The sequence below is a fragment of the Phoca vitulina genome, unplaced genomic scaffold (assembly GCF_004348235.1).
Source record: "Phoca vitulina isolate PV1807 unplaced genomic scaffold, GSC_HSeal_1.0 scaffold34, whole genome shotgun sequence".
In the NCBI taxonomy this organism is placed as follows: domain Eukaryota; kingdom Metazoa; phylum Chordata; class Mammalia; order Carnivora; family Phocidae; genus Phoca; species Phoca vitulina.
In genome coordinates this window covers 17184854-17256422 of record NW_022589737.1, presented here as the reverse complement: position 1 = coordinate 17256422, position 71569 = coordinate 17184854, and the positions used below count along the sequence as shown (strand labels likewise).

Below are 71569 nucleotides of genomic sequence, written 5' to 3'. Positions count from 1 at the left end.
TCATTGGGATCTTGTATTTCTGTTGCTAAAAGGGATTGAAGCCTTTTTGCTATCCCACATTATAGTAGTCCCCCAAGCCACAGTGCTGCTTTCCTCTGCTTCAATGACTTATGGTCAACCAAGTTCCAGAAGCAGAGGGTCCTCCTTCTAACGTTTGCTCAGAAAGTCAATAGTAGCCCAATGCTACCTCCCAGTGCCTCATCACTCACCTCACTTCACTCGTCATGTAGGCATTTTATCAGCTTACATCCGTAAGAAAGATGAGTACAAACAATAAGATCCTTTGGAAGAGAGGAAGAGATAACATTCACATAACTTTTATTTCCGTGTACTGTTATAATTGTTCCATTTTATGATTGTTGTTGTTAATCTCTCACTGTGCCTAATTTATACATTAAACTTTAGCATAGATACATATGTGTAGGAAAAAAATGGTACATATAGGGTTCGATACTATCCTTGATGTCAGGCATCCCGTGGAGGTCTTGGAATGTATCCCCCGAGGACAAGGGGAGACTACTGTCTAATTGATTGTTAACTGGTGTGCAGAATGCTCTAGATTTCTGGATGCTAATCTGTGTCTAGAAAGTTTGTTGAACCCTATTATTTCTTTTTTTTTTTTTTTAAAGATTTTATTTATTTATTTGAGAGAGAGAATGAGATAGAGACAGAGAGAGCATGAGAGGGGGGAGCATCAGAGGGAGAAGCAGACTTCCTGCTGAGCAGGGAGCCCAATGTGGGACTCGATCCCGGGACTCCAGGATCATGACCTGAGCTGAAGGCAGTCGCTTAACCAACTGAGCCACCCAGGCGCCCCTGAACCCTATTATTTCTAATAATTTATCTTTTGATGTGACATGATTAGGTTTTAATTAGATTGCCTCAAGTGTTTACCCATTAAGGATAATGAGTGTATACATTAAGTGCACAGTTAATGTGTACATTTATGTTCTGTATTTTTTGCCTGCTTGTAGTTTACATAGCACTTTTTTCTATTATGGGATTTCTTTCCTCTTTTTTTGAAAACATGTATTCAAATAATGAAATAGACGTTGAGTTATTTCAGATATTTTTCTGCATGACATAAGATGATGACTTTTCCATTTCATTTGTTATGGTATTCAGTAACACTGCTAGAATTTTTTTTTTAACTTTTTAAAAGATCTTATGTATTTATTTGAGAGAGAGAGAGAGAGAGAGAGAGAGAGAGAGAGAGAGAGAGCACAAGTGGGGGAGGGGAGAGGGATAAGCAGACTCTGCAGCTGAGCGTGGAGCCTGATGCAGGGCTCGATCCCAGGACCCTGAGATCATGACCTGAGCCAAAATCAAGAGTCCATTGCTTAACCGACTGAGCCACCCAGATGCCCCAACACTGCTAGTTTTTAAAGCCTCCTTGCAGTAATTTATCATGATGTGTTATTCTTTTAATGCCCTGTTGTGGTAAAAATTTGATAAAATTTTATTTAAGGTTTTTGCAACTTTTCCCCTAGATATCATTGACCCTATAGAGTGCGTATCCAGTGTTGGCCCTTCTGGGTTTAGCTTCAAGGTTATGCTTGAAAACAAACTGAGGGGTCCCTGGGTGGCTCAGTCAGTTAAGTGTCTGGCTTTGGTTTGGGTCATGATCCTGGGGTCCTGGTATCAAGCTTCACGTCGGGCTCCCTGCTCAGTCTCCCCCTCTCTCTCCCTCTGCCTGCCACTTCCCCTGCTTGGGCTTTCTCTCTCTGTGTCAAATAAATAAGTGAAAAAAATCTTAAAAAAAAAAAAAGAAAAGAAACTGAATATCAAACCCTAGAAAAGTTTGTATGAAGTAAGAGTTAGAATCCACTTATAAAATGACGTTTTAGGTTTTTATGGGTCATACTTACAGTTGTTATATTTCTATTAGGTTTATTAGTATATATAAGCACTCTACTTTTTTCTTGGACCACTCTGGGATAGTTGTACTTTGAGAAAGTTTTCTTTTTTAGTTTTCAAAATTAGTAGCACTAAGTTACTTACAATATTCAATTATAATTTTTAAAAAAATTCTCTGATAGATTTTCAGCTATATCGCCTATTTTATCATAATGTGGTCTATTTGCGCTTTTCATGCTTATGTCTTTTCATTTTTTTTTTTTAAGATTTTCTTTATTTTTTGAGAGAGAGAGTGAGAGTGTGGGGTGGGGAGGGGCAGAAGGGGAGAGAGAGAGAGAATCTCAGTCAGACTCCCTGCTGAATGGGAAGCCAGATGCTGAGTGGGGAGCTGGAGGCAGGGCTCGATCTCATGACCCTGAGGTCATGACCTGAGCTGAAACAAGAATCTGACGCTTAATCGACTGCACCCCCAGGCGCCCCTGTCTTTTCACTTCTAATGGTCTTTTATAAGAATCAGGTTTTGGTGGTCATTTCTGTTAGGTGTTATGCTCCCTTTGCAATTGTTTTAGTTTATTTTTGTTTTCCTTTCCTTAATTTACCTTTGAGGTTAATTCATTCAGTTTCTTGAGTTGAGTGCTTCTCTCATTTATTTACAAACTAGCTTAATTTTTCTTTTAGTTCAGTTCAATGTTTCTCTTTTTCTGTCTTATGATTTGCCCTAAAATTCTTTTTTTTAATTTTAACTTTACTGATGTATCACTGACATTAAAGAATTGTAAACTATTGGAGGTGAACATTGTGGCGATTTGTTGGATGTATGCATTGTAAAATGATTCCCCCCATCTAGATAATTAATACAACAATCACCTCACGTATTTACTTTTTTATTTTTTATATTTTGGTGAGAACATTTAAGTTCTACTCTCATAAAATTTAGTTATACAGCACAGTTTTATCAAGGATAGTCACTATGTTTTACATTAGATCCTCAGAACTTATTCATCTTATAGCTGAAATTTTGTAGCCTTTTACCAACCTCTGCCTATTGCCCCCAGCCCCCAGCCCCTCCCAACCACTTTTCCCCCTGTTTCTGTAAGTTTCAACTTTTAAAAAAAATTTTTTTAAGATTCCATATGTAAGTGATACTATACAGTATTTGTCTTTCTCTATCTAGCTTATCTCACTTAACATAATGCTCTCAAGGTCTGTGTTGTCCCAAATGGTAGGATCTCCATCTTTCTCATGAATGAATGGTATTCCCTTGTATATATATACACCACGTATTTCTTTTTAATAGAGAAGTTGAAAATTATTTTTTTTATTGAAGTTTAGTTAACATTCAGTGTTATATTGGTTTCAGGTATACAATACAGTGATTCAACAATTCTATACATTACTCAGTGCTCATCAAGATGAGTGTACTCTCAATCCCCTTCACCTGTTCCACCCATCCCCACCCACCTCCCCTCTGGTAACCCTCAGTTTGTTCTCTGTATTTAAGAGTCTGTTTTTGTCTTTGCTTCCTTTTTGTTTGTTTGGTCTTTTGTTTTGTTTCTTAAATTCCACATATGAGTGAAATTATATGGTCTTTGTCTTTGTCTGACTTATTTTGCTTACCATTATACTCCTTAGGTCCATTAATGTTGTTGCAAATGGCAAGATCTCATTCCCTTTTATGGCTGAATAATATTCCATTATATATATACCACTTCTTTATGCATTCATCTATGGATGAACACTAGGGTTGCTTCCATATCTTGGCTATTGTGAATAATGTTGCAATAAACATGGGAGTACAGATCTCTCTTTGATACTCTGTTTTCATTTCCTTTGGGTATATACTGGGAAGTGGAATTGCTAGATCCATATGTTAGCTCTATTTAATTTTTTGAGGAACCTCCATACTGTTTTCCATAGGGGCTACACCAATATACATTCCTACCAACAGTGCAATTTTTGCATTGCTTTTCCAATTTTGAAATTAACATTGTTATACCAATTTTCTTTAACTTGCTGTATTAGTGTTTCTTTTGTCATCTATTTATTTTCAAAGATTCTGTATTCTTTTCTTTAGATTTAGCCTTTAAACTTTCTTGAAGAGACTTTCTGCTCTACGGTGGAGTGAGGAGCCCCCGGTGAATCAGGAGAGGCCTCAGAGACACAACTCCAACTGAGGAATCTCACAGAGCTGCAGGCTGGGTTAGAACTTGACGCAGAGTGCCTGCCCCACTGGGGAATACTCTATTTTCTTTGGGCACAAAATGCCGACCAGAGTGGCGTCCCCCTGGTGAACCGGCGAGCCTGGAAGAAAGATCTTTTCGTTTGTTTAAAAGTTCATGCCTGAATTCCTGCCTCACAGATGTACCACAGCATTTTTCTTAAAGAAAAAATAGAGAAGATAATAATCCCCTACCGACTCAGGTATCTAAAACCTACCTAAAAACCCAGAGTTGGCTGCTTGTTATATTGCAGCCATGAAATCTAAGCACTATGGTCCCCAGAACCCAAGTTATACAGTCATGACCTTCCACCCAACCACGGAAGAATTTAAGGATTTCAACACATACATTGCTTACGTGGAATCCCAAGGCGCACACCGAGCAGGCCTCGCCAAGGTGATTCCACCCAAGGAATGGAAAGCCAGACAGACCTACGATGATATCAGTGACATCTTAATAGCCACTCCCCTCCAGCAGGTGGTCTCCGGGCAGGCAGGTGTGTTTACTCAGTACCATAAAAAGAAGAAAGCCATGACAGTGGGGGAGTATTGCCATTTGGCGAACAGCAGAAAGTATCGGACTCCACCACACTCGGATTTTGAGGACTTGGAGCGAAAATACTGGAAAACCCGTCTGTACGATTCTCCGATCTATGGCGCTGACATCAGCGGCTCCTTGTTTGACGAAAACACGAAGGAGTGGAACCTTGGACACCTGGGAACCATTCAGGACCTGCTGGAGCAGGAGTGCGGCGTGGTCATCGAGGGCGTCAACACCCCCTACCTGTACTTTGGCATGTGGAAGACCACCTTCGCCTGGCACACGGAGGACATGGACCTTTACAGCATCAACTACCTGCACTTCGGGGAGCCCAAAACTTGGTACGCGGTGCCCCCAGAGCACGGCCAGCGCCTGGAACGCCTGGCCACGGAGCTCTTCCCGGGCAGCGCCCGCGCCTGCGAGGCCTTCCTGCGGCACAAGGTGGCTCTCATCTCGCCCACCGTCCTCAAGGACAACGGGATCCCCTTCAGTCGGATCACGCAGGAGGCTGGCGAGTTCATGGTGACGTTTCCCTATGGCTACCACTCTGGCTTCAACCATGGCTTCAACTGCGCAGAAGCCATCAACTTCGCCACCCCGCGCTGGATCGATTATGGCAAGGTGGCCTCCCAGTGCAGCTGCGGGGAGGCCCGGGTCACCTTTTCCATGGACGCCTTCGTGCGCATCCTGCAGCCCGAGCGCTATGAGCTGTGGAAGCGCGGGCAGGACCGGGCTGCCGTGGACCACACGGAGCCCGCGGCGCTGGGCAGCCGGGAGCTGCGCGCCTGGAGGGAGGTGCGCGCCCCCGGGAGAGCCGCGCTGGGCCTGAGGCACCTCCCCCCGCGCCGCGCCCCGCACGCCCCGCGGCCGGTGGCCGCTGGCCCGGGCACCCGCCGCCGCACCCCTCTGCGCCCGGCCTCCGCGCGCCCCTTGCCCGCGCAGAGCTCTTCCTCTGATGCGCAGTCCGGGGCTGTCCCCGCCCGCACCTCCCGGGAGTCTGGCCCCAGCCGGCCACCGCCCCCCAACCCCTCTGCCCCAGATCTCCAGCCCCCCACTGGCAGGTGTGGTCCTGGTCGTCGTCCTCGGGAACAGGGTGCTCAGGGGCCTAGCATCCAGGCCCGGGCCAAGAGGCGCCTGTCGGTGGGAACAGGGCACGCAGCTCAGCACTGCAAGGCTCAGCCCCTTCCTGTGGATGGAGGCTGGATGGACAAGCCCGCACCACCGAGCCCTGGGCTCCAGGTTTATTTTGAGGCTTCTGGGTGCTGTTGTACCCCTGATCTTCAACCCTTAGGGCCACCATTGGATCCTGATAATCCGATGCACCCTGGCCCGTGCCTGCTATCCCTGGACGGTATTACAGTCAGCTTCTCTGACAGTGTTCCTCTGGCTCCTGCAAATGGAACTCAGAGAAGGTTCCCCAGGCACGCTGATGGGGACTGCGGGGCCCCTCTGACCCTCTCTGAGGTTGTAATGATGGACCACACTTATGCCTCTGTGAAGCCGACCCCAGCTCCAGCTGCCAGCATCTCTTGCATCCCTGACTTTGATCCTCTGGGGTTGAAGCCAGAGACTGCTGCCCTTTTTGAGTCCTGGGTTGTGTTCAGCCCTGATGGAAGATCTTCAGCCTTCGAGCTGTTGACTTTTAAAGATTTTGCCCAATATGGCTGTATCTGACCCTCAACCCCAGGAAGCACAGAAGCTTCCAGATAAGCAACAATTCCAGGCTGGGCCTGTGAGAGTAGAGGTGCTTTGTCTCCTAGAAAAGACACGTTACCAAAGATGCCGGAGACTTTCTCCTGCTAGGACAACCAGGACTCCCAGTGAGTGGCTCCCAACAGCTGCCCATAGAATGTTGTAGTAGCTTTCAGGGAATCTCAGCCCACCCCTGAACACTCAAAGTTCTGTGGTCTCTGCCTTGGCCTAGATGCCACGGTTGCTGGTTGTTTCTGAGGTCACCCCCAGGGTATCTGCGCCTACAGTAATTTGGGGCAACATTGGATGTTGCTGAGAATCTGACCGAGCCCCTTGGTCCTCATATTGCATCTGGGCTTCCGAGTCACCGATCATGGCTTCCCCTGGGCATTGCTATGGCCACGACTGAGCCCCGGGAGCTTCTCACGCTTCTGCAGCTCCGGCACACCCCACCTGCCAGGCCACTGCTCATGTTGCAACAAGACCTCATGGAGTCTGTCAGCCAACTCGGCCTCGGGGATGCTTTTAACTTTGTTGATGTTTCTTAAAGTTGTTATCTATAGTGTGTATCTGCAAAGCAAAGAAATGTTAAAATCCTTAAAATATATATTTTAAAATATATTTAAAACAAGACAACAGGTCCAAAATGGAGGGTCTTGTGCTAAGCCCCATATCACGAAACAGAGACTTAATTGGAGTTTAAGCTGTCTCAGAAATGGAGGTTTAAACCAGCTAATCAGGAATCGCCTGACCAGTACTAGTTAGGTTATCTGCCTGCTAGACTCCCCCCATCCTTTAAGTATCCTTGCAATACCCAACCCAATTTTTTGCCTAGTATAACTTCCTTGTTCCTGTTCCCTTCTGCCTATGAAAGTCTTTCATTTTGGAGCTCCTTTCTATCTGCTAGATTGGATGATGCCTGATTTGAATTGATTTCTGCTCAAATAAACCCTTAAAATTTTTACCACGCCTGTTTTTCTTTTAACAGTCTGAAACTGAGTGATTCAGAATAGTTAAAAGAACAAACAAAACTATGTCAAACAAAATACAAGCAGAGAGCAGGAGTCATGGGTCTTAATATCAGACAAAGTAGAATCGAAACTAAAGGGTACATAGAAAGGCTTTTTATCATGCCAATGGCTAAATTTCACCATGAACATACAGCCGTCATGAATATCCATGCAACTTTGACAAACTGTAAATTACTTTTCAGATGAAAAGCAGATTTTAAAACAGAACAAGTTGAAAAAATCACATCAAAATAGGAGAATTTTGTGATACTATGATTTATAATAAGAAATAGACATTTGGTCTTCATCCCTGTTTCTGGCATAGAGCTCCTAAAACCCTTGGAATCTCATAAGAAATAAGAATGATAAAGGCGTCTTTTGTTACGTTAGTGATGTGATTTTTGGAATGCCCCTAGGTCACCTCAATGTGCCTAACCAGAGAAACCAACCTTGTCATGAGAGGGTTGGACCTTTCAATCCCACCAGCTTGACCCCCAGGGAGGAGATGAGAGGCTAGAGCTTGAATCAATCTCCAATGGCCAATGATTTAACCAATCAGGCCTAGGTAATGAAGCCTCCCTAAAAGCCTGAAAGGACTTGGTTTGGAGAGCTTCTGAGTTGGTGAATACACTGGGGTGCTAGGAGAGGGCAAGGAAGCTCTGCACTCCTTTCCTATACCTTGCCCTATGCGTCTTTTCTATCCGGCTGTTCCTGAGTCATATCGTTTTATAAAAAACTGGTGACCTAGTAATTAAAATGTTTTCTGCATTCTGTGAGCCATTCTAGCAAATTAATCAAGCTGAAGGAAGGGGTCGAGGGAACCTCTGGTTTATAGCTAGTTGGTCAGAAGTACAGGCAAGTGCGCGGGGGGTTGGATGGGGGGGTAATGGAGGGAGTGCAGCAGTCTTGACCCTTTAACTTGTAGGACCTGACGTTATCTCCAGGTAGATAGTTTTTTTTGTTACAGGATTTTTGTTCCCTTAGTGCCTGGGTTCTCCGTCGCGTCACTTCAAAGAATGAAGAGGTAGACCAGACAAAGAGTGGTGGACAGCAAAGCAAAGCTTATTGAGCAAGAGTACAAAGCTCCCAGAGAGGGAGGGGAGCCCGAGTGGGTTGCCCCTGGAGTTTCTAAGTTTAGGGAGTTTTATGAGCTCTTGCAGAACTTTCTTAAGCAATCAGGGTGTTCTGAGTCATGCCAATCAGGGCTTTATTCACGTATCTATCTACTTATTGTGTTAATGTCCATGTGCTGATGGCCCCTTTTTGCTGACATCTGGGGGCTTATGTCTTAACTGCCCCTTGCCCATGACATTGACAAATGCTTTTGTGGTTAATTGTCTTATTTTAGGAGGTTTTACAAAAGTCATTTCTGCAAAGGCTGCAAAGCGGAATGTCCATGTGGTCCTGTCTAAGCTGCAAGAGAGGATGTCAGTGCTGTTTTATTTTAGCTGTCCCGACTCCGTATTTTCTTGTTGGGGACCCAGGCTCTGACTCCCTAACTTTTCATCTGACTCCTAACAGTTTCAGAATTGAGTTGAGTTCTCCGACATCCTGTTGGTGTTCTGAGCATTGGTGATGGCGCTGGTGTGGGGAAACTGGAATACACATTGGAATTGGGTGTTCAGAACCCCCTTTACCTTACCTAGTGCAAGACAGAAAAAATGGACAAATGTAAGGATGTCAAAAACTTAAACAGCATTAACAATAGGCAGAACTTATGTACCTGGTAATAGAGAATACTTGTTTTTGTCAAGTGCCAATGGATGAATCACAAAAATTGACAATATATTAAGGTGAAAAAAAAGCATCAACACATTCCAAAAACAAAGTAAGAAAAAACCCTTAGTGATTATCACACAATAACACTAGAAATTAGGGGTGCCTGGGTGGCTCAGTCGGTTGGGCATCTGACTCTAGGTTTTGGCTCAGGTGGTGATCTTTGGGTCCTGGGATGTGGCTGCACTGGGCTCCGTGCTGGGTGTGGGGAGTCTGCTTGAGAATTCTTTCCCTCTCCCTCTGCACCGCCCTCCCCCACTCACATGCTCTCTCTCTAAAATAAAACACAAAAACAAAAAACCTAGAAATTAATTTTTTAAATCAGAAAATATAGAGGTCTTTTTTCCTGGAAAGCTAAAAATTCTTAGTTGAATGACTTGATCTAAGCCATATTTCCAGGAAACAAGGAAACAGAATAAATATTGGTTAATTATATGACCTCTGGAGTTACTGACTGATTTTGAAACCTAGCTTCACTCTTACCACAATGTGTGACCTTGGCAAATTACTTAATGGTGATGACTCAGTTTCCTTAACTGTAAAACAGGGACACTAACAGCACCCACCTCGTATGATTGGTATGTTGGTTCTATGACTTAATACTTGTAAAGTGCTAAGATGGATGCCTGGGACCCAAGAATCATTATTGGAGTGTTGTTAGTTAAAAATGAATGAAATACACATAAGAATATGTGAGATTCAGTTAAGATAGTATTAAGGAAAATTTACAGCCTTAGATATTTTTATCAACACAATTTTTTTAGAGTTTTTTTTTTTAAGATTTTATTTATTTATTTGAGAGAGAGAGAGAGCACACAAGCACGAGCAGGGGGCAGAGACAGAGGGAGAGGGAGAAGCAGACTCCCCACCGAGCAGGGAGCCCGAGGCGGGACCCAATCCCAGGACCCCGGGATCATGACCCGAGCCGAAGGCAGACGCTCAACCGACTGAGCCACCCAGGTGCCTTTTTATCAGTAAAATTGAAAGAAAAAAATACCTGGATTAAACATCAGTCTCATAAAGTTAGAGAAAAAACGAAGGAAGTAGCAAGAAGGAATTTATAATATTAATTGATGAGTAAGAAAAATATAAAATAACTAATAAATCAACAGAAAGATCAGATAATATGGATAATTTTCTAGGAAAAATTAATTGAGACTGATTTCAAAAAAGAAAGAAAACCTAAAACATATATTTCTATGTAGGAAATATAGAAACATATCAAAAAATCTGCCTCTTCAAAAATCATTAGTGCCAGATAATTTTTCACAGCATAATGGTGAGACCTTTACAAAGCAGATATTTCCATATCTCCTAAGGCATTCAAAAAGAAGAAAAAATTCAAAGGTTTTTTTTAAAGATTATTTATTTGAGAGAGAGAGAGAGAGAGGGAGCGCACGCGTGGGCACCGGAGCATGCACGAGCTGGGGGGAGGGGCAGAGGCAGAGGGACAGGCAGGCTCCCGGCTGAGCAGGAAGCCTGAACCTGGGCTTGACCCCAGGACCCTTAGATCATGACCTGAGCTGAAGGTGGATGCTTAACCGACTAAGCCACCCAGATGCCCCGAAAAAATTCAAAGTTTTAAAACAAGCACAACATTGATAGAAAAACCTAATAAATTGCATAATGAGAGCAAATAATAGGCAGATGTTCTTTATGAACATCCATGCAAAAGTTTTAAATTAAAATTAGCTAAGACAATGTAACTACATTATAAAAATAACATAATGACTAAATAGGGTTTATTGTAGGAAGGCAATGATGGTTTAAAATAAGAAAATCTGGTAATATAACTTACCTTGTTAATAGCTCCAAGAAAAAAAAGTCATATGACCATTTTCATGGATGCTGTTACCCATTTGACAAAATTTAACACTCCATCTTGTTTTAAACACACCCCCACGTATGAATCAATGAATAAACACTTCCTTAAAATGAAAGCATTTTCTCTATCTAGTTAGCTATTTTAGCCCCAAAGCTAGTATTTTACTGAAGATAGAAATATTTGAGACATTTCTACCAGCAATTAAAATAGAATTAGAGGTATAAACCAATGCAAAATATTAGAACTTTAAGTGATGGAAGGAAAATGACAAAATTAGTCATTTTTTTTTTAATTAGGTATGATTAAATACCTGGAAAACCCAAGGAGGAGGCTAATTAAATCTTTTTTTTTTTTTTCCCCTCTTACTTTACCTTAGCAAGGTTCTGTGCTCCCAGATTTTACTTCTTGGGAGAAGAATTCAATCAAAACTTTGTTGTTCATCTAAAATGAGTAGCAAAAAGGAGAGAAACTTGACTTCTGATATCATGACCTGAACTGAAACCAAGAGTCAGGCGTTTAACCAACTGAGCCACCCAGGCGCCCCACTTCCTTTTGATTCTCTTAAGAACATTTTCTTTAGTTTACTTTATTGTAAGAAGTCAATATATAATACAAATAACACAAAATATTTGTTAATTGACTATGTAGTCAGTAAGGCTTCTGGTCAATAGTAGGTTAAGTAAGGTTAAGTTAAGTAAGTTAAGTTAAGTAAGTTAAGTTTTGGGGGAGTCAAAAGTTATATTCAGATTTTCAACAGTTTGTTACCCCTAAACTCCACATTGTTCAAAGGTGTACTGTATTTTAAACTTTCTACCTTTTCCAGAACTTCCATTTTATCACTCCTCTCATTTTTAGGCAGATGACCTTAATCCCTACTTACTAATGAAGGTTCCCTAATTATCTCGGAACTTCTGCAACACTCTGTAATAGCTTACTGAGCACAGACAATATGCCAGGAACCATCCCAAGCATCAAGATCAGCAGTTCATCTAATACACAAAATCACCCTATGTGGTAGAGGGTATTGTTATTCTCATTATATAGATGAAGAAATAAAATTATAGAAAACTTGGATAAAACGCTTAAGGTCACCATTTAGTAAATATTGGGGTCAATATTCAAATCCAACTTGTCAATTAGTGTTAATTCTGCACTTGTCTTATCTTCCCCATGGAAATAAACATCTTTTGATTCATTTTTGCATTCCCCATTGAACTTATCTTGATACCTTAAGCATTGTAGTCCCTCAATTCATATTTATTTGAGTCACTGATTTAGTGAAGTCATTTAGCTAGAGTTTTTCATCTCTCTCCTGATCAAAAATTTCTCTGGATCCTTACCTTTCTACTTTTTTGTGGCTTTTAATTTTTTTTTTTAAAGATTTTATTTATTTATTTAACAGAGACACAGTGAGAGAGGGAACACAAGCAGGGGGAGTGGGAGAGGGAGAAGCAGGCTTCCCACTGAGCAGGGAGCCCGAGGTGGGGCTCGATCCCAGGACCCTGGGACCACGACCTGAGCCGAAGTCAGACGCTTAACCATCTGAGCCACCCAGGCACCCCAGTGGCTTTTAATTTTAATTCTATCTTGATTTACAATGAGGAGTCATGGGATTAGATTAGGATACAGTGTTATGGCAGGGCTCCTGGATGGCTCAGTCAGTTGAGCCTGTGACTCTTGATCTCAGGGTCCTGAGCTCAAGCCCCTCTTTGGCATAGAGCTTACTTAAAAAATAAAAATAAAATAAATAAAATGTTATTGGCTTATCACCCCATTCCTTTTCATTTTGAAAATGGCTCCAGTGAGAAAGCACTTTATGGGTCTGGGAATATCTTATTTGAAATCAGGATTTCAGATCCGTGGAAGATAAGCTATGTATTATTTTTTTTTTCTTGTTAAATGTGTGAAATTGATGGAAAGGGAGAACTTTCTCTGTTAAAAGTTCAAAGCTTTTGCTTTTCAGTTGTGGAACCATTTTCTAATTTTTGCATTGGAAATCATTATAGATGGGGTTTCTATTTCTCCTGGATTAAAAATGAATATATATATAATTAAATAAAATTGAATATATATATATATATATACATTAAGTAGTTGTCTTATGGGTGGTAACTAGTTTTGTTATGTTGTCATGTTAAAAGTTTTAAAGACAGGCGCACCTGGGTGGCTCAGTCGGTTAAATGCCTAACTCTTGGTTTCGGCTCAGATTGTGATCTCAGGATCTTGAGATCAAGCCCCACCTCTGGCTTTGTGCTGGGCGTGGAGCCCGCTTAAGATTCTCTCTCTCCTGCTCCCTGTGCCCCCCCTCCCCGCTCTCTCTCTCTCTCTCAAATAAAATAAATAAATAAATAAATCTTTTTAAAAAAGTTTTAAAGACAGATTTATCAGGCAGTCTTTATTTTATGGGAAACTAGAAGGAGTAGACCAGAGTTTGACATGAATGATTTTGAAGGATATTGAGGGATTGGATGAGAATAGTGCTGAGTGAATTCAATTTTTGATAGAACACACAGAGCCATCAATTCATGCTGCTTCATATTTTGAGGTTGCATTCAAAGAGGAAAGCATATTTCTGGATCTTGGAAAATGCTCATGTGAAATCAGGATTGCATATTATTGGACAATTGCCTGTTTATTCCTCCACCTTTGTTCTTTAAAAAACAAACAAACAAACAAACATGTAAGAGATTAAGGCAAGAACTATTTACATTTGAAATGTTTAAAATTTTTAAATCTTTACTTTTTATTTTGGTGATTAAGAACATTTTAAATTTTTTTTATCAAATCTTCACACTATTAAGGTATATGGGTTTTTGTACCTTTTCATCTTCAGGTTTGAAAGAAATATTTTTACCCCAAATAGTTTTGTTTTTTTAGTGAGATGATAACAAACTGAGATTTACTAGCAGTGAAAAAGAACATTTTGGAGTCTGATGGGTCTGCTGACAACAGAATTATATTGGAGCTGATTAAATAAAATTATTCTTTCAATTATGTCTATCTTCAATAATATTTTTTGATTGAAATGCCAGTCAAAAAATATCCCATTTCCTTTGTGCAAGAAACTGCTGAAAATAGGATTTAGTTCCTGAAGGAATTGGCGGGCTGGGAGGTATTCTTGTTGCTTAAAGAGTTCAAGTTAGAATTTGTGGTGGTTGGTGACATATATGAGAGGTTTTATCATTGTAGTAAATAATTCTTATGTTTATACAGGGGGAGTGGGAGAGGGAGAAGCATGCTTCCCGCTGAGCAGGGAGCCTGATGCAATGCGGGGCTCGATCCCAGGACCCTGGGACCATGACCTGAGCCGAAGGCAGACTTAACGACTGAGCACCCAGGCGCCCCATATACGATTGTGGTTTCATGTGGATGTCCAGCAACTTCGGCTATATCCAGAACAGAGCTTGGGATTTAGGACTCTGATATTTATTCATTTGAAACCATAGCATCTCAGGAACATGGCATCTAGAATCTAAGCTTTACAGTAATGAAATTTCATCCAGTGGTGAAAAATATTTCAATATTTCAGAAATACGTTGCTTACATGGAACACGCAGCCCAGACACAGGCCCAGAAGAGGCCTGACTGAGAAACGGAAAACCAGAAACGTCCGATACCGCTGCAATAGGCACTCCTGTCCAGCAGGGGGCGCGGGGAGGGGAGTCCGTTCACTAAACACCCCAAAAGAAAAGGCGGGGCTGTGGGAAACCCCTGCCAGCTGGAGGGGAAAAGCTCCAGTATCAGATCCAGGTATAAGTGGATTATGAGGATTTGGAGTGAAAATATTTGAAGAAACTCTTATACAAACGACCAAAATTATGGCATTAAAAGTCAATGGCTCTTTTTTTTTACTTTTTTATTGTTATGTTAATCACCATACATTACATCATAAGTTTTTGATGTAGTGTTCCATGATTCATTGTTTGTGCATAACACCCAGTGCTCCATGCAGAACGTGCCCTCTTTAATACCCACCACCAGGCTAACCCATCCTTGCACCCCCCCTCCCCTCTAGAACCCTCAGTTTGTTTCTCAGAGTCCAAAGTCTCTCATGGTTCGTCTCCCCCTCCAATTTCCCCTTCATTCTTCCCCTCCTGCTATCTTCTTCTTTTTTTTTTTCTTAACATATATTGCATTATTTGTTTCAGAGGTACAGATCTGTGATTCAACAGTCTTGCACAATTCACAGCGCTCACCATAGCACATACCCTTCCCAGTGTCAGCTAACAAACTGAGATTTACTAGCAGTGAAAAAGAACATAGCACATACCCTTCTCAGTCCCAGTCTCAGTTTTATACGATCAAAACTCTGAAAGCTGGGAACCAGCGGGAGTGCGGCAGCCGGGAGCTGAGCGCCTGGAGGGAGGTCTGCCCCGAATCTCCATCCAGCTGCCCAACTGGCAGACAGGGTCGTCGTCAGTCATCGTCCTCGGGAACAGGGGCTCAGGAGTCGGCTGCCCCGGCCCGGCCCGGGGCCAGGATGTGCCTCGGTGGGCACAGTGCGCACAGCTCCGGAACCCGGAGGCTGGTCCCACCCCAGGACAGCGCTGGGGACCTGAGCCCTGCAACCTGTCCTCGTGGTAAGGCTTCCGCAGCTCAGAGTCCTTGAACGACCCCTGTTAACGCTGTTAACATTTTCATTCCAGCTCTGGGCCAAAGTGGAGTTTGCAAAAAGCTATTATGTTTCTGACAGAGTTCTCCAAAAACGCTCCTGAACGCTGCTGAAGTCTGGATCCCTGGCAATTAGTAGCATAATTTCCTGATTTCCTTTGCACCTCTGAGCTTGTTGTGGTCAAAAAGATTAGGCTTGGCATCAACCAGGTTCAGATCCTAGCTCTGTCACTCCCTAGAAGTTATGGAACTTGAGCAAGTTAATTCATCCTCTCAGAGCGTCAGACTTCACAGATTGCCCTGAGAATCTCATTAGCTAATGCTTTAAACCATCTTTTAACAGCGCCTACCATACACTACCATAGATGCAACTAACAGTAATTAACATTTTCTCTCGATTGCCTCAGTAGGGACCACCTGGGAATACGGGTTCTGCATCACCTTTGGAAAAGTCTGGGTCAGAATAAGAAAGATTTTAGGTGAGCACTCGTAGATAAAAATAGAAGAAAAATAGAAGAGAAAGTCCAAAGGAGACCTATAATTACCATCTGGGAAAGTCAGATGAATGACATTAAGACAAGAGCTTTGTAAGGCACTGAATGCGTGTGAGCGTGTGTGTGAGTGTGTGTGTGTGTGAGTGTGTGAGTGTGTGTGTTGCCTCCTTCTGCTCTCCTGCAGCCTTAAGGACTGAAGACTTTGTTTTCCTGGAGCAGCTAGGAAATAGGGAGGTAGGAGATTTTCTCTTTCTCCAGCCAGGCTTGGAGACAGAAGGATGAGATGGTGTGGCCATGAAGAGGCGGGCAGATGGGCCTTAGTCCCTGGGATGCACGGAAGACAAGAAAGGAGACTTGGGGAAGCCTGCCTGGGTCTAGAGGGATCTGGGAAACTTAGTTTTCCTTAACTTAACTTAACAATATATGTTAAGGTGAGTAACTAAGCTACTAAACTAAAAGGCTCTGTGCTTTTCCTCATCAAATGCTGACGAGGACATTCAGAGCAGGACTTGTTTCTCTAAACATACAACCAGAACTGTGGAGTGAGGCTCTGGTGTCTGGAAATGCCCGGTGTGGGGGGCTGTGTGGGCTTTGCCTGCCTCCTTTTTGGGCTTCTGGTGTAAGATGGGCCCCAGGACAGTGGGTGACACAACATCTTGGGGCCCTGAGACTTGCCGTTGGCCAAGGAAGATGGTCGGTCCTGTGGGTAGAGAAAATTCCGTAGTAATTGGAGTTACACAGGACATCGTGCAGCATGTGACATACAACTTTAAAAGATAAAAGCACTACAGTGAGGACACCAAGAAGGGAGCTGGAGTTGCTGGACTGGACCTCAGACAGGCGGCTGGCAAGTGAAAGGCACTGCAGTGAGACCCTAGTCCTGGACAGCATAACGCTTTCTACTCCGGCTTCTCCCACTGCTTGCCTCCCCTGCCCCTCTGCATTTGTGCACCCGCTGGCCCCCTCAGCCCTCCCACCAGTAAACCCGGAACATGAGGCCGGTTCAAGCTGGTTGTGACAATTGAGCCAGGTTGCCTGGGCCACTCCGCACGGCGTCGCTGTGGCCTGACTCCAGACCTGCAGAGGCTCGTCTTCCTCACCACCACAGACAGTGACTCCCCAGGGCGACTCCGGGGAGCGTTGGGACTCTGCTGTTCCATTACAAATGGCCTTCTGTCCTTGGTCTGGGAAATTCTGGGAAGGCTGTCACTCTGGAGAGTAATCATCAATCTCTATTCATTCCTCTTCCCTACCTCCTCCCCTGTAGCTTCTGACTTTTCTTTTGATGGTAAAGGAGAGAAACCATCGTGCCGTTGAGGTGGCTTTATGTTTTCCCTCCATCCACAAACTCAGCTCATCGATATACCTGCTCCAGCTGCATCTGTGTGAAGCTGATTCTGAAGCATGGTGTATTTGGTAAAGCAAACCTCTCCCTAGTCATTGTTTTTCCCTTGCCGGCAGTGACTGAGAGGGGAGAACCGGTCTTAGAGTCAGAGAATGTCATTTGGACCTGTGCTTTGCCACCTTCTAGTTGGCGACCTGCAGCAAGCACTCACTGATGTTCTCTGCGCCAACATTACAGAGCAAGGTTTCTGTGCAATGCTGCGGGATGTCCTTGCGCTGCTCAGTGCACCTGGATGTGCATCACACGCCCTTGCTGCCTCTAGGGCAAGCGCGAGGCCAAGGACACGCTCTCGGATGCTCTTTCTAAGCTGCTTGGTTCCACCGCTTCCCTCATCAGCACCCTCACAGGCTTACCCATGACTTTTCTTTTTCTTAATTAATGGACTTTATTATTATTTTTTTTTTGGAGTAGTTCACAGCAAAATGAAGCAGAAAGTACAGAGACTCCCATATACCCCTTCCCAGCCTCCTCCACCAGCATCCACACCAATGTGGTAGAGTTGGTAGAATTGATGAAACTGTGGGCGCCTGGGTGGCTCAGTCGGTTAAGTGTCTGCCTTTGGCTCAGGTCATGATCTCGGGGTCCTGGGATCGAGCTCTGTGTCAGCCTCCCTGCTCAGCGGGGAGTCTGCTTCTCCCTTCCCTCTGCCCCTCCTCCCATTCATGAGCATGCTCTCTCTCTCTCTCTCAAATAAATAAATAAATAAATAAATAAATAAATAAATAAAATCTTAAAAAAAAAAAAGAATTGATGACTCTGCACTGACATATCATTATCACCCAAAGTTCATAGTTACATAGTTATATTAGGGTTCACTCTTGGAGGTGTTCATTCTGACAAATGTATAATGACGTGTATCTACCCTTAGCGCTGCACAGAATAGTCTTACTGCCTAAAACTTCTCTGCTCTGCCTCTTCTTCTCTTCCTCCTCCCAAACCCCCGGCAACCACTGATCTTTGTACTGACCTCATCATTTTGCCCTTTCCAGAATGTCATCTAGTTGAAATCATACAGTATGTAGCCTTTTCAGATTTGGCTTCTTTCACTTACTCATATACATTTAAGTTTCCTCCGTGTCTTGTGGCTTTATAGCTCCTTTCTTTTTAGTGCCGAATCATATCCCATTGTATGACTATGCCATTGTTTATTTACCCACTCACCTACTGAAGGACATCTTCTAAGTTTTGGCAATTATGAATAAAACTACTCTCAAGATTCTTGTGCAAGTTTTTGTGTAGATGGACTTTTTTGGCTCATTGGGGTAAACACCAAGGAATGCAGTTGCTGGATCACATGGTAAAAATATATTTAGTTTTGTAAGAAAATGCCCAACTCTCCTCCTCCCATTATTTTTCCTGGTAGAAACTTATTTTTTTTTCTCATGATCTGCCACATATTTGTACAAAAGGTCACATATGCTTGTTTGCGAATTCCACTCCTTGTCATGTTTGGCCTTGTTGTAATGTTACCAAAGCAAGGTCAAGATTTCATCCAGGCTCATGAACCAGAAGACCCAATGTCTATTCAGACTCCTACACTGATGTGTTGAGTAATCTGTCAATGAATCGGCTCTTTCCTCTGGTTCTCCGCTTCCCTCCTTAGGCAAAGGGGGCTGTTAGCACATTGCACCGCGCTGGAGGCTGCCCACAACCAGCTCAGACCAGTGCAAACATAACTCGTGCTAGAGAAATATTAGCTGGTATCGTTGTTACTTACAAGCCCAAACTTATGAGACGGACAGAAGAAACCGGACTTGACCACTACTTGTAGAAGTTGGTGTTTGGGTCTTGGGACTCCCGTAAGATTTACTAAAATGTTTCAGTTACGGATTTGTCTATCTGGACACTCTGCCTTATTCAGAAGGATTAACCACGACATCGTTTCAGTCTCCGCGTGTGAATGGAGACCTTTCCAGATATTCAGAACGACCTGCAGCATGATATTTATTTCACTGGATTGTGGCTATATATGGATTTGAAGTTGCTTCCCCCCTCCCCCCCCAGTGTTTGGGTTACCTGTCATCACTAGAAGTAGGAAACCACAAACTGTTGTGAGGAATTGGCCACAGAGATAAGCCGAAAGGAAACCTATCAGAGTTGAGCAGAACCAGGGTGAGGAAAAGCCCCTCTTTCCGGGGGCCTGGCCGTCCCGTGCTGCACACCAGCCTGTCGCCCTGAAATTCCTCACGTGCTCTTGTCCCTCCTGCCCCTCACCGCGGGGTGATAGTGGTACCCTTCTCATTATAACCCTCAGTAAGTGGTGGGGATTACAGGGGGATTTCAGGGACGACTAGGGAGGAGGAGCAGAGCTGAGCTCTGCAGGGGAAGGATGTGTGGTTGGAGGGGCCACCCTACGCAGACCTAACATTTGTGTTGTTGGGTTTCTGCATTTTCTTTCCTCACCTCTGATTTGTTGGCCTCCAGGATCCTTGTGCCCTAATGTTCAGGGTCCCCCGCCCGGACCAGCTCTACATCCAGGCCTGTAGACCTCAGAGAGCGTCTTTTCTCTGTCCCATCTCTCAGAGCCTCTTCTCCAAAGATCCACATCCTGTGTGAATGGCCCTTTCAGGCCCATTCATTCATTCATTCATTCAGTCAGTCAGCATGCCAGGCACCGTTCTTGGGATCGGGAACATAACGGTGAACAAGGCAAACTTTCAACTCTCCTGGAACTTAGATTCTCATTATAAAAAGTGATATACGGGGGCACCTGGGTGGCTCAGTTGGCTAAGCGTCTGCTTTAGGCTCAGGTCATGATCTCAGGATCCTGGGGTCAAGACCCCCATCAGGGTCCCTGCTCAGAGGGGAGCCTGCTTCACCCCCTGCCCCTCACCCTGCTCATGCTCTCTCTCTGACAAATAAATAAATAAAATCTTTAAAATAAATAAAAAGTGACATACAGTAACATGTCAAGTAGTCCTAAGGGCTATAGGGGGAAAAAAAAGCAGAGTTAGGGGGTTAGAGGGTGACAGGGCTGCTATAGTTGATGGGGTGGCATTTTTAGGGATGTAGGAAGAGACTTTGAGAAGGTCTCTTGGGGCTGTGGTCTTCAAGTGTGCCATGGGCACGTGGGGGCCTCTTTACAGGCTGAGGGACAACACGTGTAAATGCCCTGAGGTGGGAGCATCCTCAATGTGCTTACGGATCAGGAGAGTGGAAGTGGGGGAGTGGGAGCCTCGGAGGAGATTGGGGTGGGGCATAGGCACAGAGTATCTTAACTGAGTTAATGCACACCGCTCTAGAAGACTACCGAGTGATTGTGGTGGTTGGTGTTTTAGGGGAGCTGGGGATAGAAGAATTTGGGGACCAGAGAGCCTTTGAAATCACTCATAATTCACAGCCAACTCTGGAAACGACTCTGTCTTTCCTACCAAATGCAAAACCTGAGAGCAGGAGCTCTAGAGGTTTCGGTTCCCTGGGTATCCACTCACTTGGCGTGTGTCGGACTCACAGTAGGAACTTTAAACGTGTACTGTCATTAGCAGGGACTCCGGCAGACTCAGCGGGTCCCTGGCATTCACTAAGTTAACAGCCATTTCAGCTAGTTATGAGCAACGTCGATGAATGGCGTGCAGTCACTATTCTGGAGCTTTGCTGAGCCCATATTTGAATAATGCAGAGGGCTATGAAGCTAGTGTGAAGGAAGGAGACCCCTTGCTCCTAGGGCACCCACAGCAGGAGTTTTCTAGCAAAACAGCTAGAAGGTGGATGATCAGGTGGGAGAGTTGAACAGGCGGTAGATTTAGAGTGAGGCTCTGCGCAGGAAAACCCCAGGTCCAGAGAAGGTTAATATTTAGGAAAGCACCAGCATTAGGAATTGGTGAAGGTGTTGGGATCCATTCCCTGGGAATGTCAAAGGTCTACTGAGTAAGTTTCTCCTTCCTGAGCAACTCCTTAGGAACCAGTTGGCCTAACCTTCCTCCTCTTGTGGTCCTATCACCTCCACTGTACTTACCCATGACCCTCTAGGACTGGAAGAACTTTATTTTACCTCTGGTGTATCTTGTGGATTACAGCAGATTAATACAGTTGGTTATTATCTCTCTTGGTTTTCTCTGTGTGGTGGCAACTCAATGAGTATTGTTGGTTGAATGAATAAATGCCTCAAAACCATCGATAGAATTGAGAAAAGGGTTAGCATCATAAGAAACAGCTAAAATAAAGAAACAGTCTCTATGATAGCATTATTGCTTTCATTTTGATTACGTTTTAAAATAAGATATCCAGTTCTAAGCTAGGTGGTTGAAATAACTTGCAGAGCCAGAGACTAAACTCTGTGTCTCATATTCCAAATACAATTCACTCATTCATTCATTCGACAAACACTGTTAAGCACCATCACCAGCCGGCACTGTACTAGGTGCTCAGAAAACAACATAATGCGGAGTTTACGATCTGCTTGGAGACAGAGACAAGCAATAGGCAGTTTCTCCATGCCACAGCTTCTTTTCAGCAACCGTAACAATATCCAGGCTCTCCCCAAACCGCTGGTTTTAGAGCCCCTTGAGAGATGGAACTTTTTTGGGGGGGTGCACAGCCTCAAGCTTAGGGCCAAAGCCCCGTGGGGCTCTCAGAGCTGTTTCTGTCTGTTCCTGGGCGCATGGTAGCCCTCTTGCTTGCTTTTTCTCAATGGTGCCTGGCAAATGGACATTTGCCACCGTTTGGGGGGGGAATGATGACTGCACCAGACATCTCTTTTCCTTTCTCACTGGTTCTGCAGGACGAAGAGGGCTGGCTTTGAGTTTTCCCCACTGGCTGCTTCACTCTGGAAAGTGAATGTGGCTTACTGTCAGACCCCTCCCTTCCTCTGCCCATGGCATTGACATTCCTTGGCTCCTTTAGGGAGCTGGGTCATTTAAATTCCATTTCCTGTGTTCCATTCTGTCTTCCCACTATCTGCCCCCCATCCCCACCCAGCTATGGACTGAATGCATTCCCTCAAAATTCATATACTGAAACCCGAATCCCCAGTATGATGATATTTGCAGGTGGGGCCTTGGGAAGTGATTAGGTCATGAGGGTAGAACACTCATGAACGGATTAATGCCCTTCTAAGAAGAGACCTGAGAGAGACGATTTCTCTCTCCACCATCTGAGGATACAGCAAGAAGGTGGCAGTCTGGAAACCAGGAAGTGGGCCCTCACCAAGAACACGGCCATGTTGGCACCCTGATCTCAGACATCTAGTCTCTAGAACTCTGAGAAATAACTGTTAAGACACCCAGTTTATAATATTTTGTTGCAGCAGCCCAAATGGACAGAGACCCCCCACCCCAAACTGCTTGTCTAGAGTTCACCCTGGTTGTCTAGGAGAAAGGTAAAAGAAAGAGCTAAAGAGACAGGCAGATACAGCCACCATATTGGCAGTGTGCCGAGAACACTGACTTGCAGTATATGTACATCATTCATTTTTCCTTCCAAGAGGTCAGTCTGCAGAGTTAAGTCGATGGAGATTTGAAGCCGAGCTCTGCCACTGATTAGCGTGACCGTGAGCAGGTGACTCACAACTCTGAGGCCCCAGCTCCCTGGAGAGACGGTCTAACGGAGTGGTTACCAGCACACAGCCCGCCCTGCGCTTACCCCGTGTGACCTTGGTGAGCTGCCTTGTCTCTGCTTCAGCTTCCTCTTCCCGAAAATGGAAATGATCATAGCAGTAACCACAACAAGAGGGGTCGGGAAGATCAAATAAGTCACCGTAAGTAAAACACTCAATAGTAACCAGCTCAAAGTTAAGAACAAGCTATTCACAACTTCTTGTTGAATATATGCATTTTAAAAAAGTGTAACATCAGCACAGTGTTTGGCAAAAAAGCAGACAACAGAGGCCCCTGGGTGGCTCAGTCGGTTGAGTGTCCGACTCTTGGTTTTGGCTCAGGCCATGATCTCATGGGTTGTGGGATCAAGCCTGGCGAGGTTGATGAAGGGAATCCCACTCAGCAGGGAGTCTGCTTGAGGGTTCTCTCCCTCTGCGCCCTCTCCCTGCTCACTTGTGTGCTCTCTCTCTCTCTCTAAAATAAATAAATAAATCTTTATTTTTTTATTTTTTTCAAGATTTTATTTATTTATTCAGGAGACAGAGAGAGTGTGAAGCAGAGGGAGAAGCAGACTCCGCCGCTGAGGAGGGAAGCCTGATGTGGGGCTCGATCTCAGGACCCTGGGATCATGACCTGAGCCAAAGGCAGATGCTTAACCAACCGAGCCACCCAGGCGCCCTAAAATAAATAAATAAATCTTAAAAAAAAAAAAAGCACACAACAAAGTCTTGCTATTACTGATGTTCTTATTATTATTTTGTATTACTTTAATAACATTATTATTACCTTTATTTATTTTTTTGCTCTTACCAGCATTTCAGACTTGGAGGTGACAGGCTGTCAGTCTCCCTTGCTAAAATACTTGAAACAGAATGACAAAGGAAAAGGGCTGTGGCTTCCTGTCACTCAAAGCATGGTTTGGATCCACAGTATGGACATGGCCTTTGAGCTTGGCAGAAATGTGGAAGCTCAGACTCCAGCCCAGACCTATGACTCAGAATCTGCATTTTAACTAGATCCCAGGTGAGTCACGGGCAAGTTTAAGGCTGAGAAACACTGCTCCAGCGCACTGGTTCTCAACGCTTTGGAATCATATTTGAAACATACTGATGTCTGGACAACCTCCCGATACCCCCCCAGTTTCATTTCAGTGGCAGGAGTACAAAATTGTGAAAGCTCCCTGGGCCACGCCCACGTGCAGCCAAGATGAGGCCCACCCATCTAGCATTCGGTCCCCGGGGAGTTCGGCTGCAGGGGTGGATGGGAGTTCAGTTTCTTCGGCAAGTGCCAGTGAGTTCTGGTCTGTTTTCTTTCTCTTCAGGTCCGGTGGAAGTAGGAAGGGACACAGAGAGGACACATTCTTCGTTCCCTGCCCCCGCCATTCCCGTCTTCATTCCAGGGAACAGCACACGTGACAAGGCTCTGTGCGGGCTTCTTGACCAACGTTTCTGTTTCTCTCTGTCGCGACTCACGGGTGTCCTGGCTGTGTTGGCTCTACCGTCCCCTTCACTCAAGTCACTGTGCGGAGGGGGCTTGGCTTTTCAGCTGTGGGAGTTTGTATTTCTTTGCGGTGGGGTCCTTCTCTCTCCATCCATTCCTGCCCACTGCTCATGGCACCCACAGGCTGCTTGGTTGGAGAAAACCTGGCCAGAGATCTCCTGACCTTTCCCGTGAGACCCTTGACCCCTGGTGGAAAATTCACCCTCCTACTGGGCTGATGCGAGTTATCTAAGTGAGTGGTACTGTCGAGATGTTGGTTTATGCCCCGCAGTAAGACCAAGGACTCTCCCTGGGGCCCGCCTTCTATCGTTTTTGTGGGAATGAGGGTCATGGGGCTGCCATTTTCTGAATTTTCCAGAGTAGCTGGCAACTTGCAATTTCAGTAAAAAAAAATCTTCAGGTTTTTAAAATTTGGCAGCTAATTACAAAATTTAAAAGCCCTAAAGGCCAAATGAAACATTTCTGGAGTTGGCCCATTGATATCTGAGACATGCTCCCTGTTTTAAACAGCCAGTTTGGGTTGCAGAGATCCCACAGTCAGGGAGACTATCCTAAATGATGTGTGGACAACCTCCCCATACCCCCCCCAGTTTCATTTCAGTGGCAGGAGTACAAAATTGTGGTACCTTTGGAGCTGGTAAAAAGGTGAGCTGCTTGGAGTCCTCTAAGTCATGTGACCAGAGGTGTCTAATTCAGATGACTTGATAGCTCAGTAGACCGTCTGCACGCCTTCTGTACTCCTACACCTAAGCACGGCTGTTTCCGACTCATCATCTCAGACCTCTGTCCTCCTAGGGTGGCAGCGCTCCTCTCTGCCTGCCCTGGGGTATGTGCATTTCCCTAGGACAGCAGAACAGAAGGGAGGAGGGGAAGATTTATCCTCTCGACTCTTCTCTCTTCCTCCATCTCTCCCCCCTGAATAACAGACAGCCCAGCAGTTGACAGAGGTCCTTGTTTTATGTTGCCACATCTCTGCTAGTGACCAAATGTTTCTCCCTCAATATTCTCTTTATACAAGATGATGTGACTTGTGTTTGTTGCTAATATTAGAATTGCAACAGATGCGCTCATTGTTGGGCCACGGGTCCATGTGGCACAGATTAATAAAGCCAAGACAAGGCCTCAAATGCCCAGGGACTTTAATAGCAGAACTTGCTGCAACAGCAAGGGGCTCACACAGTGTTGGGCAAGGTGGAGGGGACAGACCTGTGAGAGACCTGGGATCCGAATCCACAGTCTAAATGCCATTGGAAGTGGAGGCAGAGCTCTTGGGGGCTGCAGGGAGGGGCACAAAGCATCAAGAAGAGGCATCTCCACATCGAGACAAGCAATAATACTGTCTGGTAAAAATGGTGCCACCTAATCACCACTGGTGGACAAATTTAGGACCTAGGGGAACTGGCTAACAAACCAAGGGAGACAGTTCAATGACTATGGCCAATGTCATGGTTCTTATTGCTCCTTTCCATTTTTCTCAATAAAGCCTTTTTAGACAAATCAAAGGAGGGTGGTGACATACCACGAACCTCTTGGGTTTTAGCATGAATGTGGAATAATTTAATTGCCTTAGTGGTGCATCTGATAATCAGTGGTGTCTTGGATGTGATGAAATTCACTCACTGAATCTCTTGGCACCTTGACCTTGGACTTCTCAGCCTCCAGAACTGTGAAAAATAAATGTTTGTTGTTTATAAGCCGCCTAGTATGTGGTATTTTGTTACAGCAGTCTGAACAGACTACCGCAAATACTAGGTAATATTAACATTAATAACACTAATATCAATTTAGTAATAATACTGAATTGTCTTATTAGGCAAGACAACCACGCCTAGCAGTTTATCCATATCTGCAGAGTGTGGATTTGGGTCTTCTTGCTTCATCAGAGCTTCCAAGTCATGTTTGTATTATAGAGAAGAATGACCAGGTGCCTTGGTGATCTATGAACAACTAGTGGAAAGGAAATCCTCCCGAGAGATTTTTAAAAATTTATACTTACTAAATTTAGTGGTTTCTAAATTTAATATTACTTGCTTTGCTTATTTATATTTTTTTGAGAGAGAGAGAGAGTTTGTGGGCATGGGTGTGCAGGAGCAGTGGGCGGTGGGGAGGGGCCGAATCTTAAGTAGACTCCACGCTGAGCATGGTGCCCATTGGGGGCTCAAACTCATGACCCTGAAATCATGACCCGAGCCGAAATCAAGGGTCAGACACAACCGACTGAGCCCCCCAGGCGCCCCTAATATTATTTGCTTTAAAGATGTGTTTTCTTGGGTCGGTTAAGCGTCAGACTCTTGATTTTGATTCCTTGCTCAGCGTAGAGTCTGCTTAAGATTCTCTCCCTCTCTTTCTCTTCCTCTGCCCCTCCCCACCCCTCCAAGATCGCTCTCTCTTTAAAAAAAAAAGGTGTTTTCTTATTTTCCTCTTGTAAGATATTTTCTCTATTTAAAATTTGAAATATGCAAAAATAGAATAAAATAATTTTACTTATCTTATCACACGGAGACAATTAGTGAATTCTCAGTCTTTTATTTTTGCGTATGTTCACACAGTGTGATCATTTCATGTATACAATTGTTTATTCTTGTTTTCTAATTTTTCTTCCTATTATCAACATGTTAATAGAACTTCAGTTTCTTTTTTCCCTGGAAGGTTTTTTTTTTATTCCAGTGTAGTTAATATACAGTGTTACATTAGTTTCAGATGTACAATATAGTGATTCAACAATTCCATACATCACCCAGTGCTCATCACAATAAGTGTACTCTTAATCCCCTTCACCTGTTTCACCCATCCCCCCATCCTAGTCCCCTCTGGTAACCACTAGTTTGTTCTCCAGGGTTAAGAGTCTATTTTTTGGTTTGTTTCTTTTTTCCCTTTTATTTGTTTTGTTTCTTAAATTCCATATACGAGTGAAACCATATGGTATTTGCCTTTCTCTGACTGACTTATTTTGCTTAGCATTATACTCTCTAGATCCATCCATGTTGTTGCAAATGGCAAGATTTCATTCTTTTTTGTGGCTGAATAATAGTCCATTGTATATATCTCCACATCTTTATCCATTCATCTATTGATGGACACTTGGACTGTTTTCATTATTTGGCTATTATAAATAATGCTACAATAAACACAGGGTGCATATATCCCTTCAAATTAGTGTTTTGTATTTTTTTTTTTTTTTGGCATAGTAAATACCCAGTAGTGTGATTACTGGATCATATGGTAATTCTATTTTTAACCTTTTGAGGAACCTCCATACTCTATTCCACAGTGGCTGCCCCAGTTTGCATTCCCATCAACAGTGCACGAGGGTTCCTTTTTCTCCACATCTTTGCCAACTCTTGCTGTTGCTTGTGGTTTTGATTTTAGCCATTCTGACAAGTGTGAGGTGATATCTCATTGTGGTTTTGATTTGCAATGATAAGTGATGTTGAGCATCTTTTCACGTGTCTGTTGGCCATCTTTGGAGAAATGTCTGTTCACGTCTTCTGCCCATCTTTTAATTGGATTATTTGGTTTCTTTTGGTGTTGAGTTGTGTAAGTTCTTTATATCTTTTGGATATTAACCCTCTATTGGATATGTCATTTGCAAATATCTTCTCCCATTCAGTAGGTTATCTTTTAGTTTGTTGGTGGTTTCCTTTGACGCGCAGAAACTTTTTATTTTGATGTAGTCCCAGTAATTTATTTTTGCTTTTGTTTCTCGGGGGACTGTTACTGCTGATGTTCGAGAAATTATTGCCTGTGCTTTCTTCTAGGATTTTTTTGGTTTCAGGTCTCACATTTAGGTCCCTAATCCACTTTGAGGTTTTTTTTTGTGTGTGTGTGTGTGTATGGTGTAAGAAAGTGGTCCAGTTTCATTCTTTTGCATGTTGCTGTCCAGTTTTCCCCAAACCATTTGTTGAAGAGACTCTTTTCCCCATTTTATATTCTTGCCTCCTTTGTGGAAGATTGATGGACCATATAATTGTGGCTTTATCTGAGCTTTCTACTCTGTTCCATTGACCTATGTGCCCAGTTTTGTGTCAGTACCATACCGTTTTGATTACAACAGTTTTGTCATATAATTTAACATCTGGAATTGTGTTACCTCCAGTTTTGTTTTTCTTTTTCAAGATTGCTTTGGCGATTCAGGGTCTTTTGGGGTTCCATACAAATTTTAAGATTGTTCTAATTCTGTGAAAAATGCTGTTGGTATTTTGATAAAGATTGCATTAAATCTGTAGATCACTTTGGGTAGTATGGACATTTGAACAATATTGGTTTTTCCAGTCCATGAGATCTTTCACCACCTTCCTTAAGTTTATTTCTAGATACTTTATTATTTTTAGTGCAATTATAACACAGGATTGTTTTCTTAATTTCTCTTTCTGCTGCTTCATTATTTGTCTATAGAAATGCAACGGATTTCTGTACGTTGATTTTATATCCTGCAGCCTTACTGCACTCATTTATCAGTTCTAGTCGTTTTTTGGTGGAGTGTTTAGAGTTTCATTTATATAGTATCATGTCATCTGCAAATAGTGTGAGTTTTACTTCTTGCTTAACAATTTGGATGCCTTTATTTCCTTTTTCTGATTGCTGTTGGAAAGTTTTTTTTAACTTTCTTGATACAAAGGAAATATACATTTGTTCTAGATAAGTAGAAATATACGAACTATTCACAATGAAGAAAATGAAAAATAATGAAAGTTTAACACAGAATGTTCTGCATTCTCACATTGATGGTTGAATACATTTTAAAAGAGAACATGTAATCAGCAAGAAACAAAAGGCAACAGAAGCTGCTTTTGATCCCCTCTCTAAATATACAACACCCACTTAACGTCTGCCTGCCTGTCATCTGGGCCTTTTGAGGCCCAGAAGTTGAGCTGAATTATGGCTGATGGGAAGAGGAATGGGAGTCACTCATAGGATGAGTCTCCAAGGTTTGCTAAAGCATTACCAGAAACGTGATGATATTTAAAAATATATATATTTATTGAACCTTCTCTTGGGGAGAATGCTGTATATGATTGGAAAGCAATACTTTGATGAGCCCCTTGGGGAGGGTGTAAAACCTCCAAAGGGCCCTCTTGAGTAGTCGGATGGTCACTATCCTTCTAAAGGTGGTGGTTAGCTACACAGTTTTGGTGTGCTCCCTGGTATATGCAGGTTTGGGGCCACAGCTGGATTGCTGAGCCCCACCGTCAGAGGTCCTACTTCTCTGCTGTGTGTCAGAGCACCCAGTCTCTCCAATAAATAATTAGATAAAGAATATTGACCTAGAGGGGTGCCACGTTATTAGCCCATTCAGGGTGCCCATGTCTCAGCAGCTCTCAGATACATATTTTTCTGAGATCTTGCTAAGACACAGGGATGGATATCAGATGTCTCCTCCAACCCCAAGCCAGGTGTTAAGAGCAGCTTCTCTCTTCCCTGGCAAATGGGTCAGTCATGTCATTATCTGCCATTGCCAACATGGACGACTGTTTTAAAATGAGCCATATTGACTGGCTCTGATGAAGTTAGAGGAACTATATTTATATTTTTTATCTATAATCTATTAAATACTTATATAGTATTTTCTGTGTGCTATGCACTTCTCTTTTTTTTTTTTTTTTTTTTTGCTATGCACTTTTTTGAGCTCTTTTTTGTGTCCTGATTTTCATCACATCTAAGACAACACTGATTATAAGATGCTGAGGGTTCTAGAGGGGAGGTTGGTGGGGGGATGGGTTAGCCTGATGATGGGTATTAAAGAGGGCACGTTCTGCATGGAGCACTGGGTGTTATGCACAAACAATGAATCATGGAACACTACATCAAAAACTAATGATGTAATGTATGGTGATTAACAGAACATAATAATAAAAAAAAGATGCACAATTATTTTACATAGCCCTGAGACAATTAAACTCTGCCACACTATCAATTGTAAAATGCACCTCAACTTCAGAAATGTTCAATGGGAATATGCATGACTTACACTCAATGAAACATGGTGTATTCATGCATTTAACATTTAACACTAGGAGGTAGGTGCTATCATTGTCCTCATTTATAGAAGAGAAGCTTGAGGCACAGAGAGGTTCAACAAGTTGCGGAAGATCACAAAGCCAGTAAGAGGATCCAACATTTGAACCCAGCCAGTCTCTCTCCAGAGTTCAAGCTCATAACCACTACACTCTTCTCTCTATAGATATGGAAAGCCAAAAAAAGTTTCGGAAAAATCTACTTTATTTTATCCATTTTTTTATTGAGGTATATCAGATAAATTATTTTAAATATTTCTCCATTTGATGGGTTCAAAGTTATTCCTGCCTGAACTAATCCTTTAATGTCTGGACAAATACCCAGAAGTGCCCAGCAGTTCCATGGGCCAGGTGCAGGCTAATGGGGAGCCAATGTGTATGTGCACACATGGATGCTTCTTCTTTTTTAAGATTTTATTTATTTACTTGAGAGAGAGAGAGGACAAGCTGGAGAGAGCACAAGTGGGGTGGGGGGGAGGGGCACAGGGAGAGGGATAAGCAGTCTTCCAGAGAAGGGGGGCTGCATCACAGGAACCCGGCGTCATGACCTGAACCGAAGACAGCTGTGTAACTGACTGAGCCACCCAGGCGCCCCATGGATGCTGCTTCTCTGAGAACAGAAGTTGTCTAATTATTACTTTTAGACATCATCCAAAGTTTAGCTTTGCTAGAAAGAAGACAGCTCTGCCTCCAGTCTAGGTGAGCATGACTCAGTCTCCTGCTGGTGTGGGTGTCAACAGCCCTTTTGACTCAGCGGCCTTCCGCCGCTCACTGGAGTGGTGAGCCAGGCCTGCTTTCTTGGGTGTAGTCATCATTAGGAAAATAAATTGAGCATTCTAACCCAAAGAGGAGCTACTTCTCAGCCTCCTCACCGCTCCTAGTGATCCGAATGAGGTTAACTTCCTTATTATTTGTCAATTTTGTACAAGTGCTAGATGATCCACAGAGAGAAGAGCCAAAGACGTTGGCTAGAAATTATTGTGCTAGTTTGTGAGCCACTGTTTCAACATGTCTCATCATGAAGTGGGATTTTCCACTGTACGCACTGTCTTTCTAGAACTTCTTCCCAGGTTAGCCTTCTCGCCCCTCATAGCACATCACACTTCCCCCACTGTCTTGTAATTGCTTATCTGTCTTCCCTGCCTATTTAAGTTCTGTTGTGCGAAGGCCAGTGCGTGTCAGTCTTGCATTGGAATGAAGTCCACGTTCCAGAAAGTTCCCAGCGGTGCCTTCTCTGGTCTGAGGCAGAGCAGGTACCCAGGATCCTTCTGCTTTCTATCCTGATTACCTGTGCAGCCCTTCGAGGTGCTAGCCTGAGCGCCACGAGAGCAAGTACCAGGTCTGACTTTGATCTAGTCACAATGGCTGGCTCATGGTAGATGTTTTAAAAACATTTGAAAATGAATGAAGGAACTAGAGTAATGAGAATCCAAATAAAGTTTCATGGAAGAAGCGTTTTTTTTCTTTCACTCAATCATTTACTCCCTCACTGTACTGAATCATTACCCTATGACAGGCACTATGTGAATTTCTAAGGGGGGAGATAACAGTTAGACACAGGGGATATACTGGACTTGGCAGGCATGATCAGATGGGGCCCTTAACCTCATGTGGGGGAGGAGGGGGGAGGGCAAGCTTGTCAGGAAGGTGGGTGATCTGTGGAACTAATTTTAACCGGATCATTGGGGGGGGGCTAAATGAAAGGGGTGAAGGGACAGGAATGCATGAGTGGTGAGAAATCCAGGCGAGCAGAAGTAGTTTATGACGCAAAGTCTCAGGCACAAGAGAGAGCATTGTCATTTGAGGGACTGCAGAGAATCCAATACTACTTAGCGTTTAGGGGGTTGGTGGGAGACTAGAGCTGAGGAATCAGGAGGGCCAGATCTCAGTGGTCATGGGGTCAAGCAGGGAGTCAAGTGGCATCCTCAGGCAAGTCTCCACTTGAACAGCTGTTAAGAGTTGAGTGACATCATCAGATTTATTTTAGGAAGTCACTCCAGCTGGAGAATGGATTGGAGGGGATGAAGGGATAAAAATTGGGTGTGAGCCTTGGCTGGCTTGGTCTAACGTGGTGATGGGGGGGCGGGGGATGAATTGTCATCAGAGCATGGAGGTTGAAGTGTCTAGTTTGCCTCCTGATTTCAAACAAACTGGGGGAAAAAACCAACCAACTGGCAGAAGTATAAGTAGAATGTCATTTTATTCCACACCGGCCGTCACTTTTCCTCTTCAGGCCTTTGCTGAAGGCTATCTACTGATGTTCCACTGATGGGGTATGAGTGCAGAAGCCCAAGAGGATCTGGCTTGAAGTCCCCTCCCCTGTGAGAAGAGAGTCAGTGGAAAAGAGGGGCCAGAAGCGACCAAATGGGGAGAGAGCAGTGATGGGTGGATGCACTGGGCACCGCACAATAACACGCAGCTAGCTAACAAGGGCCATAGCCTGGAATGAGCCGGCAGCAAAATCTTTAGTTAGATCCAGGCACTACAACCCTGTAGTTTGTTCCAGACTCTTGGGGCGAGGACATGTGTAATTTACAAAAGTCAGCTCAATCTTATAACAAAATTTTACCTTTGGAAGGAAAGCAAACAGACTGGAAGGGGTCAGTTTCTCAAAGTTCCATATTCCGTTTTTAATTATTCCTTTAATAGCATGCTTCTGTGATTAATGACAAGCTTTCCCACTAGGTTGTCGACTTCATGCCACGGGAGCACTGTTCTGGCTTTACCCCTGTGCCCAACCTAGGCTAGGGTGAAGGCACTCGGTGCGGTGAATGAAACAATGAATCAAATAAACACATTAACCGAGGATGCCCGCTGGTGTCCTTTCTTGGTTTTGGTTTTGTTTCTCAGCCTTGCGCCAAGTAAACCACAGCAGGGCTCTCCTGTCTGCCTGGTTAGGAACTCCTATAACAGGATTTCTCAGTTTGAGGCTCGGGGCTTCTGATCCGCTAACAGGACATCAAAGCTTTATACGTGTGCGCCTGGTGGAGCCTTTCAGTTTCCACTGGATTTCAGAGGCGGGTCTCTGCCCACTCGCCGCAAAGAGCCACAGTTCCACGCACATCTCCCGCCGCCCCTCGGCATCCCCGACGGCTCCCGGAGCGCGCTGGCTCCAGAGGCTTCCGGGCGCCCCGCCCAGGGGACCGTCCCTTCCCAGCCCCTCGGGTCAGGCCCACCCGACTCGGGCCTCCCACTCTTGGGGCGCGTCCCCGCGGCCTGCAGAGGCGAGGCGGCGCGGCGACAGGCGGGGGGGTGAGGGAGCCGGGGACGCCGCCGCACCCCCGAGCCCCCGGCCCCCGGCCGACGCGGCCATCTTCGGCGCGGGCGGGTGGGAGGGAGGGAGGCGCGGCCTCGGGCCTCGGGCCCGCCCCCGCCGCCGGGCCGCCCAGCCCCGCCCAGCCCCGCCCCGCCGAGCGCTCACCCCGCCGCGCGCTCACCCCTCCGCGCGCTCACCCCGCCGCGCCGCGCCCGGGTCCCGACTTCCCCTCCGGCCCGGCCCGCAGAGCCCGCGCCCACCCCCATCCCCCCACCCCGCCCCAGCCGCCGCTCGGTCCGCAGCGCACGCAGAGGCCGCCATGCGGCCCGCGCGCTGCCTCGCGCTGGGCAGCCTCCTCGCCCTGGCCGGGCTGCTGGAAGGCCGGCTCGTGGGCGAGGAGGAAGCCGGCTTCGGCGAATGCGACCGGTTCTTCTACGCCGGGACCCCGCCTGCGGGGCTGGCGGCCGAGGCCCACGTGAAGGTCTGTCAGCGCTTCGAGGGCGCCGAGCGCTTCGCCACCCTGTACAGCCGCCGGGACCGCATCCCCGTGTACTCGGCGTTCCGCGCCGCGCGCCCCGCGGCCGCCGGCGCCCAGCCCCGCTGGCTGGTGGAGCCGCAGGTGAGCGAGCTGAGCCCGAGCCCGGGCGCGGGGCTGACCCCCGGGGGCGGGGAAAGGCAGCCCCCGCGCCTTCGGGGCCAGGTCAGGAACCCCGGGTTTCCGAGCCACCCCGCCGCACCCCTGTCTAAGCCGCAGCCGGGGCTTGGCGATCCGCGAGCCTCCGCTTAAGCCGCGGGGGCCCCGCGGTCCCCACTGGGAGGTGGTTCTCCCCTACATTTCGGGGTAGACATCTGCAGTGTCTCATTCATTTCCTGACCGGTGAGGAGCGTGAGATGGACAGTTCAGATCAGCGGAAAGCCTAGGCTGGGAGCCCACAGGCCTTGGCGCAGGTCGTTGCCATAGTTCTTTGGGCCCCCCGGGTAGGTGGGTGGGCGTTTTCGTGCCCATTTTGCAGAAGGGGCGATCAAGGCCCAGGGAGTGAAGAGACTTGTGGAAGTCTGCCCAGCTGGTAAGATGGGGCAGGTGTTTTGGCTTAGAGGTTCACTGCCCTTTCTACTTATGGAAAAGCTGCTCTTCTGCAGAGGCCACCTGAGCCTCAAAACCCCTTGTGCACAGGACATGGAGTAAATTCGACCTGAAGTTCTGTTAGGACAATCAAGGTACATTGTTTTAGAAATGCCCTGGGATAGTTAGAAATAGTAGGGAAACTGACTATCTCCAGCTAGTGGGAAGGGCAAACGAGTTTTACCCGACTCTTCATATCTGTATTATCAGACCACTTGGAAACCATGTCGTGAGTGTTCTGTGCTGGCTGGCGAGGGTGACCAAACACTGCAGAAGGTCCCCAGAGGCCCTGCTGAACCTGCCTTAACGCATCCTGCCCCACCTCTGCGTAGCTGGCCTCCTCTCTGCAGACCCAGCCAGGCTCCCCTTGGGTGTGTTCTCCGCCTCTCAGCCGCCTCCTCCCACCGTCTCCTGTACCTGTCCCAGCCGTCAAGACCACCTTGGCAGGGGGCAGAGCTACTCACTGAGCCCACCCACTCCTGATGGCCAAAGCTGGCTAAAACCATATGGGTGAACAGACTGTGGCTTTCAGGTGCTTCATTCCGAGCCCTGGGCTGTAATCCCTGTATGTCATCCAGGTATTTCTAGCTCTGAGAGCTTGGCCGGGACTCATGTCATCTTGCACCTCAGTCTTCTCTTCCTGTCCGCGTCCAATCCATAGCTGTCTCCTTGATGTCAGGACCTAGGAGATCAGGCATGTGTGAAAAAGCCTTTGTAAACTGTACACATGTAAGACATATATTAATCTACAATTAGTTTGTCCCCAGCTGCACCCCTCAAGCTCTCTGCGTATCCCGCAATTCATTATACATCACGATTGTGGGCCTGTCAAGAAACAGATGACCTAGGCCTTTCTCCTTGAGGATCTTCTGGACGGCTCAAGGAGACAGAACATACAAGTGAGGAAGACACAGGAATGCGTGCTAAATTTCCATTGAATTCAGAGCACATTTAGTAATCACCTGCTGGGTGCCAGGCACATAGGGAACCAGGAGAAGAGAGGGTAGCTCTTGGACTCCAAGGCTTCCTGGTGTGCAGGTGAAGAAGCCTGCCGGGTGGAGAGGAGCAAAACAACTGATTAGAGCCAAGCAATGTGGGTTCGAGAATGTTTTTATTGACGAGCTGTAAACTTGGGCAGGCTATCCTGGAGCTAATAACAGGGTGGCCTTGAGGATTAAATGAGTTACTATATAAAGTTCTCTTGAGAGATGCCTGGCACATAAGTCCTACCTATTATTGGATATAAGCAAAGCCTATACTTTCATAAAGGTAAACAAAGTCCTATTAGATTTAATCTCTCATGGAGGTGAGAGGGGAAAGCCTTGGGGTCAGGGTGACATTTGTGTTGTGCCTGGAGGCGGAAGCAGAGAGTTCAGAAGAGAGACAAAGAGGAGGAGGACATTCCAAGCCTCCTGATGTTTTGGAGGGAACACCAAAAGTGAGAAATGCACATTCAGGGATTAGTGCATGGGGAGTGGTTGGAGCTCCTGAACTAGTAGGAGTATGTAGGTGACAGTCTGCTCAAGTGTTGCGAACAGAGGGGGATAACGGAAGGGAGAGGGCAGGTATGAAGGAGTAATCAAGGAAGGCTTCGTGAGGGAGAGCCATTGATGCAGTTACAGAAGGAGTCACAAAGGAGCAAGTTTCGGGGGTAGAACCAAGTTACAGAGGCACAGGAGACCCTGGGCCCCTGGGGGCAGGAAATGAGGAATGGCACTGGGGAGGTAAAAGAGGATGGGGAGGGAGGGGGGACATTGTTCCAAATGGCAGCTTGAGAGGGGAGATGAACAGTGGTTTAGAAAAGGACAGGAGGCCATTGAGTTCCCAGCTGGGGAGGTCAGAATGGTGGCAGTGGCTGATGCTTTTCCCCGCACGATGGGCTCATGTCCGCCTCCTTCCTTCCCCAGCCTCAGTCAGGAGCCAGAGGATATCAGGAAGGAGGGGTGGAAGGAGGGAGGGAGGAAAAGCTGCAAGATGAGATGCAGGCAGGCTCTGGAGCACACTGCAGCAAACCTGACCCCCCCCCCCCCCCCCCCCCCGCCCCTGCAGCCTGCATCCCAAGGCCTGCCTCCCAGCCAAGGTCCCCACTGCGGAGGATGCTCAGGGCTAACTGTGGACTTCTTCAGAGCACTTTGTAATGCTGAGCTGCCTTGTGCCCACATCACCTTTTTTTGAAGTCAGCTTTACCAAGAGGCCCAGCAGACAGGGAAGGAAGAGGCGGGAGGCCAAAGGAGCTCAGTGCTTGCTTTGAGCGATGAGTCAGGCAGGGCTGTGCTGGCCCTGGGGGCTCCCTCAGCCCAGTTCAGCAGCTTTCAGAGCTGTCCTGCAGTTTCCCTTGGGAAAAAACACCAAAATTGAAGATCATAGAAACTTAGTCACTCTTGAGCTTAAAACCTCTAGGTGACTGCCCAACACCTACCGGACCAAGTTTATCCTGCAGGATGCAGTTTAACAAGGCTCTCCACGTCCTGGCTCCTGTCTCCAGCTCCAGCCTTGATTCTCACTCCTCCACGCCCTCACATTTTATGTTCTAGCATTATCCCGCTGCCGGGCATGCCTCTCAGAAACTGTACTGTTTGTCACTTCTGCTTCTGTCCTCATGCTCAATCCTTTTGCCCCAAATCCCCTTTCTGTACTGCCCCATCTTGCCCCTCACTTCTTCCCCTCCTCCATCCTTTAAGACTGCTGAGGTACCATCTCTTCTAGAAAGAACTGCGCACCTGATTTAGCTCCACTGCTCAGTACTCTGATAATTTCTTTCTTTTTTGTACTCCCCACATTGTTTGTTTTTTTTAGATTTATTTATTTGTCAGAGAGAGAGAGGGGGAGAGAATATGAACAGGGGGAGTGGCAGGCAGAGGGAGAAGCAGGCTCCCCACTGAGCAGGGAGCCCAATGTGGGGCTCGATCCCAGGACCCCGGGATCATCACCTGAGCCGAAGGCAGACGCTCAACCGACTGAGCCCCCCAGGCGTCCCTCCCCACGTTGTTTTATAATTACCTGCTTATGTGTCGGTCTCCTCAGTGTGAGCCCATGAGAGGTGAATGCTGCACCTCACTCATCATGCTTATGTCACTAGTGCCCGGGACACAGAGAGTCTCTCAACAAGGGTTGAATAAAATAATTTGCTGTTGAGCTAGGCCAGGCGGCAGCGGGTGCGATGCTCTGCTTGAGCTTTCCTGCTGGGACATATACTGCTTCAGAGGCTCGCCCCATAGCTGGCCAGCAGCCGCTAACACAAGCATGTTCCATATGCAGAGCTGGAACCTTCTTCTAAGTCCACCCCATTAGTCCCAGCTCTGGCCTTTGGAATGACCCCAAATGATTTGGATCTCTTCTCTGGACAATAGCTCTTTGGTGTCCGACACAGGACCCCATGTCCACCCACACTGGAAGAATTTAAATGGCATCTTCTGAGGGACGGAAGGAGAACTCTGAAGGAAGCAGAGAAAACAGCGGGCTGTTGTAGGTTTTATGTGGAATGTGGTCACCTTTAAATTGAGAATGGGGGGTGCCTGGGTGGCTCAGTTGGTTAAATGTCTGCCTTTGGCTTAGGTCATGATCCCGGGGTCCTGGGATCAAGTCCTACATCAGGCTCCTTGCTCAGCGGGGAGCCTGCTTCCCCCGCTCCCCTTTCCCTCCCCCCTGCTCATGCTCTCTCTCTCTCTGTCAAATAAATAAATAAAATCTTAATAAATAAGTAAATAAATAAATAGAGAATGGGGAAAAGGCAAAAAAGGTGAGAAAATGTTCCCCCATTAGCATGGTGGAGATGCTTTAGAAGATTTCTAGTCAAGACTTCAGAGACCTGAGAACTGGGTTCTGGTTTAGTACAGGGAGCCTCAAACCTTTTAGTCTCTCGATTCCTTTCCATTTAATAGAAGAATTTTTGAATGAAGTGTAAGTGATGCGTTACCAGAGTGCATTGTCAGTTCATGCTGGAGGCCATCATAGAAGACTCTACCATTTTATAAAGATGAATGCTGAACGGATCTGGCTTCATATTCAGCTTACACTTCTTTAATCTTACAAAAATACTCTGAAGTAGATGTCATTGTCTTCATTGTAGAGATGAGGAAATGGGCTCAGAGGGGTTAAGTGATGTGCCCAGGGTCACACAGCTTGGATTTGAACTCATGACTATTTGCTCTTAGTCCAGTGCTCTTTGAATATATCATGGAGATTCTTTGACTTCATAGGGGATCCACTGCATTAATGGCCATAGGTTTTTAATTCTCATCTTTTATATGGGGATCTTAATTTCTACTTCATTTCTCGTTCCAATAGTTAGTAGGACAAGTGGGAGTACAAATTTGGCCACATAAATGTTGCTTAGGTGCCAGGGGCTCTGGAATGAAGGGTAGATTCTGGTTAACTACAAAAGCATTGTCCTAAAGCGCCCATGAGGCCATATTTCAAATCCTAGTCAATGCCTGTGAACAGTGATCACAAGTTAGAACCTTGATTAAGTTCTGGATCTTTAATTTCTATCAGTGGCTTCTCGCCTACACACACCCTGAAACTGTTAGACAGGCCTTTATTCTAACATCAGTCCCTTTGTCATTGTGTCAGAGAACAGATACATCGAAGACATCACACACTTAAATCCCTGTGCAGCAAACAGGACAATTCTGATACATACTTTCTAGTTAGGACACTTGAATTCAGACTTCCTGCTCTGCTGCTTATAGGCTATGTGACCTTAAATTCTTCCAGTCCTGTTTTTCTCATCTGTTCATTAGAGGCAACAACAGTATTTAATTTCATGTAGTAGTTGTGACAAATGACCAAAGTAACGCACATAAACCTGTAGCATGGTACCTGGAATCTGGTAAGGTCTTAGGAAATATTAATGTGTCTACTTTACTAAGGTCCTACTCTAATAGGTATTATTACTTTTTTTTTTTTTTTTTTTTTTAGAGAGAGAGAGTGCGGGGGGTGGGGGCAGAGGGAGAGAGACAATCCCAAGCAGGCTTCACGCACAGTGTAGAGCCTGACTTGGGACTCGATCTCATGACCCCGAGATTACAACCTGAGCTGAAATCAAGAGTTGGATGCTTAACTGACTGAGCCACCCAGGTGCCCTGGCATTATTACATTAAAAAAAAATAAATTTATATAAGTTGTACACCCACCATAGGCCTTGAACTCACAACCCTGAGATCAAGAGTCGCGTGCTCTGCTGACTGAGTCAGCCCCCCTTTTTTATTACCTTTAAAATTTAAAAAAAAATTTTTTAAGTAAGCTCTGTGCCCAATGTGGGGCCTGAACCCATGACCCTGAGATCAAGAGTCACATAATATAATAGGTGTAAGACATACACAAATACACACAAATGGAATGTTGGATTAGACAGGTGACTCTTACAATTCTACAACTCTCTTAAAATGTAAACCATCTGTGTATCTTCTCAAACACTAGGCATATATTTCACATCATACAACAGGTGCTTAGATAGAGCTTTGGTGAGAGACTGAATGGATAGATGGATGAATGGATGGATTTAGGTGATTGAAAGAACAAAAATAAAATTGGTGCCAGAGATACCTCCACCCTCCTTGTCCTGAGTCACCAAGAGGTGTGTTGTCACAAAACAAATAGTGAGCAATGGCATTGCAATCTATGGCGCTGAGTCTGGGTAAGTCTGGGAAGCGGCTGACTCAAAGGGATGATTCCAAAGTCAATCACTCACAGTTTCTTCCTCACTGGGGTGCACATAGCAAAAACAGAAGTCACTTACGCTCTCTTGCCTTGCATTTTTCTCCTCTTCTAGGTTTTTCTTCCTCTTTGAATTCAGTGTTTCTGTTTGATTTGTGGTCGTTCTCAGGAGCAAGTTAAGGGACTTGCCCTACATTGGCAGAACATTTTAGGGCCCTTTTGTCCTGAAACAGTTCAGGGGTGACATCGCTGTACACCATTCTTTCAGTTCAGACTGAAACTTGGACAGTCCAGGGAAGGAGATGTCATTTACTGATTCCCTCACTATGGACAAGGGTCTTCACAAATTAACCCATTCATATAACTAGATGTTGTGATCCATGTTTTATAGTTTAAGAAACTGAGCTTCAGAGTGGTAAAGCCACTTACCCATGGTCACCCAGCTTCTAGATGCAGAGCCTGGATTGGAAGTTATGGCTGCCCGATTCCCAGGCTCTTACTGCCCTTTCTACTCGAGTGTGAGGTCTTCCAGTGACAGTGTTCGTATTTTCTCTCCAGATTCCAAATTGACTGAGTAGGGTTGTTAGTTTATTTTTATTTTACTGAATTCATCTAGTTCTTTGGATGATTTGTGGCTTTGCTTTGGAATGGGCCATTCTGAAAATCTCGGCTTCAGATTATTCTTAGCTCAGTTATGAGCTCATGGTGATTCAATGGAGCTTTCCCTGAATAAAGATTTTATTCTTTGGGTTTCAGATTTCTCTTCCTTTTAAACTGTCAGTGAAACTTTTAACAAGTAAGAACGTGAGAAAATAAATCCTCCCATTCGCCAGTAGCTTTCGCTTCCTGTGATCTGGTCTTTCTCCTAGAATTACCGTTCATTCAAGCGTATGGTCCCCCTTCAAGTTGTATATCATGTCTCCAGAGTGGCCACGTAACCTATCGGCCCCATGGAACGTGGCATCTGTGGCAGCCATAATTTGTTGCCTGTTGATATATCTAGTTAGCCACTGAAAGGAAGGAGAAATAGAAAAGAAACTGACTCATGGCGTGAACCAAAAATAGAAGCACCATTAGTATTCCAGTCATGCTTCTATTGACCCAGTGCCGGACAGAGTGTGGCTCCATCCAAAGAGGTCAGGCTGAGGACATCCTATACTTTGAATCAAGATGAAAAATATGGGTACATTTCATTTTGCAGAGTAAACAGGTGGCTGAAATAGTGTTTGAAAATAAAAGTTAAATTACATGTTCCAGTCGACTTGTACCTTAATTTTAGGGATGATTGGTTTTGAGTTTTGATTGAGTTTCAGTTGGCAGGAACACCTAATGCTTTAATAAGGCCCTGGGTCCTCTATCAATGAATTCCCCAAGTCAACAAATATTTACTGGAGCATCTGCTGTGTATCAGGCACTGTTCTAGGCCCTGGGAATGGAGCAGTGAATCAAACAGACAAAAATACCTTCTCTCGTGGAGCTTACTATCTAACAGAGGACACAGGCGATAAAATAAATAAATAAAAAACATAACATGTTAAATAGTGAAAGTGCTAAGAAGAAAAGTAAAGCAAGGCAGGAGGATATGAGCTATCAGGGAAAAGGTGAAGTTTTCAAAGGGTTTTCAGGGAAGGTATTACTGTGGAGGTGACTTTGTGTACAAACCTGAAGGAAGGGACAAAGCCAGTCATGCAGGTATCTGGGGGAAGGATGTTCCAGGCAGAGAGAACAGTAAGTGCAAAGGCCCTGAGGCAGGAGTGTTCCTCATGTTTGAGGAAGAGGCCAATGTGGCACAAGAAGGATTAATGAGGAGAGAGGCAGGAGATGAGGTCAGAGAGGTGGGGTGGGAGATAGCAGTCCATGTAGGGCTTCTGGGCTGTTTGTAAGGGATTTGGCTTTTACTCCATGTGGGACGGGACGCCACTCTGCCGACTTTGGGGGGTGGGGTTTGACGTGTTCTGACTTACATTTTAATAGGATCACTTTGGCCGCTGCATTGAGAACAGACCATGTGGGTTCAAAGGCAGAAGCAGAGAGGCCAGATGGGAGCTTTCAATATCTGGCAAGAGGCGGTGGAGGCTTGGACCACTGGGGGTGGCAGTCTAGTTCTGGGTATAATTTGAGGGGAGAGCCAAGAATGAGAGAACGGGAGGAGTGGCAGACAACCCCAGGGACTTTGGCCAGAACAACTGGAAGAACGGGGTTGCCATGAATAAGACGAGGATCCCGGAGAAGGAGTGTTAGACGTGCTAAGTACGAGATGCCTCTTGGTGTTCCACGGAGCTTCAGGTAGGGCTGAAGGATGGTGCTCACTGGTGCTTACTTACCACCCTGGGCGCTCTTCCAGGCCTGATTCACGTGTGAGCTCATGTAATCCTCAGGGCAGCCATAGGAAATAGGTGCTGTCATTATCCTCCTTGGGCAGAGGAGGCTCCTGAGGCACAGAGAGGGTGGGTTACTCTTCCATGCTCACACAGCTAGGAAGCATGGGACTGGGGCTCTCTGACATCAGAGAGCCCATGGAGTTGCCTCTCTTAGCAAACCCGTTAACGTACGGGGGAGTTCCTATTTCCCTCTCCTGAGTGAAGCTCCTCTTTGCAAACTCACAGGTTCCTTTATCAGGACCTCATAGACCAGAGCATGTTCCCAGCTCCACGGCCGCGTGCCGATGACCGTGGACACTCACGGCCTTCAGGTGCACGCTCGTGCTGAAACCACGGCAGGTTACCGGAGCCGTAAGCACTGTGCTGGGCGGAGGGTGCTGTTGGCTCCCTTTTGCAGTCGTGCTCTGTTCTGATCCGTCGATCCATCGTGAGCACTGCCCATGGCCATTACGCAGACAGACATTCTCCATAGGGTTGGTGGGGGGGGGGGGGGATCATCTAAAAACTCTGTCTGGCAACAAGTATTGTCCCTTGCGTCTCAGTGAGTGTGGCCAGCATAAGGGAGGGCTCTTGCATCTGTGGGGGCGTGGAGCTGTTGCTGCTGGAAGTGGGCTGGGTGCCATGCATGAGCCTGAGGAGAGCCCAGCTCCTGACCAGGTGCCAGCTGCCCCGGGGCGGGGGGGCGGTGCAAGCAAAGCACACCCTCCAGAGCCCCACCTCTGGAACAGAGAGGGAGGACCCACTCATCCATCCTTCAGCCTAGAGAGCTCAAGAGTCCCTCCAATGCCCCCAGCCTGGTTCCCCAGAGTAGGAAAGGCAGCTGAACCCAGCACATTCTGAAACTTCATACCCCGGTAATGTCATACACCCTGCTTTGGGACCAGGAGAGGACCTTCTCTCCAACTCAGCACACCCCACGTCCTTGAAAGGACAGAAATTCCTTTTTCCTTTATGACTGTTAGTAAACTGACATCCTCTCCCCAGTGCACATTCTTACCTTTGCCCTTATGTCCTAGGTAACCTGGCATTCACCCAGCTTGGTAAATGAGCCTTCCCGCTGTGTCTGGGAGATGGTAGCATTGGTTTCAGGAAGTCCCCTTATCATTATTTTAATATTTATAACTGAGGGAAGAAGTTGACCCATATCACATCAGTGTTTTGAGTGAATTGACCAGGACGCATGACTGAACAGGGCCATGTAAGGAAATGGCCACCGTTGATGTTTCTGAAAGACTGGTCATCCACCGTAGTCTCAGGATGCACAGAAGCCTGGGGAAGGGAAAGGTGAGCTTACGAACCACCATCAGTCTTCTATCATTCTGGAGTATCTCTAGTGTATCTGGAACCATGGTACCCATGATGACAGATGCCTCCTTCATGGCCAAGGGCACTGTTCGGGGTGGTTGATGAACTTGCCCTTGCACTTTCTTCACTGGACAGACCTCCCCCCTGTGATCCTGGCCATCTGCATGCAGAGGTCCAAGCTCCCTTCATCTTCCTCTAGGCCTCTGCAAAACAGCTTCCTCCCTGGTTAATTCCTCCTACCCACATCTCTAAACTTACTCCCCTTGGAAGCCAGAGAAATCCTCTCAGATCATCAATCCCGTCGTGCCTCCAGCAGCCTCCCTGGAAAGCCTCCAGGGCTCCCCATTTCTCTTCCTATAAAGATAAGTCCTTATCGTGATGTCCAGAGTCCTGCACGTGCATCTCCCACTCCCCACCCAGCCTTATCCTGGGGCCACACACATTGCGAGTCCTTTACCTCCAGCCACTTCGGCTCATTTCTGTGAGGGTGATGCCGCTGTTTTCCTAATTCCCATCAAAGGACCTATGTACCTGCTGTTTTGTTTTGCATTTTGTCTTCCACGATATTCCAGAATAGGGCAACTGCCCAGAATACTCTCTAGTAGCACCAGACCTCACCTTTCTTTGCTAGCGTGTCACAGTTACACATGTATTTGTGTAACTGAGTGCCACCCAGTGAGACTTGAAGTTCCACGAGGGAGGGTGCAGGGCTCTCGCTGCTCACTGTCCGAGCCTCAGTCTCTAACACAAGGACCAGCACATGTTTTCTGTATATGGCCAAATAGGAAGTATTTTAGGCTTTGTTGGCCATAAAGTCTCTGACACAACGATTCAACTGGGCTGTTTTCACACAAAAACAGCCCAGAGAATAATACATAAATGAATGAACGTGGCTGTGTTCCAAGGGAACTTTATTTATGAAAAGTGGTGGTCGGTCAGATTTGGCTTCACAGGCTGTAGCTTGCCAGCCCCTGGTCTTGCCTCAGGCCAGCATTTCATAAGCGATGAAGAAATGTTGCTCAGTGTGGAGCACTTAGCAAATATGGACTGAACAGCAGCAGTGAAATTTGAAACGTGGGCAATCCTAGTCCTGTTGCAGCCCAGCAGTCCTAGATCTAGACCTGCAGACAATCTTCAACTAACCCTTTTAATGTATAGTAATGGCCATCATTTATAATACTAAGGGTTTTTAGGATTAGAAAAGTAATATATGCTTATGGTAAAAATATTTTTTGAGCATTTTAGAAGTCTATAAAGAAAAGGATCTCATTTCTCACAGACAGCTAACCTTTACAGTTTGTGTATGTATACGTGCTAACATTCCAGAAATTTCTTTTTTTTTAAGATTTTATTTATTTATTTGACAGAGAGAGACAGTGAGAGCAGGAACACAAGCAGGGGGAGTGGGAGAGGGAGAAGCGGGCTTCCTGCCTAGCAGGGAGCCCGATGTGGGACTTGATCCCAGGACCCTGGGATCATGACCTGAGCCGAAGGCAGACGCTTAACGACTGAGCCACCCAGGCACCCCAACATTCCAGAAATTTCTGTTCACATAGAGACACATATAGGCTCTCAGACCCTTTATTCTAGTCAACAAGGTTCAACACTCTTTTGGATCCCCAAGCCACAGCTAACAAGCCTCTCAAAGGACCACCATACCCATGGAGTGGGAAAGGGAAGGGGCTCTTGATGAGTGAATTTGCACATGAATAGAAATAATTTATTTAATTTAGAAATAGAAGGCCTGGGCACCTGGGTGGCTCAGTCGGTTAAGCGTCTGCCTTCGGCACAGGTCATGATCCTGGAGCCCCATGTGTGGCTTTCTGCACAGCAGGGAGTATGCTTCTCCCTGTGCCCCTTGCTCTGCTCTTGCTCTCTCTCTCTCAAATCAATAAATAAAATCTTTAAAAAAAAAAAAAAAAAAGAAAAGAAAAGACAGAATGCCTGGGGCCCTCACATGCAAAGTCTACTTCATCATATTTATTCAAGTCAGTGTCTAGATAACTCATGGGTGGCCTGAAATAATCTTACCTTCTTGCCCCTTCCTGTGTTCCTGGGCAGTGGTGATCCTTGTCCTCTTATGGGGGACTCACTGGCCTGCCCAATGTGAGGAAGCCAGTCAGTGGCAGAGCTGACCAGTCTCCTCATTTCTAATCTGGTTCTGTTCCTAAGCCCTGCTGCCATATAGTCTCACATTTAGAAGAACTTGAAGATTAGCGACATTCAGGGCGCCTGGGTGGCTCAGTCCATTAAGCGTCTGCCTTCGGCTTGGGTCATGGTCCCAGGGTCTTGGGATTGAGCCCCGCATTGGGCTCCTGCTCAGCGGGGAGCCTGCTTCTCCCTCTCCCTCTGCCTGCCGCTCCCCCTGCTTGTGCTCTCTCCCTCTCTCTGTCTCTCCCTGTCAAATAAATAAGTAAAATCTTAAAAAAAAAAAAAAAAAAAGAGTGACATTCATAAAACCCAGGAGAAAAGTTTGAACAAATGGAAATGATTTTGCCTGAGGGCAGATTTACTAGCCTCAAATCATATTTATTACACAACATTGAGAAGTACATGCTGTCTTTTTTGTGCTGAAGACACAGGGTAAGATTTAATAGTTCGAGGAGGGTTTAGGTTGGAAGCAAATAAGCCATTTCCCAACAGCGAGAGTTACTATGTTGTGGGAAAGGGTTTAGGGGCTGTCAGGTCCCCTTCTCTAATGATCTTCAAAATGAAGGGTAAATTTGTCAGTTGGCTTCAGAGGAAGGCTATTTCTTATAGCTGTCAGCTTGTGTGGAGACAGGCTTTGAGCCTTTCCCAGTTTTCCGATGAGGGCGACTCCATAATTGGGTTGACAGTGGTTATATTGCTCACGGACCAGGCGCGGTACTGTTTTTTTTTTTGTTTTTTTGGTTTTTTTTTTTGCTGCTCTCAGTACTGGGTCCCATCCTGTGCCTCCGTTCTTGCCACAGGCCAGCCCCTGAGTATTTCCTCCCATTTACGTACGTAATAAATGTGATCACAATCAACCAGAGGCCAGGGTGTATCATAAATTTGTTCTCTGTCGGTGAATTGGGGTTTAAGAGGTAGGTGTGGGATTATAGGGGTTTGCAGTGATTGAAACAAGTCCATCCTGTTCATTATCTGCTCATTTACTTATTATTCCTGGTCAGTGGGTCTAGAGTTTCAGCATTGCAAAGAAGGAGGGGTGGAGGAGTTGACATCCAGTTGTTGATGGACACTGTGATCGGTGTTGCCATTCTCATCCTCATCAAAACCGTTTATTGAGTTCTCAGCGCCAAGCCAAGAAATAGGAGTCTCAGACTTGGCCCTGGAACAAGACCCAGTCCCTTCCCGCAGGTGTCTTGTTACTTAAGGCAGGAAGGCAGATCGTGACCGTGACTGAATCCTCTCCTACTAGACTGTTAGGCCCGAAGGGGCAAGGACTGAGTGAGCACACCGAGTGGTTGAGAAGGTGGGTCTTGTAGAGGGACAAAATTGGGTTGAGTCCTAACTCTGTCATTTACCAGCTGTGTGACCTTGGAAATGTTACTGAATTTCGTGGAGCTCAGTTCCCTCTCTGTGACATGGGGCTAAGAAATTGTCCCTATTCCACAGGGGAGTAAGGAAGACGGTGTGACACTGTATGCAGAAGGTCCTCTGCATTGTAACATTAGCACTCAATACGTGTATATTAAGCATGTGGGACGAACAAGTGCCCTTGGCTTCCCCGACCATGCCTGCCTTGGAGACAACCAGGCTAAGGGTCCCCAGGCTCCTATGTTTGCCTCAGTATTATTGCTCAAATCGTTTCCTGGCCTGTGCTGAGAAAGTGAGAGGTCAGACTCTCCAGGTGGCCAAATGGGAGAAGACAGGTCAGGCCAAGCAGATGCAAAACCAGTGCTTCGTCAGTGTTGTGCGCACCTTTGGCAAAAAGAAGGGTCCCAATGCCAACTCTAAAGTCCTGTGTAATCCTGGATTTCTGTAATAAAACTGTTGAGCTGGTTACAAACAAAAACCCATACTCCTGCTCCATTGCTACTTTTCTTGTGACTGGCCTCAGCTTCTTCACGGAGTTCGGTGGCTCGTACACTGTCCTCCATGTTACTTTACCCATTGATACATTCTTTGTTGGGGAACTCAGTAGAAGTTCCTTCTCTCTGCTCCATGGGGTGCCCCTCCGGTCTGTTCCCAGACTTCTGGAACCAAGACAGCCTTGTCTCTTCATTTGCTCCTGAAATTTAATCCAGGTGTTTGGAAGGTTCCATGCCTATAAGGTTCCTGCCCCAACTCCCACAGGGGGCTTGCTTCAGGCTAGTTGGCGCATGACTCACATGCTTACCCAAGCTTATTCAGGTGAAGGGCAGGGCTGTTGTAACAGATCACTGGTAGATTCACAGACATAGGAACCGAGGTACACACAGGCCTCTAAGGAACCAGAGCTGGGAAACTTCTAGAAGCCAAATGGTCTCACAGTCTTCAGGGTCTTTATCCTACCCTCCTGATCTTTTAAGGGTTTTCCTGCTTTCCCATGGGTCAGCCTGGCTCCCAGCCCTAAACTGCACGTGGCGACCTTCACACTCTGATTGTTGGCAGTCTCTGAGTTTCTTGGATTGAAAACCCAGGAGAGAGCCATCTGACTGCTTGCTGGCCAGATGTGACTGGCAAGGAGGTGGGTAGGAGGGGATCGTGTGGTAAGAAGTGCTGCTCTTCCAGAGATAGTATCTGAAATAGTTAATTTAAAAATGGAAGTTAACTATAGCATACTGACCGACCAGGGCTGGTATGGCTGGGGGTGGTCTGGGAGAGTCCAGCCTGCGCAGCCATATTCGACTTCTCAAGGGACCTTCACTAGTCAGCAGAACCGGTTCTGTGTACCTCTCTGTGTGTAACTCAGGCCACGAAGGCCCCAAGGTGCAGTTAATCTCCCAGGACTGGGTGAGTTGCGATCTTGGGAAAGCACTCACTGAAGGTTGTATCAACCAGGGTCCTGGCAGGAAACTGGATGGAACACTCAAAGTAGCTTAACCAACAGAATTGAATGAAGAAATTATTTACAGAGAATTAAGGGAGTCAACGAGATATGGTAAAGCTGCTAGGGCCCAGCCATTTTTACAGGAAGCTGTCACCATCCCAAGCTGTGGGGTCAGGCGGGAGCCTGGTGGGAGCCACGACGGCAGAGAAACTCAGCCAGAGCTGGAAACGCAACAGCCGGCTGGAGGGAGAGCAAAAGAATAAATACTCCGGTCGCTGTCTCCCCCACCTTCCTCCTGGCTAAGCCAGAGGGCACGAGAGCTCAGATGATGTGGTCCCTAGAAGTCAGCCTCCTGGGGCACAGAGCAGGGCGGAGAAGAGTGGAGAATGGATCTGGGAGGCCAAAGGGGACCACCCAGCATGGGAGGCTGTGAGGCTGGGGCTGGGCCCGAGCACCCAGGTGGAAGGCAAGGAGCGGGGAGGAATGATGGAGGCGCCACCACCCCCACCCCTGAGGTCACAGGTGCAGAGGGAACCAGGGAAGCATTCACATGACATCCACGTAACTCACATGGTTGGGGACAGATTGGCCTATTTTGGTTGAATGTAAGGGAAGATTTGAGTGAAGAGATTGGAGGAGTTTTGTGTGTTGGGGGGGGGGGGGGACTTACAAATATGCCTGTTTGTCATTTACCCAGGAAATATAGGATTCTATCAAAGATGTTAGACTAGTGAGATACAGTCAAAAGAGTATATATATAGCAAAAATGGACTTCTCATTCCATATATGAATAAGGCAGGAAATCCACGTTTACACATGTTTATGATCAGAATGCTAACTGGTCCGATAGGAGGCAGACTTAAATGGCCCTATAATCCTTTGTTCTCTCCCTTGGCGTTATCATCGGAGCTCTTGCAGTTTGTGGATAATGCTCTCACAAATCACAAGTATCATGTGAATCACTTAAGCCCGGCGGGGGCACTACCCAAAGGTGATTTAAACATTTGTTTTTAGGTGTGGGGTTCATGGAGCCCCCCACCCCGCATCAGCCTCACCTGGGATGGTGGTAAAAATGCACTTCTGAGCCTCACTCCACACCTACGGAATATAGCTCTGGGGTGACGCACAAGAATCTGCATTTTTAACAAGGACCAAGGTGCTTCTAATATAAACTGAATTTTGAAAACTAATTTAAGGAGACATCACTAATTTCTGGTAGTGGCCATCTGGGCAGGAGTTAATTCCACCAGAGACTGATAGGATAAAAGAGAATCTGATAAAGATCTAGCCCAGCGGGTTCTCAATTTAGAATCATCAGGAGAACTTTAAAAACATCCTGATTCCTAGCCCTCTCCCGACCCCAGAATTCCTATTTCATTGGTCCGGGGTGAGGCTTGGACATACTGTATTTAAAGCACCCGGGTGATTCTGACGTGCAGCCGGACCTGAGCACCGCTAATCTGGTCTGAACCCAGAAGGTGGAAAAAATTAGAAATGGAAATGTCTCAGCTTAACAGACTTTTCGGAATTCTGTACCACACAGTCACATGCTAAGAATAATTGCTCTGGAAAAGAAAGCAGAGTAGAGAGTGGAAAACAGGCTTCAGTGAGTAACAGGGAAGGAAACCAAGAAGAGCAGGGATGATGTAACCTGAGAAGGTACTGCACTTCTGGAAAGGTCTTAAAGGAGTCGGCACACTTCTGTAGGCTCCCAGAAGGAGTTTGAAACTTGGCGCTTTGTACGAGAAGGAGCAGCCAGAGGAGTCCCGTGGGGAGTTTGTCCCCGAGGCCTCCGAGGCCACCGGCTGGCCTCCGCTCAGGCCTCCCCTCCCAGCAGATATTGCTGTTCAGGGTTGGTGCATTTTTTAATCCCTCCCTTTTATTGACCTTTTTTTTTTTTTAATTTCCAAGACAAAGAAAAGTCTGAGATGGAATTGGAACAGCCTTGTATTCTTTCTTCTGCTCCGTCATCCTCTGACTTAGGAGAGAACCCTTCACCGGGTTGCCTTCGCACCTCTGGGGTCGGGGGACCCATGCTGGGCACCTACAGGGCGCACAGCGGCCGGAGGTGGAAATGCCCGCTGCGCCCCACCACAGGAAGGTGTGTGAGTGGCCCTGGGGGCCCAGAGGAAGGGTGATTCACGGGGAGGAAGGCCAAGAGGACCAGGAAGCCCGCCTGAGTGCTGAAGGGCTGGTCAGGAAGTGGAAAGCCCTGCATTTCTCCTTCAAAAAAAAAGAAAGAAAAGAAAAAGAATTAAAATAAAAAAAAAATCCTGCTAAGTCTTCTAAAGCTGTTTCTATTCCCAAGAGGATAAAGAACATTTTGGATGCCAAACAGGGAGGTGTTTTTTTTTTCTCTCTTCAGTGGGTGGGTCGGAACTCTGTTTCTTCCTTTCCCCGAGAGCTGCAAGGCCTTATGGGTTATTCCTCCTCAAATACCCTTCATCTGCTCTCGTCGTCCCACCAGCCTCCCGCTCCTTTTCTGAAAGGCAGCACTTTCCTCAAGCTTGGTATTTTCCGTGGTGAGTGCATTCTCTCAGGATTCACCCAAGGCCTCAGGTCTAGTTTATTCTCCTGTGTGTGACTGTGGAGAGGGCCTGTTTGCGCCAGCGAGCTCCAGGTCTGATAAGATCATCCGATGTTCCGACTGTTCCCTGTAGGAGGGGCCCTCTGACTGTTCCGTGATGGGTAGTGGGATGATAGCATCTTTTCAGTGTCTGTGTGTGTGTGTGTGTGTGTGTGTGTGTGTGTGTGTCTGTCTGTCTTTCTGTCTGTCATAATTCAGGGCAGAAACAGAATTGGAACACCAACAGATCAGCCCATTCGATGACTTAGCTCTTGTTGAAAATAAAACAACTCCCCAAACGAAATAGCCTCTTTGTCCCCAGTTAAGTAGGAGCCCACTAGGTCTCTCCTGATGATAGGATCGTATCTGAAGCAGCCCCGCAAGTGCCTCTCTAGCCCCAGCTTCAGATTCTCCCGGGGGAGGAAACTCCACCCTTCCCGAATCATTGCAAAGTTTTATAACCGTTTTGATGATCCTCCTAGATGACCCCTGGTCCACGTCCCCTGAGCCTGTCCTGCTCCTCACCCGCACACACTCAATCTCTTCATGAGCAGTGCCCGTAGCTGTCACCTACCACCGTTGGCCCCCCTGCCCACCTGGCCTCTGATGCCAAGGCCCCCCTGCCCCTTTCATCCTGTTTCTGAACCTGTTCTTGGAGTATGGGTCTTGGCTGTGGGTAAAATAAGTACAAAAACGACAATCCTGGCCTAAGCAGAGCTGGCCTGTCCCATTAATCCTGGCTGGCCTCTACGGAGCCTCCCTTTCTTTCCAGCATCTTTCCTTGCCTCTCTCCTGAATTCCCCGGCACAGTGACCTCCAGAGGCTTGCAGACCTTCCCTAGGCTCTGCCTCCATGTCCCCAATGATGGCAGAGAACTCACCAATCCCAACTCCCTACGGACCCTTTCCTCTTCTCCTGTGTTCTCAGCGGAGGTTCTCTCATCCCGGCTGACTCCTCTCCACGTGCTCCCAGTAGCATTCCCTTTGCTGTCCCACCCCCCTGTGCCATCAGTGCTCGTGATCACCAGCATACTAATCAGCCACCACCTACCTAGAACCTACCATATGCAGCATCTTCATCGTGTTTTAGGCAGGCGAAAGTATGAGGCAATCCCGGTGTCTGTGGAACTTGCAGTCTGTAAAAATATAAGAAGCAAATGCACAGGAGCCCGATCTCCACATGCAGACACCTCCATCCCCCCACCCCGATATCTCTTTCTGCTGGATCCATTGTGTGTGCTCTTTAAAACTAATCCTGGTGACTAGTTATGAGCGTCTGCCACCTTCCCATCCTCCTCACCTGGCATCCCACCCCTCTGCAAAGCCTCTGTGCAGCTGTGTGTTCTGGAACATTCTGTGCCTGTGCACACTCTCAAGGCACACACATACTCTCCCTCTGCTGCCACTTTCTTGCCCCATGGCACAGTCCCCCAACTGGTCTTGGAGGTCTTGGCTGGGACCTTCTGGTCTTCTGGCCCTGTGGGGTCATCTGTCTCGTCAAAATCATTGTGCAGTCTTGATACCGGGAAGGAGGTTTAGGGGTCTCCCCTGTACCTGCCAGGCCTCTGAACTGCTACAGAGAAGGTGCTTGTGAACTCCCAGAGGAGTTGAGAAGAGATCGAGAGGGAGGAGGAAAGAAGGGGGCAGAGTACTGCTGCTGAGTGCTGAAGCTTCGTGTTTGAGTTCTGCAGACCATTGTCACTGTCGACAAATAGCTCCTCCTCCCCACCCAGTGACGAACTCCGCTGTGGCAAATCTGCACCGGCTGCCTCAGGTCCCTAAGGTTTGCATGGACTTCGCAGCCCAGAAACGCTCAGGGACTGGGCCGGGGCTCGGTGGCACTATGCCCCTGAGATGCCTTCGAGCCCCAAAATACTCCTTGCACGCACAGAGACTCAGCAGCCCCACCCTCCCGATGCCCCTGGCCCTGGGCCGTGTGTGGGGGCTGGAAGACCATCTTTGCTGATCCCTGGGAGCCCTGCTTCTCGGCGAAGGGCCTGCTCATCTCCTGCCTTTACCTAAAGACTTCAACAAGCCGTCTGTGTCTGCAGTCCACTCTTGCCCATATCCAGTCACTTTCACCATCGGCCTTCCTTCCCGAACCCTCAGTGGAAATTGCCTCTTGAAGTGTCACTAAGGATTCTCAAATCATCGAAGGCTTTGGTCATTGTCTCCATCCTTCCCTTTCTTCTCTGCGGCGGGTGCCACGCTGTTGATCTTCTCTAGCCAAAGCTTTCTCCTCCCCTGACTTCTGATGTGACCCCAGGTGCCTGATTCTCCTGCGGCGCCATCTGTGTCGCCCAGGTGTCTCTAGTCCTCCACCTGTCCTCCAGCCTGGTTGCCCTGGGGCTCTCGTGCTCCCTTCCTCACCCAGAGGCGCGGGGCTGGGGCTTTGGAGTCTGAGAAGCTGGCTATAAACCTTGGCCCTGCCATATTACATATTGGGTGACCTTGTATCCGTTGCTTATGTGAGTTTTCACTTTCCTGTGCGTCAAATGAAGATAATCCCTCGCCCGGAGGGTTATGTGAAGAGTAAATGCAGCAGGGCAGTGCTTTCTGAATTGTAGTCCTTTGCAAACCTGCTTTACAATTTTTGCCATATCTGAGGTGATGGGGATCCTATTAGGATTTAAAAAGATGCTTTATGTAGAGCATTTTCCGTGGTGCCTGGTGCATAGTGAGCACTCACTGGTAGTGATAATTATCCCATGATGAGTTATCTGTATATCAGATCATTTATACTCTGCTTCCTGCTGTCCATTCCGATTCAGCTTTTCACTTTTCCTTACTTCGAATCCTGTTTTCGGGGGCGCCTAGATGGCTCAGTCAGTTGAGTATCCGACTCTTGACTTCAGCTCAGGTTGTGATCTCAGGGTCGTGAGATCGAGCCCTGTTTCAGGCTCCGTGCTCAGCAGGGAGTCTGCTGGAGATTCTCTCTTTCTCCCTGCCCTGTCCCCTCTCAAATAAATAAATAAATCTTAAAAAGAGAGAGAGAAGGAATCCTCTTTTCACAGGCTGCTGGTCTCTGCCCCCATGCCTTGGTGAGAAGTCTTGTTAAGCCTTACTGACCTTTCTGTGTCTCTACATTTATCGAAGTCTTGCACATCCTTCTAATCCCACCTCAGCTTCTGTCTTCTCCAAGAAGTGAGATATCATCCTTGACTGCATTCATGGTGCCCTTCCTTCCTTCGAAATTCGTGTGCTCTTTTTCTTTATATCACTTATTCAGCATTTAGGGTAACCTGCATGGCACTGTTATCTTTCTCTTGGCTTCCTATTTAACTTTGTATCTGTGTCTTGTTTTCCCAAATAGATGGTTCATTTCTTCTTGTGAAGGCCTATTTTGAGGCACATAAAGCAGTGATTAAGGACACCAGCCATGGGGCTGGACTTGCCATGTTTGTGTGGTGATACCACTCCTCATTGTGACCTAGAAGAGGCTGCTTAATCTTGATGTGCCTTAGTGTCTTCATTTATCAAAAAAGGTGATAATACCATAGTACCTAGTTTTTGGGTAAGCTTGAATGAGTGAAGACTTAGCATAGCCACTTACTGATTTAATACATGTGAAGTTCTCAGAAGAGTGCCCGGCATATGGTGCTCAAGAAATGTTGATGGGGGTGGTGGTTGTTACCAATGCGAATGCTTCCTTCTACAGTACTGGTCACACGTAATATATGCTCAATAAATATTGTTGAATGGATGAGTATTTCCCCTACAGTCCTCCTTTGCAATTTTCTTCTTTTTTTTTTTTAAGATTTTATTTATTTGAGAGAGAAAGAGAGCACAGGTGGGGTGAGGGGCAGAGGGAGAAGCGGACTCCCCGCTGAGAAAGGAGCCCGATGTGGGGCTCCATCTGGGGACTCCAGGATCATGACCTGAGCTGAAGGCAGACGCTTAACCCACTGAACCACCCAGGTGCCGTCCTTTGCAATTTTCTATCAGTCTCTTTTTCTTACATGCATGTTGGCAGGAAAACTGAAAGTCTGCTTTCATTTAATTCCAAAACAAAAAGAAACCCCATGGGTTTAAATAGCTTTTACTGTCCGATATAGAGACCAACTCATTGAGAGAAACCACTTTTTTTCTTGGTATTGAATTCGAAAAGGAATTTATTATAAGATTATTTATGGGGCAGGATGCTGGTGGAGGGGGAGAGTTCATTTTTCTAAAACCTACTTAGCATGTTGTGATTAGGAAAAAAATTTTCCATTAAACACAGGAACTGTATCAAATGACATGGGCTGCCCAGGGGGACCAGGTCAGCAGGGAGAGAGAGTACACAGAGAGGGCTTTGTACCTGTCCCTCCGTCCAGAGGTTCCGCTGGGAAACCAAAGAGTAAGATTAGTGGTGCTCGCAGAAGGGCAAGTGTAACCCAGAAATGTAATCTGAAATTACGTCTTACGTCACAGGCATATTTTTGTCTTCAGGGTGCGGCATTGTCAGTAATTTACTATGATGGCAATAACCAGATCATTAAACTGTGTCTGCAGAGAGCATGGAAAAATACATCTGCCCTTTACGTGACCATGTTTCAAAGAATATATTAGACTTTCTAAATCAAATACTCTTACTATTTTTAGTCCAGTTTCCCACAGGTGAGTTTGGTATTTTAGTTACATACACAGTGACATTCCTTCAGAAAGTGAAGGCTACCAAGACCCACAGGGCTGTTCTGTAGAGTTAAGTAAGGGTGGTGGTGACAGGGAGCTGTCATTCTGATTTTATTTAGCTATTCAGATGGTTCTTTAATGCATGACATTAAAATACTCGTCAGCCTGGGAGCAGAATAAAGTTTTGTCATAGGTTAAAAAACTGGTTTTAAGACAGGAAGCAGGAATCATAATGGGCATGTCTATCAGTGGAGGTCAGTGAGCAGGCTATTATAAGACCCTGGGATTTAATGTCTTATAAATGATATGGTAGAGTGACTTCATAATGGAATACCCAGTTTGTGTGTGTGTGTGTGTTTGAGGGGGGTTTGTTAGCACAGAGGAGGGGCGGAGTACACAGGGAGTAGAATAGGAAACAGCCTATTTGGCACCTGCTTCCAAACACCAGGGTCCTGGGATATTAGAATGATGTGTGTGTACACCGGAGAACCAAGCCCTTCCACACCCGGGCGCTGGGAGGGTTCATGCCCTAGGGACTTCTCTAGAGCCTTGGCTTCGAGTGCAAGTGATTGCAGTGCACCCTCTCTCCAGTGAACAGGATGCATCTCAATACTTGCTCTCTTCTTTCAGATCGACGACCCCACCAGCCCCCTCGAGGAGGTGATTGATGAAGCTGATGCCATCACTTCTGTGAGTGGCCTGGGAAGCAAGCAAGCCCTGAGTACAGATTACCTGGACTCTGATTACCAAAGAGGACAGCTATACCCGTTCTCCCTTAGCAAGGATGTCGAAGTGGCCACGTTCGCTCTCACAAATGCAGCTCCGATGGCCCCATCCTTCCGGGAGCGGTGGTACCTGAATCTCAACAGCCTGATGGAGCGGGCCCTGACCCCGCAGTGTGGCAGCGGGGCAGACCTGTATATCCTCACAGGCGCTGTGCCCTCAGACCGCAGACTGAAGGACAGAGTGACCATCCCTGCGTTTGTCTGGCTGGCAGCCTGCTGCGCCGCGTCCGGGGGCGGCTGGGCCATGGGCTTTGTCCAGCACGCCCGGGACGGTGACGTCATAGAGGACGTGATGGTGAGAGAGCTCGAGAAGCTGCTTCCATTCAACCCCCAGCTCTTCCGGGACAACTGTGGCGAAACCGAACAGGACACAGAGAGAATGAAAAAAATCCTGGAAGTGGTTAACCAAGTCCAGGATGAAGAGCGAACGGTACAGGCGAAAGAGGGCACTCGTCCCCTCTCCAGCACCAAGGACCAGGGGTCAGCTCTGCTACCTCCAGAGCCATCTGAGGAGAGGAGGAGCTTTTTGGGCAAGTTGAGGAGCTTCCTCGCCACCCCCGTCATCAGGCTTTTCCAGTTACTTTATTACGCTGCTGTAGGCATCCTGAAGAACGTTATATATGTCCTGTGGTTTGTTACCAAGCAGGTGTTTAACGGCATAGAAAGTTGCCTTTACCGCTTGGGTTCAGCCACCATCTCATACTTCTTGGCCATTGGGGAAGAGTTGGCGAGCATTCCCTGGAAGGTACTCAAAGTCATGGTCAAAATCATCAGGGCCATTCTCCGGATCCTTTGTTGTCTGCTGAAGGCCATTTGCCGCGTTCTGGGCATTCCGGTCCGAGTCTTCGTGGACGTGGCCACTTTCCCCGTGCACACCATAAGCGCGGTTCCGATTGTGTGCAAGGACATTGCAGTGGGCCTTGGTGGCACCATCTCTCTGCTCTTTGATGCTGCTTTTGGCACTATGGGTAGCCTGTTTCAGGTTATTTTTAGTATCTGCAAGAGGATTGGCTACAGGGTTACTTTTGACAATTCGGGGGAGTTATAGAACTCAAAAAAACTAGGAGGGTCCAGTTACAGTGAATTTGATTTTTTTTTTTTAAATAGAGAAAGCTGGAATATTTTGTCTTTACAATGGGTTTCTGTTCGCTGTCAATTACCATTATATCTTGGCCTTTGGTAGGGGTATTTGCATGTTTTTGCAAAAGAAGATGGTATAATTTAGACTTGAGCAAAGAGGGATGTTGAGAGTGGGATTATGTGTAGGTCATCTGTGGGATATGGGCAAACTTCCAAACCATTAGAATCTTTCTTCACTTTGCTACTAGATGGACTGCCTGAGATACTCTGGTGTTCATTTGTGATAACTAGGAATTACAGAGAAGGGAAGAATTAGGGAGAAGACAACCTTAATCCAAAGAGTTTCAGAGAGAATGGGAAAGGAATCTTGTTTCTGTTATGAGATGTAAGGCAAGACCTATATAAATGCTGTTGGTCGATTTGTTTTCATTTGTTTCTCTTTCTCTCCAACTCCTCTGACCTTGGTGAAGTGCAGACATGCTTCCCTGTTGAAATAACTTTCTTAGGGATAAAGAATTTGCTAATATCCCTGAGCTTTCCATGGCTTCCAAGGACCTGTAAGGTTGCTTGGGTTCTTTGTTTTTTGTTTTTTTTCCTCCCAAGATGAATTTTGCTGCATTTTTCTTTTAGGTAATGATAAGCATTTTGTTTTAAATGTGGCATAACAAAGTTTGAATGCAAGGGCAAATTGTTTGCCCTTTGAACAGTGTAGCACAGTCCTCTCAGGTATAAAGAAGAGATTGCAAGGGTCAGAGCCCTGCTCTGAGTAGGTGTTGTAGGTCTGAGAACATCCTTAGCTAAGCTTGGATTAACTTGATGTATATTAAATCTCTGGCTGACAAGAATGAACTCAAAGACTGACATGTTAGCTAATATGAAAATTTGTACCCTCCAACATTCTAGATCAGTCTTTGTTATGCTTCAGACAAGTACCCATTACAGTAAAATCTTTGACCTCTGTCCTTAAATGATTGTTTTGGTATGAATGTATACAGAAGAGCCACAAAAGAAAAAAAACTATTCTAGCCATCTCAGAAAAAAAATCCATATCCATATATGTTTATATAGGCATAAACTTGATTAAGAATCACCATGTCTTAGGAAATTACTTTTATAGTGTGTTTGAGGTTAGAAAGCATAACTCTCCCATTAATGCAAGTTTGATTTGAGAGCTAACCCCCATTTTTCTGATCAATTTATTTTAAATCTTGCCCCGAAAGAGAAAGCAGTATCTTCCAAACTTTGTTCCACCTTCCACAGCTGAGATGGAATCATCTGGATTTTTCTGAGTGTCCTCAAGAGTTGCCGTGAGGTAGAAATGGGCCACGTGTAAAATACTGTCCTTGGGGGGGTAGAGTACCATTCATCTGAAAGTTAGTTGTAAATACCTGGGATCCAGAAAGGCAACAAGGAGAGAATAATGGAGAGAAATAATACTTCCAGTGGGTTGGTAGACAAGAAATGTGAGTGTAGTGAGTTCCATGTTGCAGAAAAATAATTGAATTGCACCCAAAGTAGAAGGTCAATTGGTGAGACAATATTGGGGATTATGAACACCAGACTGGTCCATGGTAGGGGATATGCACTAGATTTATCCAAGAATCCTAAGCCGTCTTTTAGCAACGCTTCTGTTTGTGAGTGAGACCCTGTAGTGGGCCTTCCCTTCATCTCAGCAGCGTGGAGGTTCACGGAAGGGTGAGGGTTCGCCTTGGTACTGAGGGGTCAAGAGTCCTGTTGGATGAAAGGAAGAGAATCTTCGAAGCAACCAGAGAGATGGTCTGGCCAAACCCTCAACTGATGAATAAACTGAGGCACAGGGAGGCACCAGTCTTGCCTTTAGTTTCTTTGCTGGCTCATGGCAGATCAGGAGCCAAGGTCTTTTGCACCTGTCCCATCACACCTAGGATGTCAGATAATGTGGTGTGTGCGTTACTACTCAGCTGCCTCCTTGGGTTTTCTCCATCGTCCATCAAACAGAGTCTAGCCCTGACTCCTCAATTGGATGGATTGAGCCCAAGTGATGAAACCATTAGCCATCTGTGCACAGCGTCATGCTTCCTGCCCCCCACAGAATCTTTGTTCCCTCACAGTATGTATTTTCGTGCTGATAGGCCCAGAGAGGGCATCCACGGCAGCTTGAACCCCTTGGCGCCATGCAAGGAACAGGGCATCCAAACTGCTTCTCGAGAGCCACTTGGAAATGCCTTCTTTTTCACTTCGAGTTGTTTAGTGTTTTATTTATTTATTCTTGTGTGGCCTTTTGTGAAATCTGGGAAGGGGTAATAAAGCAAGATAGATCCTTAAGGTGAGGTGGCTGAGCCCATCCGCTCTGGACCAGTAGGGTTAGTTGAGCCTGATTTACTGGAACTGGCTCCAGCAGGTGGCTGGACTGCTCCCCCCTCCCCATAAGCTACTTTCACTTTGAGGTGACAATTTGGACTGATGAACACTGTCTGTAGCTTGAAGATTTTTCTGTGGCTCTGTTATGTTCTCAGGCCCTGGGGAGGTCAACTGTTCATTATTATGGAGCTAATTTCTAGTCTGTGGATGAGCCATGCCTTTGGACACTCCTCTTTTCCATTGTGCCTTTTGAATGTTGGCTTCTCACTCACCATCAGCACTTCCACCTAAACGCAGACTAGGGAGTTGGGAGAAAGACCTAGAATGAAGCACTCATCATTCATTCAGTCATTCATCTGTCAAACATGTATTTGAACATCGAGGTTGCAGAGATCAGCAATATGTGGATCCCGTCCTGGAGGAGTTCAGAAATCTAGTGGGGCGAACACATGGTGCAGTTGAAAGCTGAAACACAGCATGGTGAGCGCTGCAAGAACAATCCTAGCAGCGTGCTCCCTGGAGCACGGGAAGAAAGCCCGCAAAACCATGGAAATGAGGGAAGCCTTTACAGAGGGTGTGACGGAAGTCAACTTGACATTTTCAGGCTATGTACAATGCTGTGCACCTTGCAATGCTCAATAAAGTAATCGTTGACAACTCATTAGCATTCTGTCTATCCATCTATATCATCCTATCTATATTATTAACCACAAAATATCTAAACGGGGAGAATCCTAATGGTTGAAATGAACTTTGGGGATTATCTGTGATTCTTATTTTTTCCCATTTTCTTCTTTATCCACCTCGACTCAAGCAGTTTTCTGCTCACATCTAGGTTTGTTTTTAATAAATGTTTTTGGGGGCGCCTGGGTGGCTCAGTTGGTTAAGCGACTGCCTTCGGCTCAGGTCATGATCCTGGAGTCCCGGGATCGAGTCCCACATCAGGCTCCCTGCTCGGCAGGGAGTCTGCTTCTCCCTCTGACCCTCCTCCCTCTCATGCTCTCTCTATCTCATTCTCTCTCTCGCAAATAAAAAATAAAATCTTAAAAAAAAAACAACAACAACAACAAAAAAAAATAAATGTTTTTGGGGCACCTAGGTGGCTCAGTGGGTTAAGCGTCTGCCTTCAGCTCAGGTCATGATCTCAGGGTCCTGGGCTCAGCCGGGAGTCTGCTTCTCCATCTGCCCCTCCCCCTGCTCGTGCATGCTTACGCTCTCTCTTTCTCTCTCTCAAATAAATGAAATCTTTAAAAAAAATGTTTTTGGAATCGTACGAGAAGATTAGGTCAGTGAAAGAGGCCTTAGAACAACTGTTCAATGTTCTTTCCTCTGAAAAGCTGTTTGAGACACCAGATATTTGTGATATGTCCTCCATAAATAAGCACCAAAGGCTTCTTCCTTCACTGATTCTGAATCACATAGAAAATTATAAAGACACTTATTTATTGGTTTATTCATTAGGAACCCCCCACAATGTGGGAAATAAGTAGCAGTCTCTAAGGCGAACCGGTCTTCTCTGTGGCCTTTGTAGGGCGCCCCATCTGGGGTGCAGGCAATTCTTAACTGTCTTCCAATGGGGCAGGATCTTAGGTGTGATTCTGTGTCTTCTTCAGCATTTCACCTAAGCTCACTACATAATACGTGTGTTTTCAAAATGTTACACCAGGAGCCATACAGCATGGACTGCTTAACTTTCATGGGTTTTCAAGACTTCTCCCCGTCTCTTTCTGTAGGTATTTTCCCCCAGATCGTGGCTTGCTTTCTAATAACTACACTCCAAACCAATTATTGTTAAGCTTAAATTTCAACAAAGAAAACCCTCATGACCATCGCCATCGTTGGCTGTGTTCGGTGTATAGGAGTCCACAGTGAGACGCTCTGGGGAGGTGGGTCAAGGTCACTTCTGGAGGGAGTCTAGCCTAGTGGTTGAGCCCACGCTCTGGAGTCAAAATCACTTAGGCTCAAGCCCTATAATTTTATGTGATTCAGAATCCATGAAGGAGTCCTAAATGGCCTCACCATTTAATGACTATGTGGAATTGGGCAAGTTATCATCCAAATCCTCAGCTTCCTCATCTGTGAAATGGGGCTAATTATTAGTACAAACCTCAGAAGGTTGTTATGGGAATTCAATGAGTTAATGAAGATAATGAAGATTCTTTACATGGCTGTCATATGGTAAGTGCTCAGTAAAGGTTAATTCTTGTTGATATAGCTATTGTTGGTAATAACCCATGCATCTTGGATGAAATTAGCCGGAAGTTGCTGGAAGTTGCCTTAGAGGTCAGGATAGTTCTAGATCAGAGCTGGAAAGGCTGGAGTTAAAGTACAGTCTGGGAGTTGAACAGAAGTGAAGGAGTCCAGAGCCTCATCAGTGGTGTCAGAGTATCTGAAGAAGGAGATGAGGGATGGACCAGGACCTGGCAAGTTGCCAGCACTATTCAGGAAGCAGGGCATGAGCATTTCTTTTTTTTTAATTATTATGTTATGTTAATTACCATACATTACATCATTAGTTTTTGATGTAGTGTTCCATAATTCATTGTTTGCGTATAACACCCAGTGCTCCGTGCAGTACGTGCCCTCTTTAATACCCATCACTAGGCTAACCCATCCCCCCATGCCACTTTTGTCTGGAACCCTCAGTTTGTTTCTCAGAGTCCATAGTCTTTCGTGGTTCGTCTCCCCCTCCGATTTCCTCCCCCCCTTCATTTTTCCCTTCCTGCTATCTTCTTCTTCTTCTTTTTTTTTAACATATAATGTATTATTTGTTTCAGAGGTACAGGTCTGTGATTCAACAGTCTTACACAATTCACAGCACTCACCATAGCACAAACCCTCCCCAATGTCTATCACCCAGCCATCCCATTCCTCTCACACCCCACCACTCCAGCAACCCTCAGTTTGTTTCCTGAGATTAAGAATTCCTCATATCAGTGAGGTCATATGATACATGCCTTTCTCTGATTGACTTATTTCGCTCAGCATAATACCCTCCAGTTCCATCCACGTCATTGCAAATGGCAAGATTTCATTCCTTTTGATGGCTGCATAATATTCCATTGTATATATATATCCATTCATCTGTTGATGGACATCTTGGCTCTTTCCATAGTTTGGCTATTGTGGACATTGCTGCTATAAACATTGGGGTGCACGTACCCCTTCGGATCCCTACATTTGTATCTTTGGGGTAAATACCTAGTAGTGCCATTGCTGGGTCGTACGATAGATCTATTTTCAACTTTTTGAGGAACCTCCATACTATTTTCCGGAGTGGCTGCACCAGCTTGCATTCCCACCAACAGTGTAGGAGGGTTCCCCTTTCTCCGCATCCCTGCCAACATGTTAATTTTAGCCATTCTGACTGGTGTGAGGTGATATCTCATTGAGGTTTTGATTTGGATTTCCCTGATGCTGAGGGATGTTGAGCACTTTTTCATGTGTCTGTTGGCCATTTGGATGTCTTCTTTGGAAAAATGTCTGTTCATGTCTTCTGCCATTTCTTGATTGGATCACTTGTTCTTTGGGTGTTGAGTTTAATAAGTTCTTTATAGATTTTGGATATTAGCCCTTTATCTGATATATCATTTGCAAATATCTTCTCCCATTCTGTCAGTTGTCTTTTGGTTTTGTTGACTGTTTCTTTTGCTGTGCAAAAGCTTTTTATCTTGATGAAGTCCCAATAGTTCATTTTTGCCCTTGCTTCCCTTGCCTTTGGCGATGTTCCTAGGAAGAAGTTGCTGCGGCTGAGGTCGAAGAGGTTACTGCCTGTGTTCTCCTTTAGGATTTTGATGAACTCCTGTCTCACACTTAGGTCTTTCACCCATTTGGAGTCTATTTTTGTGTGTGGTGTAAGGAAATGGTCCAGTTTCATTCTTCTGCATGTGGCTGTCCAATTTTCCCAACACCATTTGTTGAAGAGACTGTCTTTTTTCCATTGGACATTCTTTCCTGCTTTGTTGAAGATTAGTTGACCATAGAGTTGAGGGTCCATTTCTGGGCTCTCTATTCTGTTCCATTGATCTATGTGTCTGTTTTTGTGCCAGTACCATACTGTCTCAATGATGACAGCTTTGTAATAGAGCTGGAAGTCCGGAATTGTGATGCCACCAGCTTTGCTTTTTCAACATTCCTCTGACTACTCAGGGTCTTTTCTGGCTCCATACAAATTTGAGGATTATTTGTGGCATGAGCATTTCTGGTCGCTGGAGGAGAGGAGTTTTCCCTCCAGGCCCCTTCCTTGATGAGTCCACAGTTTTATAACAGACTCAGCTTCCCAAGAACATGTTATTGGAAGAGAGGTAACTAGACAGAGAGTATGTACATTTTAGTGGCTGGAAAGGATGATGGCCCTTACTGTAAATAGTCATTCCTCTTTATTTTTCAGCCATTTGTGAGTTAAGACATCATGAAGTAGTGCCCAAAGACGAACTGATCTTTAATACCTACATCCAAAGCAGACGCTGACAGCATGCTTGGTATTTGGAGGCTTGAGTATGATATGAAACTGCATGCTATCTCTGAAGATCGCATAATACCTTTCAAAATAAGAGATTATTTCTATAAAGAAGAACCCATACTAAGCAGATGACCCAAAAGATAATTTTGATGATTAATTAAGAAATTATAAGAGGTCTACTTATTTTTTGTGTCCTGAGTTGGCCCACTTAATGGATCACTCTTGTTCAAACGTTAAAAAAGAGTCATACTGGCAGATGCTCAGAGCTTGTAGACTTGGCTCCTGAACTACCCTTTTCACTGGTAAGTTCCACTCCTCCTCTCAGCCACCTAGCTGGGCATCTTTCTGTCCTTCTCTGCCTCCTGCTCCAACTGATACACATATTAAGTGCTTTCTGGGTTTCTAAGACTCGACCCTGCAGGACCAGTCTCACTTCTTTTTCTCTTGAGATAGTCCTATCTCCTGAAAGATCACTTTTCCAACCCAGAACCTCTTCCCTCAGGAGAGCTGCTCAGACAGTCCCAGCCAGGAGAAGCCCAACTTCCTGAGCACACCAGAAGGCTCCTGGTTAATGGGGGAGAAGTTTACGAGGGTAACAAGGGGACTTTGGCTCATGCAACTGACCAGAGTTAAACTTACATGACTTTAAAAGTATAGAAAAATGGAATTTATGCTTAATGAAAAGGGCCTTGAAAATAAATACAATAATTTGGTGGTGGGGCAGGGTGATGCCTTGAACCAGCACTCATTAGGATTCTCATCCTTGTCAGTAAGCCCTTCTTAAATGTATAATTTTGCATATGCCTCGCCCATCTGAAAAAGTTTACTGGCTTCTTTTTCATCTGAAAATGGTGGTTCCACCTACCAGAACCCTAGAGTTTGCAGAAGTATTTTCACCTACAGGGATTCATCCAACTTTCCCAGACATTGTGTCGACTAGAGTACAGGTACACCCACAGTTGACTATATTTTCAAGGTAGGAGTCTAGGGCTGCTGTCCTCTTAGGGAGTATTTGATTCTTTTTTGGGTAGGAAAAGGGCACACTCATTAAGATGGACCAATATTCCATAAAAAAACATTTTTAATTTTTTATTTTTTTACTTTATGGGTTTAGAGAGAAGTTGTGTGCGGCACTATTTTGAGTAATACTACTCTGATCTGGAACTCAGTGTTACAAGAAAGGCCATGTCCTAACAAGAGCTCCCAGAATTTGGGGCATCTTTGGAAGGGAAAAGTAGTTCAAGATCAAATTTCTATGAGTTCTGCACTAAAGTGCTTCTACAAAGAGCTATGGCATGAGGTTGGAGTTTTTGTGTTTTGTTTTGTTTGTTTGTTTTTTTAGCCTGCACTCTGGATTCTATAGACCTGGGTTCAAATCTTTGTGTTCCTATGACATTTTTGGGAAAGTCTCCAAATAAAACTATCAAGCTCATAGGGTTTCTGTAAGGATCAAATGAGATTATCAGCTTTGTAAATTATAAAGTATCAGATAAAGATTTATTATTATGGGAGGCTCCAGGTTGGTTCTATTTCCTCCAAAATTGATGCATGGTTCGTATTTTAAAACATGAGTAGATATAAATGAAAATTAAAGCAGTTATCTAGAAAGTATGAGTGGTTTAGCCAAAGACTGGGTTTGGCAGAACATGTTGAAAATAATGCCCTGGGAAGGCTCTGGATTTAAGGTCCTCAGAATTCTGCCTCTTATCTTTCCTTAAGTCTATTTTCTCGAAATCAATAAATCCCATCTTCAGTAGATGCTTGGCACACACCTCATGCCTATCCTTCAGGTATGAGTCAGCTGAGTCCCTGGGATATTAGGTATTGAAAAGAAGACACTCTTTGAGTCATATAACAATAGAGCTGATGAAAAGAAACATGCCAGAGAGTGAAAAGCCACAGGGGAGCCTCTGAGAACGGACAGAAGCCGCCCAGAGCAGCCTACAAACTGAGGGCCAGCCCTGGCCTGCCACTGAGTCACCTATCCCCAAGAACACCAGACAGCAGCTTCCAGGATTGTGTTGTTATTTGTTAATTAGGCAGATCCGGGTGTATCCTGTTCACTGCATCCAGAAGTAAGCGTTCAGGGAAGTGGGAGTTCCAGAAGTGAGGAAGAAGCAGGCTGGTCAAAGGGGACCCAGGAGACCTGAATTCACTTCCCCGGAATTACTGTACTTTTTCTGGATGTCATTGCAAAAGGAGAAGGGAGGGACAGGACCATCCTTAGGGCCTCGCCAAATTGCAGGTAATAAATCTTAGCTTTTCAACAGGGATTTTCTATCACTGAGTCACAGAGATCCCAATCAAGTTTTATTAGTTTATCTCTTCTATTTGAAGGTTACCAAAAGTCATAGAAATTCCCTGGGGCATTACTGGGAAGGATAGTGAACCATCATCTCATCATCGCTGTTATTATTATTACTATTGTTAGCATTTCTTCTTCCAGACTCACAAAATTAATTGGCGGGGTTACTCTCAGTTGGTAGCCAACCTGAGAGCATATAAGAAATGTCATAAAGCTCCTCGATCGCAAATAAGTCCCTAGCAGCCTGCAATGCTGTTGGGGGTGGGGGGGACCTCATCCCTTGATTCTCTTCCCTTGGGCTATCTCCGTTTCCTATAAAAATACAGAGTCTGAGGAGAGTTAGCACACTGTGTCAATACTAGCTGGTTAGAATAAATGATCTCATGAAATCCTTCCCACCAGCCGGAGCAATGCCTACGCACAGGAATTATTTTGATAGATGAGGGTTGTGGTCAGGTGACTCTGTGCAGAGGGTCAGGAGGAGCCCATCTTAGACCAGCTTCCCATGGGGCCAGAGCCTGGCTCAGGCGAGCTCTTTACTGGGAGGGCTGGGGACAAAGTGAGGTCCCCTCTAAGATCTTAGAAATAATACTAGTAAATTGCTCTCTACATGTCAAGTAGAAGATTGGCCCATAAGAAATCAAAGTAGAAACATACACATGGAAGAGGTAAGAAGCTGCAGGACCTGTGACATTCATAACCAGGGCTGTGCTAGTTAGTGTCAAACAACCAGCTAGAAATTCTGCAGGTGGAAGGGATAAACCTGATTTGTAACATTTGCCAATTTCTTTAGTATAAATACGCACCGTGGCTAATTTCAAGCTGCCAGTGTGACATCACGGAAAACAGAATCGGAGGAGATGCATATGATCAGCGCTCCAGAGACACTCCCCTGCACCATAACTTTATAATCCAATTGAGTGCATTAGACATATAGAGAAAAGGTGTTTCCAGCAGAGAAGGAATTGATCAACCATAGAATTGCAGAGAAAGAAAGGGTCACTATGACAGACACTGACCATGCCCATGTGAGTACTATCCACAAGAGAGGAAGGCTTGGCAACCTGCACCTGGAGTAGTTCCAAATCCAAATCCATCACCTGCCCTGTGAAATGAATGCATCAGGTTATTTTAGCTTAATGCCATTAAGCCTCAACTTACCCAACACCTCTTTTTTCAATCCCATTCCAACCGGACAAACTTTGAATCATGACCTGGTTTCCTAGGTTGGCTTGGCTCTATGGTGAGAGGTGGGGTGCAAGATAAACATCTACGATACTCGCTCACAGACTGCCCCACAGCTTGAGTTAAGCCATATAATGATGCCCTATAAATACATAAGGGGACATAATTCAGGGAGTCCTTTCACATTCATCAGTGGACTACATTTGACCATAGATATTTTGTTGTTGTTGTTTTTTAAGGATTTTATTTATTTGACAGAGAGAGAGACACAGCGAGAGAGGAAACAAAAGCAGGGGGAGTGGGAGAGGGAGAAGCAGGCCTCCCGCAGGCAGGGAGCCCGATGCGGGGCTTGATCCCAGGACCCTGGGATCATGACCTGAGCGGAAGGCAGACGCTTAACGACTGAGCCACCGAGGCGCCCCAGATATCTTGGTTTTTGACTTCTTTTATGAAACAGAAGCTCTGGTCACCATGTGCCAGCATTTTTACAAGGCTATAATCAGCTAGAGCTGAGTAGATAGTTTGTCATGATCCCCTTCATGTCTTCATCACCTCTCTGACCTGACCCTCTTTACTCATTTAAATTACTTGCTTAGTTCCCATAGCCACTTGGGTTTGCTAATCCCTAACATGACCTCATTTCATTCATATCTATGCTGTGAGCACAAATGATCCCAATTTTATAGATTTCAACCCAAAATTCAGAGATTCAACGGACTTTCCTATGATTGCACAGTTAAAGGTGAGATCAAGATCTTAGAGTTTAAGGTTGTTCAGGGTCACCCTATAGGGTTGTACAGGTTGTGCACTGAGCAATTCTAGGAATGTCTTTCACACCATAGTCTATGTGAATGGAGCCCTCTAGAGTTGTATAGTCTGCACTATATGTGAAAGCCCTGAGACCATTTTCCCTTCTATGTCACCATAGTCATAATACTGTCACAAATTCAAAATTAGTCATGTCCTTCAAATTTTTATTATAGAACAAATACTCAGATAAGTGAGTGAAATGGTGAATGATCAGGTTGAGACATGGACCAGTAAGTCTGAACACAGTAAGTCTTAGCTCAGATAGATACATTGTCCAACTTAATGGAAATGAGGTAGTTAGTGAAGAATTGCTCCCTAGTGGCCACAATCATGTTAAGGGTGATTTCGTTTTCCTCTACAAGTAACCCAATCTCTTTCTAGATTTCAGTCCCCACATGATTAAATGAAGGGTTTGCACTCAACTTTCCAGTTAAGACAGTAGTGCTTGATCCCATCCCTAAAGATTTGAACTGAAACTTCACCAAAAAAGATATACATAATGTCAAAGAACGTGCGGGGGAAGCACATGAAAAGATGCTCAACATCATCAGTCATTAGGGAAGTGCAAATTAAATTTCTGGTGACATGTAGTACACACCTACCCCCACCAGAATGGAGAGGTTATAGAGCCACTGGAACTCTCCTGTCGTGCTGGTGGAAATGTAAGATGGTCCAACCACTTTGCAAAGCTGTTTAGCAGCCTCTTAAAACGCTAAACATAGACCTGCCACATGATTCAGTCATTCCACTCTGAGTTGTTTATCCAAGAAAAAAGAAAGCCTACAACCAGACAAAGACTTGCACATATGTGTTCAGAGTAACTTTATTTGTAATAGTTCCAAACTGGAAACAACTCAGATGTTTGGTGACAGGTGACTAGATCAACAAGCCATGGTAGAGCCCACAGTGGAATACTGCTCAGCAATAAAAAGGAATTGACACATAATCACACGGGTAAATCTCAAAGTAATTTTGAGCTAATGAAGCCAGATAAAAGAAAAGGAATGTACTATATGATTCCATATATGTAAAATTCTAGGAAATAGAAATTCATTTATAGCAACAGAAAGCTAATCAACGTTTGCCTGGTGGTGGGGGTGGGGGAGGTAGGGAAGGATTACAAAGGGTGTGAAGGAACTTTACTTGATTGCAGTGATGGGTCAAGATATATATTTATGTCAAAACTCATCAAATTGTTTAACTATGTGCAGTTCATTGCATGTCACTTATACAATGTATATAATACAATGTATATCAATATGGCTATATTAAAAAACTGATGGCTGGAACTCAGGCTCAGAGATTCTGATTTAATTGGTCTGGGCATCAGTATTTATTAAAAATTCCATCTATGATTCTGGTGTACAGCCAAGGTTGGTTCTGTAATTTTAGGTCATTTCAGTTGCCCTGGGCCAGGGATTTTAGCCCTTCCCCACTTTGTGGACTAGAGCAGAAGGGGATGGTCCCACAACAGCAGTTGCTCATGCAAAAGGATGCAAAGTGATTAAATCCACTGGCTGAGTGCCCAGGGTCCAGCCTAGCTGCCTGGAAGCTGGAGCCTTTGGCCTTTCATAGAACAGAAACACCCCTCCCCCTCCAACATTTATCCATCTATTCCAGCCTGATGCTTTCTTGTGACAATTGTCTTTTCAAAGCTGCCTTTGGTGAGCATGTTGATATTTAAAGTAGATAAAGATATTATTCAGGAGGGTTTGTATGTGTAGAAACAGCGTGTCTAGCCCCAGCCAGACGCCTCCTACTAACAGCTGCTGGTACAATTTTGGGCATGATATCCTGAAGTTTCAGAGCTAAGGCAGCAGACTGGGGACCCAGAATGCCAGGAAGTGGGAGAGAAATGCTCCCTATCTTCATACTCCCAGGGATGGCAGCAAAACTTGACCACTGGCATAGACCAGGGAACATGGAGGCCGGGAGCTAGAACCAGGGAGATGACCCTTTGTGCCAAGGCCCCTTCTACTCATCCCAGAGACACAGTGAAAAGGATATTGCTTTGAATCCCATTCTACTTGTTATCAGTTTGGGCAAGGCACCTGACCTCTCTTTGCGGTCAGTCCCTTACCTATAAAATGGAGACAACAAGGTCTTTCTCATTTACTTTAACAGAGTTATTGTGGAGATCGAATGAGAAAACGAGTGTGATCAGGCTTTAGAAACACAAAGGCATTTTATTTACCATGATCATCCCAGTGTTTTATAGAAGGGAGAAGCAAAGATGTAGACTCAATTGGTAGGAAACTGGATGAGCCTG

General features: G+C 45.6%; 2 protein-coding genes across 2 annotated transcripts; both read left to right on the top strand.

Moving 5' to 3' along the window:
* Window positions 1–4331: 4331 nt before the first annotated feature.
* On the top strand, window positions 4332–6290 carry LOC116645806 (lysine-specific demethylase 4D-like). The gene has a single exon (XM_032426214.1). The coding sequence runs from the start codon at window positions 4332–4334 to the stop codon at window positions 6288–6290; it is 1959 nt and encodes a 652-aa protein (XP_032282105.1).
* Window positions 6291–34016: 27726 nt separating this feature from the next.
* On the top strand, window positions 34017–61196 carry ENDOD1 (endonuclease domain containing 1). The gene is made up of 2 exons (XM_032426317.1): window positions 34017–34352; window positions 56964–61196. The coding sequence occupies exons 1-2, from the start codon at window positions 34053–34055 to the stop codon at window positions 58164–58166; spliced, it is 1503 nt and encodes a 500-aa protein (XP_032282208.1). The 5' UTR covers window positions 34017–34052; the 3' UTR covers window positions 58167–61196.
* The last annotated feature ends 10373 nt before the right edge of the window (window positions 61197–71569 follow it).

Excerpts from the sequence above, each read along its gene's own strand:
- LOC116645806 (XM_032426214.1), top strand. The coding sequence starts at position 4,332 with ATGAAATCTAAGCACTATGGTCCCCAGAACCCAAGTTATACAGTCATG.
- ENDOD1 (XM_032426317.1), top strand. The coding sequence starts at position 34,053 with ATGCGGCCCGCGCGCTGCCTCGCGCTGGGCAGCCTCCTCGCCCTGGCC. Across the intron at positions 34,353-56,963 it reads GCTGGCTGGTGGAGCCGCAG|ATCGACGACCCCACCAGCCC; the intron begins GTGAGCGAGCTG and ends CTCTTCTTTCAG.